This window comes from Castanea sativa, chromosome 3 (assembly GCF_040712315.1).
Source record: "Castanea sativa cultivar Marrone di Chiusa Pesio chromosome 3, ASM4071231v1".
NCBI lineage: Eukaryota > Viridiplantae > Streptophyta > Magnoliopsida > Fagales > Fagaceae > Castanea > Castanea sativa.
In genome coordinates, this window is record NC_134015.1 from 9,799,703 (window position 1) to 9,871,791 (window position 72,089).

General features: G+C 33.1%; 5 protein-coding genes and 1 pseudogene across 17 annotated transcripts in view; 3 read left to right on the top strand and 3 right to left on the bottom strand.

Annotated features, from left to right (window-relative positions):
- Positions 1 to 1,480, bottom strand: part of LOC142627766 (uncharacterized) — an 8,732-nt gene extending 7,252 nt beyond the window's left edge. The window contains exons 1-3 of the mRNA XM_075801642.1: positions 836 to 1,480; positions 348 to 416; positions 1 to 116 (exon numbers count right to left, since the gene is read on the bottom strand). The exon at positions 1 to 116 is cut by the window's left edge and continues 205 nt beyond it. Coding sequence (XP_075657757.1) covers positions 1 to 116; positions 348 to 416; positions 836 to 1,363 — 713 coding nt within the window. The 5' untranslated portion in view covers positions 1,364 to 1,480. The remainder of the gene's footprint in view (positions 117 to 347; positions 417 to 835) is intronic.
- Positions 1,481 to 8,573: 7,093 nt separating this feature from the next.
- Positions 8,574 to 9,782, top strand: LOC142628471 (zinc finger BED domain-containing protein RICESLEEPER 1-like). The gene has a single exon (XM_075802564.1). It carries the CDS (start codon positions 8,574 to 8,576, stop codon positions 9,780 to 9,782), a length of 1,209 nt encoding a protein of 402 aa, XP_075658679.1.
- A 2,413-nt stretch (positions 9,783 to 12,195) lies between these two features.
- On the bottom strand, positions 12,196 to 15,363 carry LOC142629672 (putative GPI-anchored protein At5g19250). Of its 2 annotated transcripts, none has more exons than XM_075803701.1 (2): positions 15,223 to 15,363; positions 12,196 to 12,911 (listed from the first exon to the last, which is right to left on the bottom strand). In XM_075803701.1, exons 1-2 carry the CDS (start codon positions 15,302 to 15,304, stop codon positions 12,415 to 12,417), a joined length of 579 nt encoding a protein of 192 aa, XP_075659816.1. In that variant the 5' UTR covers positions 15,305 to 15,363; the 3' UTR covers positions 12,196 to 12,414. The 2 variants fall into 2 exon arrangements, with proteins under 2 accessions (XP_075659816.1, XP_075659814.1); XM_075803699.1 differs by having other exon boundaries at positions 15,208 to 15,363.
- An 8,970-nt stretch (positions 15,364 to 24,333) lies between these two features.
- Positions 24,334 to 27,960, bottom strand: LOC142629951 (putative GPI-anchored protein At5g19250). The gene is made up of 2 exons (XM_075804010.1): positions 27,831 to 27,960; positions 24,334 to 25,095 (listed from the first exon to the last, which is right to left on the bottom strand). Exons 1-2 carry the CDS (start codon positions 27,910 to 27,912, stop codon positions 24,593 to 24,595), a joined length of 585 nt encoding a protein of 194 aa, XP_075660125.1. The 5' UTR covers positions 27,913 to 27,960; the 3' UTR covers positions 24,334 to 24,592.
- Positions 27,961 to 30,319: 2,359 nt separating this feature from the next.
- Positions 30,320 to 55,144, top strand: LOC142627768 (mannosylglycoprotein endo-beta-mannosidase-like). 12 transcript variants are annotated; one of them, XM_075801650.1, is made up of 13 exons: positions 35,506 to 35,658; positions 38,142 to 38,384; positions 38,829 to 38,905; positions 39,024 to 39,220; positions 39,353 to 39,540; positions 39,972 to 44,934; positions 45,968 to 46,038; positions 46,143 to 46,219; positions 51,364 to 51,401; positions 51,816 to 51,895; positions 52,306 to 52,387; positions 54,170 to 54,270; positions 54,353 to 55,144. In XM_075801650.1, exons 6-8 carry the CDS (start codon positions 44,014 to 44,016, stop codon positions 46,159 to 46,161), a joined length of 1,011 nt encoding a protein of 336 aa, XP_075657765.1. In that variant the 5' UTR covers positions 35,506 to 35,658; positions 38,142 to 38,384; positions 38,829 to 38,905; positions 39,024 to 39,220; positions 39,353 to 39,540; positions 39,972 to 44,013; the 3' UTR covers positions 46,162 to 46,219; positions 51,364 to 51,401; positions 51,816 to 51,895; positions 52,306 to 52,387; positions 54,170 to 54,270; positions 54,353 to 55,144. The 12 variants fall into 12 exon arrangements, with proteins under 12 accessions (XP_075657770.1, XP_075657765.1, XP_075657768.1 ...); XM_075801653.1 differs by having other exon boundaries at positions 54,671 to 55,144; XM_075801655.1 differs by lacking the exons at positions 39,972 to 44,934; positions 51,364 to 51,401; positions 51,816 to 51,895; ... (1 more) ...; positions 54,170 to 54,270; positions 54,353 to 55,144 and adding exons at positions 30,320 to 30,436; positions 31,461 to 31,685; positions 31,840 to 31,898; positions 32,907 to 32,955; positions 33,271 to 33,501 and having other exon boundaries at positions 35,455 to 35,658; positions 46,143 to 46,168.
- A 6,410-nt stretch (positions 55,145 to 61,554) lies between these two features.
- The window catches only part of LOC142628472 (mannosylglycoprotein endo-beta-mannosidase-like), an 11,015-nt pseudogene continuing 480 nt past the window's right edge, over positions 61,555 to 72,089 (top strand).

Consider the following 72,089-nt stretch of genomic DNA (forward strand, 5'->3'; position numbering starts at 1 on the left):
CTTCTGTGGGAAAACCCATTTGATGCAGTAAAGAAATCACTAGGACCATGCACACCATTGCCAAACTCAAATATATGTTGGGCTCCCTCAGTGTTTTCCCGCCCTTTCGCATCAACCTTTATACAAGAAAATATAAGTTTTATATATATATATAGACCAATCAAAATCGACATTCAAGCGCATATGCATCTATATTAACAGCATGATCAACTACACATATAACATCATATTTCAAGTTCACTTCCAATTTAAAGATAGCTAATTGCTTCTAAATTCCAAAGGGTAATTCAATTGTGTGACACAAACGAATTCAACAAACAAATACACAAAAATTAAACAATACCCGCCTGGATTTCTTCGTCTCTCCGCACTGTTGCTTCCGTTTTCAATCCTGGTGATTCAAAGACTCCTTCTTCCTGATATAAAATCAAAAATCAAAACCATAAGCTTTCCTAATACTCCTTTTAATTCTTGCCACTTGCCAGTAATATCTATCTATCAACTCAGGAATTGTGAACCCTTTGGGAGCTAAGAAAACTAAAAGCTCTACTCAATTGTACAACAACAACAAAACCTTAGTTCCAAAACTATGGGATCAGCTATGGATCTCAATAGACATGTATTCTTTTCCATCATTCTATCCTGTCAAAAATCAATCTCTACTCAATTGTTTCCCATCAAAATTAAAAACCAAAACCATAGAGTGCCAAATTTTAATTACAAAATCTTATTTGTATTGGTCATTTCTTTTTATTATTATAATTTTCTCTCAGCAACCAAAAAATTTTTTTTAACAAAAATTAACTTTTTTGCCGGGGACCAAAAAAGTGTATACCTTTAACTTAGAATCCCCATTTCCGATCCCAGATTCCAATTCTGCAGCTTTGAATTCCCACCCATCATCGTCATCATCATCATCATCAACATCAATAAAACCATTATTACCATTCGAATCCGACCCATTAACATTCAAAGCCGACCCATTAGAATTCACAGCCGACCCATTTCGGGTCTCGGTTTCCCGATCCCGATTATACAAACCGGAAATCAAATCATGAACTTCCAAATCCGGCTTCTTCTTCTTCTCCAGAGAAAAAACGGTAGCACCGTCACCAACTCTAGACTCGTCCACACCAGATCCCTCCTCCTCCTCCTCCTCCTCTTCCCCAAATATCGACAACGGTATTGCCCCACGCGGCTTGACCCACCCAGAATTATCCGACCCGACCCGGTTGTTGGAACCGCCGAACGAATCGGAAATTCGACCGTTGATTTGGGTTGGTGTGGGATGATGATTGGTGGGAAAGGAAACGAAGTGGAAATCACCGAAGCTCTCGTCTTCGCCCACGTCGTCCTCCGCCATGGAATATTGAAAACTTAGCCGAGAAGAAGAGAAAGAGAACAGAGGAGAGGAGAGGAGAGGAGAGGACTCCTCTGAATCTGAATAAAACTCTCTCTTTGTTTTGTTTTCCTGTGTGTTTTGGTAATGGAGGGTTTTGGCTTGGCACGAAACGAAACGGTGCGCACGTGGGTGGGTTAATAATAAATTTCGAATATGGTGCAATTTGACGTGGAATAAACTCCATCCAACACAGCTATACTACTACATCTACAAGTCTACATGCAATTACGGGTTTTTTATTTATTTATTTTAAAATTTTACTAAAAATGATAGGAACTTCATTTTTCACATGGATATATAACAAGATAACCTTTATTATATGAAAAAAAAAATCTAGAACTATAAATTATTATACAATTTTTTTTGTCACAACTGTGATGTGGTATATGTGTGAGTGACGAAGAAAAAATTTGTGAATCTATGTGTAGATGATAGATAACTACTTACAATCTGCCATGTTAAAATTGTGCAAAAAAAATTGTGGAATAGTTTATAATCCTAAAACTACTGTCTTGTTATATATTAATCACAACCAAATAAACAACATTAAACAATGGTGAAAATTTTTGTGTCACTAAAATTTTATTATTATTATTTTTGTTTAAAATACAATTTTGTTCCTAATTTAAGTTTAGGAAGACATACACTTTATGACTCGTTGAAGATATCAAGTTGTATTAGTGTTGGACTGTTGATCACATGTAAAAGTGAGACTAAACTAACCACAAAATTATTCCCATAATAATTTTTTTTTAAACTAACCAAAAATTTCCACCTTAATATATGTCATTAAATAAGCTTATTATTTTCCATTATTAATGCTACCGCCATAAACTATTTTACAATATTTTTACAAAATATTAATATGACAAATTTTTTATTGATTTTCATCTATACCTGTAAGTGCACAATTGCACCTGGACCCAAGAATAGTTATGGGCTCAGACCCAATGAGCCTTAAACAATAAGAATTTGTAGAGTGTGGGCTTGAAACCCAGGTTAGAAGTGTATGAGGATGAAATGACAAACTAAAGATTCCAAGTACTTAGAGACAAAAAGGAGTAATGTAAATGTATCTCCGGACGTAAGCGAAAGTGTTCTTATATTATATCTCTCTCTTTTTCCTTCTTCTTTTAGGTTACAAAAAGTTCCGTCCTATTTCTCGTTCCCTCCTCCTTAAATACTCCTCTTTTTAATACTTTATCCACGTGTTGCCCCCCAATTCCTCCCTTAGCCTAGATATTTCTTTTCTTAGTGCCTTTGAACGGTAACTAGAAGTTTCCCTTCCACCTGTTTAAGTGTCACTTCCTCATTAATGCGGCCAGGGTGGTAGGTGCGTCTTTAATGTGGAGGTAGCAGCCTTTACCTTTAATATTCTTCCAACATCGGCGCTTCTAGGACATTCAAGGGTTCTCTCCCTTTAACCGTTGGTCTTGACCGTATCATTCCCTAATCTTTACCATGAAGTCTCAGGTTCTTTGATGTCAGTCCGAGGGGAAAACCATCCTCGGCTGGATCCTAGGATCCTCGGCGTATAGGCCGACCCATAGCACCAACAATCTCTAACCCCAGGGTCAGGTCGGCCTTCTTTAACAAGGCCCAAAAGGCCCACATTCCCACCAGGATCCTTTTGCCCCACACAATACCCATCATTAATATTACTTTTTTCATTTATCAATAATTACTCATCACATCAGCAGTTTATAAAAAATTTTGTAAAAAAGTTAAAAGTTTATATCTCTACCATGATTCTATTTTTCATCCTAAAATATGGTGTCAGTTGGATTTTTGTTTCCCAAAATTAAAGTCATTTCCCTCACTAAAAAAAAAGAAGTCATAATGTGGTCCATAAAATATCTTTGAAATGTCAATCCCATTCTTTTTATAAGATCCGTTACATCATTCTCTATCTTATAAATTGCATGCAAGAACGTGAAGAACTTTAATTTAAATTTTTTTAAAAAAAGATGAAACATAAATTTGTTAAATCAAAAATATAAATTCACATTTTAAATTTTTTTAGTTACCAATTTTTTTTTTCAAATCAAATATCTAGTGAAAATTGACTTTCATTTTAAATTATGTAATACTTTTTACTTTTTTTATTTTTGTTAAATAAGAATTGCATTTTACAAGAAAAGAAACAAACCAAAGAAGTTTGTAGAAAATGTGTACGAATAACGTGGACACAATTTTCTTTTGTCCATTCTACATGTAGAGAACATATTACAATGTGTGCTTATGTGAATGGATTTGTATGATAGTGAGTTATTGTTTTTTATTTTTTTTTATAGAGATAGTGAGTTATAGTTAATAGATGTTATATTAATGATATAAATAAGAGATATCGGTAAGAAGTGTGTAGAAAATGTGTACAAATAACACCATTCTATTATATTTTTAATAGGTAGAAAGAAGTTTTTTTTTTAGAAGAATATATATTTTTAATAGGTAGAAAGTGAGGGACATAAGAAGTGGAGTTTAAATTACAAACATGGGGCACCAAAAATAATGTTTAAAAAAAAATTAATAGTTGGAGGACGGGGGATTTGAAATCTAAATGTTTTAGTTGAAAATACTTAAATGTGCTAGTTGAGTTACAAGGCCCTTGACACAAAATTAAAGATGCTATTATTTTTTAGACTCTTCGATAATCACAGTATCACTTGGATTTGTTATTGATAATTATGACATACCAAAACAATTGTCATCACAGGGAAGTTCTTACAACATGTAGATTGTTGGCATGCTGCAGTTGTTGCTTGAATTTTTCCCCCATCATTTTCTTGGGCTGAGAATCAATTCAGAACTTTTCAAGTCACGAGCAACTTTGTAGCAATCGAATAATTCAATGTGAATTTCAATTTTCATGGGAACCAATTGTCTTTTTCAAAGTGTCAAGATTATACACATTTGACAAGGCAAATACAGAAGATATATGCTCAAAACTTTATTTCATTTTTAAATGCATTTTTTTTTTTTCCTTGACTCCTTAATACTTCAAAATTCTATCTTTATAATTTATCCATCCAAACTTCATGGAAAGATGTTTAAATAGTTCCACTTTTTGACTTGGTAAACACGGAACAAAAGAGGTAGAGAAAACCAAATAAGAAAAGAATCTGTTTACAATATTTGACACAACATTTATGGTTTACTATCAACAAATTTATGTTGGTGTCTTGGTGATGTACAAAGTGAAATTGAATCTTTCTAACCAGGTTCCTTTATTCTTATCAAATTATTATAAATTTTAATTAGTCAAAAAGGTTCAGGAATTGTGGCCCAGCTAAAGAAAGGTCTAATTACTAAATTATGATAGCCGCACCGACAGGTTCAGCTAGCTACTATGCCTCCTTTTTTCTTTTCCTTTTTCTTTGGGGTGTAGAAGTATATTAATTTAGTCAATTTTGTTTATTACTTTGAAATATTGGAGAGTATGTGAAGCTTTTTTTTTTGTAAACACACCAACTAGGGGTATGCAAAAAACCGTAGAACCGAAACAACCGATTGAAACCGACTGAACCGAGACAATTTTCGGTTCGGTTCGGTTCGGTTTCGGTGTCGGTTTTGTATTATAAAAAACCGAAATATTCGGTTCGGTTTTCGGTGTCAATTTTTTGTACACTGAAACGACCGAACCGAACCGAAACATTATTATATATTATTATATTAAATATATAATATAATATATATTTAAATAAGTGGCAAAGTTTGGCCCAATTTTTTTCACTGTGGCCCTTGAGTCTGGACTGATCCGGCCCTTTTTTTTTTTTTGTTGTTGTTGTTTGTTTGACTTTGAAAGTTGAAACACCCCTACGGCCCTACAGATAAGTGATCCGGCCTAATGGGAATTGGCCCATAATTAAAATGAAATTTATTAAATTAATTATCGATTATTACCTAGAATTAAACTAAATAAACATTTAAGATTCTAATTAAACTAAAACTAATTACCTATATAATGTAAAGATGGAAACCCTACATACCCCACAGCCCACATTTTCACCAAACAGTCAACACTTTCCACTCTCTCGGTCTCTCCTCTTCAGACTTAGCCGCCGCTCTGCCTCTCCAATCTCCATCTCCATCGCTTGCTTCTCTTCACACTTTCCGGTCTCCACTCTCTCTCACACACACACTGACTAACACTCACTCATGCACCGACGGAGTGACTGACCGAACTGAGCGATCCAGCCATGACTCGGCCATGACTCAGTCTCTCACTCTCATCTAGTCGTCTCGATCCAGCCATGACTCAGTCTCTCACTCTCGTCTCGATCCAGCCATGACTCGGCCATGACTCAGTCTCTCACTCTCGTCTCGATCCAGCCGTGACTCGGCCATGACTCAGTCTCTCACTCTCGATCCAGCCATGACTCTCGCTCTCGATCCAGCCAAGACTTGACTCGACTCGGGTTGACTCGCAGCGATGTTCACGTACCAGTTCCACCGCTCCTTGCTTAAACGCCGTCGTTCCCATTAGACGGCCTCCATCAGCCTTCAAAACAGACGGCCTCCATTCAGCCTCCATCAGTCCATCTCACGGTGAGGGTTCTCCATATTTGCCTATTTGGTTAGATTTAATGGATCTAACAGATTCTAACTTCAGTCACTTGTGTTTTGCTTTGGAAAAAAATAAAGGACTATTTGGTGTCCAAAAATTGGTTTTTTATTTTGGTTAGATTTAATGGATCTAACAGATTCTAACTTCAGTAACTTGTGTTTTGCTTTGGAAAAAAATAAAGGACTATTTGGTGTCCAAAAATTGGTTTTTTATTTTTATTTTTATCAAAGTGTTCTAAAATTGGTTGTCATCAAAAACCGGTTGTTGTAATATTTTTATAAAAAAATTTATTTAATTATTTAAAATTAATTATTTTAATTTAATTAAAATAATTTATTTAAAATTAAAATTATTTATTTAAAATTAAAATTATTTATTTAAAATTAAAATTATTTATTTTAATTATTTAAAATTATTTATTTAAAAATTATTCTAGAAAAATGAAACCGCATATTGCATGTGATTATTTTATTTGACAAACTAAACATGCATGTCAACTAACAAAATTATATGGTAAGATTATGTGATAATTTATGAAAAACATGAATGATAATAATTATTAATGCAAACAGAATATAATTTCAAAATTGCAAATGGTAAAATCTATAATAATTATTTAAAAGTATTTTCTCGATGCATTTTTTTTAAATTTTTTTAGATTTTACAATCTCTAAAAGCATTTTTTAGAAAATATTTGTGTACTTATGAGTATAGATTATAAACATGTATACAACGGTCCAGGGCAAACTTCAACATGTAAGCTTATATACGAAACCCCTCGAACTACCTTTTTCTTTGTTTCCATTTTTTTTCTGCGGTGGGTATACGAAGCTTCCTAGTGTAAATTGTTAAATGCATTGATTAATATGTGTATATAAATTCTTGGGTCTAAATTTTGGATGCCCAGACATAAAGTTACTGTCTTTTCTTTTTTATTTTGTTTAATTTTGCTTTGCTTTATTGTTTTTTTCTTGATCATCCAAGCCTTGTTTAGAATTTTACTCTATGATTTTGCTGAAATAAATTTCAACTATGTTGAATTATATGGTACGCTAGTGATTCCAATGGTAAGAGAGTAGATTTCGATGCCCTTGAGCCCTTTTTTCATTAGAGCAGTAAAGAGAATATTTTTCTACACAAATAGTAATCCAAAGGCTAATATACAAGACTAAGCCTTGAATGAGTAGTTGTAGAAGTGTGTTAGTGAACAAAGTCATAATCCTCCTTATTGTCGTGGATAGTGGGTTGTTAAGTGTGATGCATATGCTATGGTTTTATTTACAATAAACAACGTATTAACATGTTGTTGTTATAGACAGTTGAAAGAATATATGTTATTTGTTAATGTGTGCATGAAGTGCATTGGTAAAGACTATATTTTTAATTACAATCAATCAACTTTTTTATTTGGTCACATAACATTTAGTTAAAGAAATATAAGTTTTTTAGTTTTTGTAACTTTTTTTATGGAAAAAAAAAGTAACAATTGAAGAAGATCATTTTTTTTTAAAGTTTTTTTGTTGAATTATTTAGAATTTTACTCTATGATTATTAGTTTCTTGCTGTTTTTCTAGTGTTGAATCAGTGTGCATTCCTTAGTTAGCAATGTGTTTGAGTTGGGATCAAGTTAAGTTGACTTGTTGATGCAAAAAGGTAGTTTGATGAAGTGTTTGAAAATAGGAATGATACTATTTGATACTTGTTGCTGTATACTAGATTCCTTTTCCTTCTTTTCTTTTTTTTTTTTTTGGTTGCTGACTTTTATTGTGTTATTGTTTTATTGTTATTGGGGTTTAATTTTTATTTTTTATTTTTTAGTTGTGATAGTTGCTGAATGAGTGTGTTTTATTTTTTATTGTAGATGAATGAGACAACGGAAATCCCCGGAGGGTCAAGACCTTGAAGCGGGTCGAGGCACAAACCAATGTGCATAAAGACAATGGCAAACCCCCACTCCCACCAAATGCATGTAATGCTTGGTAAAAAAAGATATTTTGTTTGGGGTCATTTTCCTGTTATTGAAGGGGGATAAACCTAGGGGCGGCTTGTAACTGCGTAGACAACCTATGCTTGTGACACTAAGCAAAATGGCACTACAACCATGAGAACTCACATACAATCACTATGTTTGAAATATCCTTATAGGGAAGAAAAAAAAACCAATCAACCCTAGCATTCAAACCTAAAGAAGAAGGAGAAAGTAGTGGTAAACTAGTGCCATGGGTGTTTAATTTTGAGGAATGTAAGATAGCATTGGCGAGAGATGATTATTCTAGATAATTTGTCTTTTAGGTTTGTAGAGGGCTATGGTTTTAAGAGGTTTATGTCTAAAACCCAACCTAGGTTCAATCCAATCCCTAGCCGCACAACAATTGCCAAAACTTGCTTTAAGGTTTTTTTAGATGAGAAAAAAAAGTTGAAAGAAGTCCTAAAAGAGTAGCGGGTACGCGCTTACCACGAATACATGGACATCCGTTCAAAATTTGAACTATTTGTGTCTCAATTGCCCATTTTATAGATAGTGATTGGAAAATACACAAGAGAATTCTTAGTTTTTGTTTAGTGGAAAATCACAAGGGTGAAACACTTGGGAAGGCAGTTGACATGTGTTTACTTGATTGGGGGATAGACAAGATTTTAACTATTACAGTTGATAATGCTGCTTCTAATAGTGGGCTGATTTCTTTTATTCAAAAAAAGACTAAGCATAGGAAGGCAACAATTTTAGGGCATAAATACTTGCATGTGAGGTGTAGTGCTCATATCTTGAACTTAATTGTTCGTGTAGGGTTAGTTGAAATGGATGAGACAATAGTGAAGGTGAGAAAATCTGTGCGATATGTGAGATCGTCTCCACAAAGACAAAACACATTTAAGTTATGTGCGGAGAAGGAGAAAGTTGAGTTTAAAGGTCAGTTATGTTTAGATGTGCTCACTAGGTGGAACTACACCTATATTATGTTGGAGAAGGCTGAGAAGTATCAAAAAGCTTTTGAGAGATTGGAGGAAGAAGATCCAAATTATCTTATGACAATTAGAGAGGAGGAAAAGGAAGATGGAAGTGATATAGATGAGTTTGCTTGGGGAATGGGTGATGTGGATTGGGAAAAGATTAGGATCTTTTCTAAATTTCTTAAAATTTTTTATGATGCAACCTTGCGGTTTTCGTGTGCTAATTATGTCACTAGTAATTCTTTCTTTTTGGAGCTCATGTCAATTCATGACACAATTGATTTGGAGTATGAAAAAGATAGTTATTTGTTGAAAAAAATGGCTGGTTACATGAAGACCAAATTTGAAAAGTATTGGGGGAACTTTGATAATATGAATCACTTGTTGTATGTAGGGCTAGTTCTTGATCCTCGATACAAGATGAGATATCTTGAGTACTGTTTTGGTACTTTGTATGAGAGCCAAAAGGTTGTTGATATGGCAAAAAGAATAAAGGCTGTTTTGATGGATTTATATAATGCTTATGCTCAAAATCAAGTTGGGAGTAGTAGTGCAAGTGTTGTTGCACAAGGCCAAGGCCAAAAACCAAGTGGATCAATGGAGGGAGATGATTCTAGTGTGGTTGATGCGAAGGCAATGAGGATGATGGGATTTAAGGAGCACTTGAAGGGTATTGATTCTTCAAATATCAAATCAGAGGTTGATAAATACTTGTTAGAGAGTTGTGAAGATGTCTTTGATGATAATTTTGATATTTTGGCTTGGTGGAAGGTTAATTCTCCACGATACCGTGTCCTTTCAAGAGTTGCACAACATGTTCTTGCAATTTCGGTATCCACTGTGGCCTCGAGATCTCTTTAGTACGGCGGTCGTGTCCTTGATCCCTTCCGGAGTTCATTGTCTCCACTTATGGTGGAAGCCCTCATTTGTGGTCAAAATTGGCTCCGTCCTTCATCGGCTCCAATCTGCCTTCGTGCTGCCATGGATGATGTTGAGGAGTTTGAAAAGCTTGATGGAGGTATGACTATTATTTGTTATATTAAAAAATTTTTATTTTTATTTCTTTATTTATTAAAAAAAATTCTGCATGTCTGTTATTATTAAAAAAAACTGCATGTCTTGGATTCTTGGCAAATATATTGTTTTATTGTATAAGTGACATTTTTTTCATTTTTTGTTTGTAGAACTTGTGAATGATGCTGCTACATCGGAACTAGGCATGTCCACACCAACACCTATTGACATTGATGGTTGAAAATTGCTTTTTGTTCTTTGGAAGGGTGGTATAATGGTATATGATATTCACATTTTTTGCTATTAGGCACTAGTAGATAGTGGCCTACGTATAGATATATAGGTATGAGCTTTTATTTTGTGCTTTGACAGTGCCTTATACATAGAAAATATAGATATTAGTCAATAGGCAATGACATATGGCCAATTTATATTGAATCTTTGGCCAAATATTAAATATGAATAGTATATGTTGACATTGACATTGACATATGGCCAATTTATTTTGAGTCTTTGGCTATAATGTTATTATGTAAGTATTGACACATGGACTAGTTAGTTTATTTTGTAAGTATTGAAATCAACACCAGTAATTTTGGTGTTATGTAAGTATTTTGGTGTTATTTTGTTATAATGTTATTATGTAAGTATTGAAATCTGCACTAGTTATTTTATTGTGACTTGTACAGTTTCTTTTTTAATCTTGTTTGTATTACAGGTTGTGATTTATGAATCTGCTATATGTGTTTGTATTTTTGGATTTATGAATCTGTGACAGGTTGAGGTGATTTTTTTGTTTTTTGATGAATCTGTGTAAAATACAAAGCAAGTTGAGGTTGAGGTTGTGATTTTTTTTTGTTTTTTGATGAATCTGTGTAAAATACAAAGCAGGTTCAGGTTGAGCTTGTGATTTTTTTTGTTTTTTGATGAATCTGTGTAAAATACAAAGCAGGTTCAGGTTGAGATTGTGATTTTTTTTTGTTTTTTGATGAATCTGTGTAAAGTATAAAACAGGATCAGGTTGTGATTTTTTTGTTTTTTGATGAATGTGTGTAAAATACAAAGCAGCAGGTTGTAAAAAGGCCCAAAAATGGCCAAAATAGGAAAGGCCCAAATCTCGGCTGAAAGTGCCAAAACAAAAAACTTAAAAATTCCTACAGATGGCCATGGGCCAAAATAGACAAGGCCCGAGTTTGGGCCACAATTGGTTCCTAAAATAAGCCCAAAACATGTTTCTAAAATAGGCTTAATTAGAGCATAAAAGGGCCAAACTGATTTTTTTAAGAAGCCCAAATAGAATTAAAAAAAAAAAAACCGAGAGGCCCAAACTCTAGCCCCAGGCCCAAAACCGAGCACTCACCGAAAAACCGACCGAAATCGAAATGAACCGAAACCGACGGTGTTTCAGCTATTTCAGTCGGTTTCAGTTGACAATATTGAAAACCGAAAATATCGGTTTCGGTTGGTCAGTTTAAAAAAAACCGACCGAAACCGAACCGAAACACCCCTAACACCAACTAGAAACAGTTGTAAACACACACATACAACAAAATACTTTCTTGCACCATCTATGCAAATAAATGAACATTGACGTTGACTACCTCATGTAGAAATGTTTGAGAGAAAGATCAAATATGTTAAAATTGGTATTTGGATTGAGTGAGAGGGAGAATAGAGAGCAAAAGTAGACTTAATATGTTTTAATATGATGATTTACGTCCTTAACGAAAAAGTTATTGATGATTATATCCTTAATATTATATATCCTGTGTGTTACGTTGCAATAACACATCGAAGAATATTTATAATGGGTTAAATTATTTTTTCCAAAAAAAAAAAGAAGGTTAAATTATTTACCAACCATAGACTAACTTTTTTCTTTTTTTGAGAATCAACGAAAGACTAATTTAAGTTACAATAGTCGCACTCCAAGTAGGATTAGATAATATTAATTTGGACTAGAGTTATAAATCAAATTTCCACACATGCCTGTGCACACCCACACTCTTAATGAATGGTGAAAAAAATTCAATGAACTAAAAAAAATCGTGTGTGCACACCCACAACCAGAGATTTATTTTATTTTTCTGTTTGCAAAATATTTTTTAAAAGTAATTTCTGCTGCATCAATTCTCCATTTAAACCTTGGAAAGCATGAACTAGAAAAGATGCTTTAAATCAATTGAAGATACTAATGAATAAACAAGGTCATGTTTCTGGGCCTTTACCCCTTAATTATTACTTCATTACTAAAGCATAGTAATGGAACTCCATGTTTTATTCATGTACTGCACAAGTTTGTTATGCGGTTCTTACATATTCAGCAAGAATGAACTGGTCATAAGAAATAAGCTCAATTACAATCATAATATGTTACAAAAAGAGAAACAATCCCTGGCAAGTTCACAACTTTACACAACAAACACACAAGAAGAAGGTAAATCTGTATATAAATAACAAGCACCTGGAGCATTTCAGCTCACCAAAACAACAAGAGCAATCCAAGGAACAAAGCCAACGTATAGTTACCCATACTGATATTTGCGATCAAAGAAGCTGCACCAGAAAAGCTTCCGGTTGATGTGTTAGTGCTCAAAATAACCACCATCCAAATATCCTCAGAGCCAATCCCAACCCCAGTGTAGTTTGAATCCTTAAGATATTTTGCATATCGAGATTTTGTATAATTAGAAAACACCAGAAATGGGTCTAATCTAGGCACACAAACAGGCAATATGACCCCATCGACTGTGTTGTTGTCATTTATGTCACAATCATCCAAGAACTTGTCAAATTTGGGGACTTTAGGCTTGGTGCCTGGAGTAGAGCTGAAGTGAAAGGCGTTTTTACAAGTTTCGTTCTGTAACTGGTCTGCAATTTTATTAGCTAGGCAAGCTGCATTGCTGTTCTCAGTGAAGTTTTGGATATGTAGTGACATCCTGTAACCATTAAGGTCTTCCAAGAGATAGCTTTCAGCTGTAGATGTAAAAATTGCACAGCATTAATAAATTCAAAGATTAAGTAAGTAATGCACCACAGTTAGCCTATTTAGCAGTAATCTTCTCTATTTCTACATCTAGCTACCAATGTCAATTCATTCTCATTCTCATTCTCAAAAAAAGCTACCAATTTCAATTTAATAATTTCATATTTTGATGGAATTTTGATCTTAAAAGGATAGTTAAGTAAAGCTACAGGGGGTGGACAAAGTGAGAGAAGCAAAGATTATTTCGCTATGTTTTCTTGAAAGTACCAAATACTTTTGAAAAGCCTGTTACTCATCAAGATTCAAGATATAAAATGGTCTAAGTGCTCAGTTCTTCTAATGCAAGCTACCCTATTCTACAGAAAAATATTTTATGCACTGTACCAATAACTTCATCACTTTAAAAAAGGTTGCTGCCTGATGGTTTTGGATTTTGTTTGATTAATTTCACAAAAAATTAGTTTAGCAACTCAATGAAATTCTTTAAGAATCCGATATTATCCTTGATACTCAGGGACCATTGATTGGATTTGAGCACATGCATGTTCCAAAATTTAGTCCTACTATACTGAAACTGAAAATGAAATTGAATTTCATGTTTCAAGTTGAGGAACTAACTTGCCTAAAAACACAGTAATTAAGACCAAACAACAGTAACTACAACACATACCAGTAATAATATGTTTATTTATTTTACAACTCAAGTCTCTCCCTCTCAAATTTCAATTAAATAATGTTTTCTTGTGTTTACTACCTACCTAGGTGTAAAAAAATTTGACTTTTGGTACCTTTGATGTTGTAGATTTTTTAGTTTTTTGAGTGCTAAAATAACATTTTAGTTATTTTAGCACATTTAATACGAATGTTCTTAGTCCTTTAAATAGAAAATGTTATCTTTCGAATTGAAAGTCCCTACATGTTCTATATTCATATTCACAACATTTTTTTAGGGCAGAACAAACTAATCTTGACATGGTATTTGAAACTCAAAGTAATAGATTCTGCATTTTAAAACTAAAATAGCAAAATCTTTAGGTCACTTGAAAGTAATGGAGGCTATATTTTAAATTCATAATAATAATAACCACTATGCATGTCTTATTTTCTTGCTCCACCAATATTTTTCTCTTTTATCTCTTAACTATTTCACAATTTCACACTTTAGAATTTTGCTATAAACCCAAATTATTTTAAAAATTAGTAGAATGAAGAAGCATCGAATTCTACAAATATTTCTTAAAACAATCACGAGATTCACGACAATGAAGCACACATACACCTTTTCATGTACATCGTCAACCATAGCATGTAAATTAAATGAAAAATGAAAAATTCATATATATATATATATATATATAGATTATGAACAATAATTTTATTATTATATAATTGTCTATTTATGTATTTATTTATTAGTAACGACTATAATTATAGATTTTTTTTTTTTTTTGCTTCAAATCATGTCTTTTAATCTTTCCCCAAAGCAAAATCCTAGTTGGGTTTTAAGCTATGTTATATCATTTAATATTATTTATTAAACACAAATTTTAACAAATCTACAATTTGATTAAATTTTCTCCTTATACTTTACATGCTTAAGAAATTTTAAGACGATCTGAGATCAATATCCATGTTATTGATTAAATGTTTAATTTACAAGTTTTTGTATTTAAAATTATACATAAAAGATGAGTTTTTAAATTGAATAGTAGATAGCATATAATTGGTATGAAAGTTGGTATGCATGTTAAGAATATAATAAACATGTTATCCTATAGTAGGATATTTGAAATATTAATCCAATAAAAAAAATTAGGTGATCTTTTAAAAAAAAAAAAAATTATTAGGTGGTGTAATATAGTTTAAAGTTATACCAAGGGTAACTTTATGCAATTTTACATCACTTAATATTATTTAATTGGATGTGAGTTTTGGCAAATACACTGTTAAATTATATTATTTTTGTATATTCTTCATACTTGCAAAATTTCAAGATGATCAAAAATCAATAACCATGTCATCAATTAATTGTTTAAATTCAAGTTTTTGTAGTTTAAAATAATGCATAAATAATGAGTTTATTATTGGTATGATAATTGTCACGAATGTTAAGAACATATAAAACATGTAATTCAATAGTGAGATTTTCATAATATAAATTTAATAACAAGTTATTGAGTAATGTAAGTGTAACATTACTTATTGAGTGTAACATTGGTGTAAGTGTTATTGAGATTATATATATATATATATAGAGAGAGAGAGAGAGAGAGAGAGATAGAGTACCAGCAGAAGTAGTACCAGCAGAAGTACTCTTTGCGTTTCCTTGCACAACATGAAGAGCAAGCAAAACAAGGGAGAGGCTAAGTTTAAAGATGGCCATGGTTTCAGACTTGTCACAGAGAGCTGTGCCTTGTAACGAGCAGTATATAAAAATACTATCAGAACACATTCAGAGGATAGAAAAGACAAGAGCTTGTAACTTTTCTTAGCTATAATTATCCTTAGAATCTCTGATTTTCTTTAAGTTGCCGTGCATGTCAAGGTGCTCTAGGTGCCATCTCTTTTTCTTGTACCATTCAGTCGGCTTGATGCATTTAGGTCTAAAGCAAAAACTAAATTGAGACCTATTAATATAATATATATATATATATATATATATTTAAATATGATTTTTTTAATATTACTTAAATAATATTCTTTTTTACTTAAACTCTATTCTCTTGTTTCTTTTTAGATGCAAAAATTATGAATTAAAATTTTGCATTCTTGTTCTACTAGCATTTATTTTTTAATTGGTAATGTAATATGACTAACCCACTTATTTCAAAAAAAAAAAAAAAAAAAAAAAACCTACCATCTAAAGCGATAAAACCGACTTTAATATATTTACAATGTTCTTCTTTTGTCTCTATAGACTACATTTTTTCCTTTGTTGACTTGTCGTACCCAAATTTTCTTTAATAAAATAAAATTTATATATTTCACTTTAACCCAAAAAAAAAAGAGGCAAAATGACTTTTTTGAGAAGAGAATAAAGCAATAACTTAACACGAGGGATAAAACAAAGTGACTAAAAATACAATTCTGAAATTTTTTAAAGCCAAACCTAAAGGCAATGGTTCGAATGGAGAAGAGCCTGAGTCCCGCAGCTACAAACATAGCGTAGAAAAATCACAATTTTATACTTGAGTGACAAAATTTAGAGCAGATCCTACAAGGCCATATAGAATTTTTTTTTTTTTTTTTTGAGAAAGTTTATAAATGCAAAAAAATTTTGACAAAACTTTTTACACTTGTTAATGTGACAGATTGATAGTAATAAGTAAAGAATTGATTTAGTAGTGGACCTAAATGAGAACTAGTAAAAATTTGTCAATTTAACTGTTTATAAAAATGTTATGAAATTTTTGTGTATGTAGCTTTTTTTTAGAAGTGTTACATTGACAACATTTTCACAACAAATTTTAGGTGTTAAGTTGTCTGACTATAATTTGAAGAGAGGTGCTACGTCCACAACATTTTTACAACATTTTTACAACAAATCATAGGTGGTTAGTTGTTATTGGTTCAAATTTGAACTTAACACTAAGATTACTTTTTTGCCCCAACAATAACAACTAGTAACATCCTGCCACTTAGGATTTGTTGTAAAAATATTGTAAAAATGTTGTGGACATATCATTTCTCTAATTTGAATCCTCAACTGAAATTAATTTTTTGCCTACCAATAATAACTAATAATAACCTGCCATTTAAGATTTGTTATGAAAATATTGTAGATATACCATTTAACAACCTGCCTATATTTTTTTTTTGGTAAACTGCATATATAGTTCCTATCTTTTATACCATATTTTAATTTAGTCCTTAACCTTTCAATTGTGTCAATTTAGTCCTTAACTTTTTAGTATTGTGTCAATTTAGTATTTGTCATTATCTCTTAGATGAAAATTGCTACATGACATACAGTTAAAATAAAAAAATAATTTATTGCCGCATTGATTGCCACTAAGACTAACATGTCAGCATAATCTAAAATTTTAAAAAAAGAACAATGAGTAATTTTTGGGATCAAAATCCCTAACTCACAAATGAAATTTGTTAGACACATTTGGGATTGAAATCCCTAGTCCCACTAGGAGCATGAAGAGGTAGGTAGCCTCACACTAACAGTGACCCACTTAGTCTACAGCGGTCAAGTGGCGAATTTAGCATCGACAACGAGAAGATTGAGAGGTGGAGATCGATGAGTTTTGAGATTTTGTAAGATCTCAGATGGTGGGTTTAGACTTCTTCTACAGCGAGTGAAGCTTGTCAATAGTTTAAGTCTTAACAGGAGGTGCATTGTCATTGACTCATCGTTCCAAACTTGAAATATTTTATTTGCTCAAAAAAAAAAAAAAACTTGAAATATTTATGTTATTCTCTTCAATATATTTAACTGAATATCTTGACAAAAGAATAACATAAATATTGTGGGATTGACTCAGGGGTTGGTAGCGTGAATCAAACTTATCCGCTAGAAGTGTTAAGTTAGTTTCAGTATTTATATTTTTTTCAATTTGATTTCTCTCAGGTCTTTCGCTTAGGATTGTAGTGGGCAACTAATTAAGTCTTTGTTGTATCTTTCAGACGTTGTGGAGTCCTTTTGATTTTTATTTAGAAATTAGAAAAAGTTTTGGTTGTCAAAAATGGTGAACCTCTATTGTGGTTAGGGTCAAAGAAACAAAAAGGCCAAAAAAAAAACATAAGTCAGAAAGAGAGGTCTCACCAAAGATTGTGAGCTTGAAACGAAAATGGAGAAAGAAAAGAAAAATGCTACTAGTATATGAAACAGAAATATAAATAGATCTGGTGACCATCAACGAGTAGTGGCTTGAGTCTTTATAGAGAGAGAGAGAGAGAGAGAGAGAGAGAGATCTCCAAATTTTCAATATAATATTTAATGAAGCCCACGTGGTAGGTTACGTGGCAAGCAACAATATTTTAATAAGATCATTAGCCACATCATATTTTCTCATTCTCCACTTAACGGCAAAGACATTTTTAACACAATATCAAAAAGTTAGGGACTAAATTAATACATTCGAAAGGTTGAGGACTAAATTGACAAACAACATAAAGGTTAAAGACCAAATATGTAGTTTACTTTTTTTTTTTTTATTGTCATTCATAAATAGTAGGTTGCTTTACTTACTTAATTTTCTTATAAATGTTACAAATGCAACAAATTTTTGGCATTTTTGCTTGAATTAACAATATTTATTACTAATGGGTTTGATTCATGTTACATCTAATGCTACTTTGATAAAGGTACATGATCTCTACCTTTTATAAATCACTATTAAGTGAAATTTACAATTTCATTAAACATCTGTTATAAATTAATCGCATGCAAAATTTCACAACAATTGGATGCCATATACCATTTAAGTCTATAAGCTTATTTGTTTAGTATATTTAGAAATACAAATACACAAAAAAAAAAAGAAAAAGAACATTAACCTTGTCATTAATTATTGAGTTTTCATTAATGGCTAATGACATTGATATTTGAAAAGCATGATAAACTAATATTTGGTAAGCATAAGGGGAGATGAGACCACACTAATCCCCAACACCATTTCAAATTTCAGTTGTTATGTCCGCACCTAATTTATTCCCATTCTCAACCTCTCTCCTTCACACTTTCTTTCTCAGAATGTTTGATCCTTACTTTTGCACACCAAATTGACTAGCACTTGAGATTGGAGACGTTGTAGCACTAAAGAAGGTGAGGAATTCGTTGAGTTCTAGTGCCATATCAAACATACACAGATCTATAAATGTTATTATTATTATTATGTCTATGCACTAGTTTTAATTTAGGATATATAACTACCAGTCTAATTCTAAAAATTCATTTTCTAAACAAACTATATATATATATATAATCTAAAAAAGATTGTAAGCATATAAAAGGTATTAGAATTTATTAATGAAGTTTAAAAATATCATGATTTACCATTCTTTAGTAGGAAACAAGGTGAACAATGTTGTAACTGGATTAGGTACATTGGAATATAGTATTAAAAATATATTTTATCAACAAAAAAAAAGTTTTAAGAATCAAGAAAGTACTATATTCTATCAAAATTTGTTTCTCCCACCCACAAAAAAAAAAAAAAAAAAATCCAATTTTATGATTCCTGAATTTTTATAAAAGTTATATCTAAAAATTACTATTGTATAGTAATTTTGCATACCTGCCAAACGTCCTACATATTTTAGACGGAAACTCCAGTGATTTAAATTGAGTTTTCTGTGTGTGGGAGCAAAATTTTTTAATGGAACATAGTACTTTCTTGATTCTTATAATTTTTTATATGATCATAAGTGCCTTACGTACCCATTTGTTTCTCTTTTTCGTTTCTTTTGTTTTTGAGAATTTTTTTTGGTCACAATGACATAGTCATAAGTTGAAACCAAAAAACAAAAGAACGTGTGTTTATCCTTAAAAAGTAACACCTTCTAGTCCTATATAGAGTAGAAGTTATATAGATGAACTCTCCCAAGTGAACTTAACTTTAAAAGGAATGAAGACATTGTCTAACTTAGAAGCTTTCCTAGGGGTATTCTAAAGCCAAAACTGAATTTTTGTTCTTGTAAGTATTAAAAGCTGTTTTTGCAAGATTATTCTTACGCATGTATGTGATTTGTAATGTAAATGTCAAATGCAATATATTTTGGGCCTAATAATTAGTTGGTGGTTTTCACTTAAATTAATACATTTTTGTTAGATTTATTGCCAAATGAATTGGGTTTAAGTTAAATTTAGTGAAAGTTATAAAAAAGTTACATCACTCTATTAACTTTTATTAAATTTCAATTTTGTTGAAACCATTGTTTGATTAAATATCTTCAGTAGGTTTATCATGCATACAAAACTTCACAACAATTATTGTCATTAAAGGTCTGTTTGGAATCTACTTATTTGACTAAAACTGAAATTTTTTTGCTGAAAGTACTGTAGATAAAGGTAAAAGTTAGCTGAAATAGTATAGTGAAACCCATGAATAGTACCAAAAAGTGCAGTGAGACTCATGAATAGTAGCAAAAATAAGCTGAATAGTAAAATAAGCTGAATAGTAAAATAAGTTGATAAAATTAATCTGCCAAACGGACACTAAATCTCTATGAGTTTATTTTTCATTATATTTTAAAATTAAAAAAATACTATAATTTAAGTTCTTCATAGATAAGTGAATTTGTAGTATTCAAATTCCAAATCACCTTGATATTTGTAATATCCAAATATTACATTATGGGAAAAAACTAACAAGTAGTATAATTTTGTAAAAGTTAACGTAAATGTAACTTGAATGCAATTCCTATCAAATATTTGTCTTGCCTTATATTAAAAAGTTGTAAGGATATATCATTGCTTGGGACATGAGGAAGACATTGGAAAGAACTTGGAATTACTTGACTCTTGAGAAAGCATCTGAATTGTAAGGTTTAGCTTTTTTGTTGCTCCACTTGTATGTTTTGAATGTTGTTGACCATGATACTTATACTCGGTGGCAGTTTAATGTATTTAGGAGCCTAAAGAGAGTACTAAATTGAGACATTATATATATATATATATATATATATATATATATATATATATATATATATTTAAATATGATTTAAAAAAAATTAATATTAATTTTTACTTAAACTCTATTCTCTTGTTTTTTTAGATGAAAAAATTACTAATTAAAATTATATATTTTTATTATACTAGCATTTATTTTTTAATAGGTAATATAATAAAAAATCTTTTGGGGTGGGTGACTTGGCCCCCTTGTTCCTAAGATAGGTCCGTCCCAGTAGACATGGCTTATTTGCTTATCAATTCACTACTAACAATTCTCAAAATTGATCCTTTAAATTATTCCCTAAAGTACACTTTTGACATTTTAAGTTTAAAGTTATTTCATTTTCCACCTTATAGTTTATTTTGGCTCAAACAAGTTTTTTTTTTTTTTTTTTGCTGTAACATAATTTGTGGTACCCATAATAGCTTAAAGCTGCATCTAAGTAGCTTTTACAATAAAAACACTTGTCACATGTTACAAAAGGCTGTAGGTGTAAGATTTTATTTTTTGAAAAATATTACTCTCTCCGTCCCACTTTGTTTGTCCTATTTAAAAAGTCAAACTTTTTAAGGAAACATCATTTATTGTCTTGTCTGCCTTATAAAAATGTATAAGTTTACAAAACTACCCTTAAATAAATTTATCAGCTTTAAAAAAAAAAAAAATTTCTTAGTGAGGCAACTCAAAAGGTGTCCCAATTAGATTGATTTAAAAAAAATATTAGTTAGGTTTCTTTTCAAATAGTTTTGAAAATAAAGTAGGGTATAATAGGAACATTAGTAAACTAATAACTTTTATTTTTAGAAACATGACAATATTTTGGGACATCTCAAAATGGAATAGAAGACAAACAAAGTGGGATGGAGGGAGTAATTGTTTCACATTCACTCACATTCATTATTTCCCACACATATCCAAATTGATATGAAAATATCCATATTTTAATACATAAAAGAGGATGTGTGAGAATCAAAACCCTTCAAGTTTCGTTACTTTGTAACCAAAATAACTTTCAAGTTATCAAAATTAAAAAAACTTTCAAGTTATCAAAATTAAAAAAACTTTCAAGTTTTAATGGTGAAATGAAAACCTTAATAGCTTCATCATTTGCTTTAATAAATATCTATAGTAACCAGAATTTTCTATTTGTCACCTAAAAAGAATTTAGGATGAACACCCCCCCCCCCCCCCCCCCCGGCGGCGGGGATTCTTCCTGAAATGTCCCATGGGTGGGTATTATAGCATCTATGTTTCTTTCTTAAATGCTTTGCCTAATATAGGGGAAAAAGAGAGAGTAGCCTGTCCTGTTATAGAAAAACAGCCTTGACACCAAAAAAAGAAAAAAAAAAGGAAAAACTTTACAATTCACGCCACTTAACAATTACCATAGTAATATTAACTTCTCTTTTTTAAGTTTTTATATTGTCCAAGTTGTCAATTTGGTGTTGATGTGTGAGTGTATTCCCTTATCTCATCCCCTTCCCCTATATATATATGTGTGTGTGTGTGTGTGTTTCTCAAAAAAAAAAAAAGTTGTCAATTTGATAATTACCATACATTGCACTTTAGTGCTTAACTCCAAAAAATATATATTTATATTCACAACCATTTGAGTTATTCTACAACTCAAGTCAACCAATACTACACGTCTTTCACAACTATCCTATGTGGAAGACTATGACTTATTGTCTGTCACTTTCACATACCTGTATACAATTTTACAGGTTATTGCTATACTCTTACATATTTAGATTGATTTATTTAGATTAATATTTTACTTTGATTGTTAGTGACTATGCAACAGTTTCAAAATATGAAGAAAAAAGAAAAGAAAAAGTCAAAGGCTATTCAGTAAATTAAACCTAGTATGAAAAATAAATTATAGTTTACATCTACATTTATATTAAATTTTGTATGACAATTACAATTGTTTACAGCTTTTTATTCATTTGGATATTGATATCGATTAATTTTTTTAAGGTTATTTTTGCTTAATATTTTCTTTAAATATTGTCCCTCCTAAACTAAAATTCTAGCTCTGCCTTTGGAGTGAAGAATTTAGCTTCAACTAATCTATGTGTGAGAAAATATCATATATGCCTCTGAACAGGACCATGATTTACAGTTCAATAAATTTAAAGCCATAATGAATATGATGAATAGGGAGAACTTTATATATGTTACTAATTTAAAGGAAGAGTACTGGGGGTGTTGGATTTTCAAAAATAAAGCGTGAATCTAAAAAAGAATGCTTAAAATCAATTGAATATACTAAATAAACATGGTCTTATTTCAGGGCCTTTTACCATTCTAATTAATGATTATTACTCCATTACTATCTAACAAAGCATAGTTATGGAACTCCATATCTTATCATGTACCGCACAAGTTTGTTATGTAGATCTTACATATTCAACAAGAATGAACTTGCCATAAGAAATATACGCAATTGCAATCATGATATGCTACAACAAGAAAAACAATCTCGTCTAAGTTAACAACTTTACACAATAAACACACAAAGAGTAGGTAAATCTGTATATAAACAAACAATAATATGTTTTAGCATAACGATCTACATCCATAATGAAAAAGTTATTGATGGTTGTATATTTTATATCATATCTTGTGTGTTACGTTACAATAATTCAATGGAGAGTATTTATAGTGGACTAAATTCTTTACTGACCATAGACTCCTCTTTCTTTTCTTTTTTAAAATTTTTTTTTTTTTAATTTTGAGAATTAACTATATACTAACCTAACGTTACAACAGTTGCTCTAGTGGTATTAGATACTATTAATTTTCAAATTTCAAGGATAAAGAAAGTAAAACGAAGGAAAAATATGATCCACACAACAATCAAACCTCACAAAACTCCATCAACACAACCCACAAAACCGACCAATTTCATGGTAATGGAAATTCACCCTACACAGTTGCATGGCCAAGTTGGGACAAGTCCCGATGACTCATGATTAAACCATGACAATGCACCACTTGCACATCGTATTTTGTTGTTTCACTACTCAAACATACATAGACCAAAACTGTGTCGCCACCATATCCTCCACCCCAATTGGTATCAACTCTAAGGCATGAATTGCTATTTTTAGTGTTAGAGAGAAAAAAAAAAAGGAAAAAAAGGAAAAGGAAAAAAATTGAGTTATTTTACTAAAAAATAAAAAGTGATGAGAATTAAACACACTTTAGAAAGATGTAGTTTCAAATAAAAAATTTATGTCGTTTTGAGCTTATTTGACATTGATTTAACGTCTAAACGGAATCAAACTTGGGGGATTAAAATAAAAAATTTAACACTTAAGGGACCGAAAAAAAAAATCTCAAACTTTAAAGGGCCAAAATGTAATTTAATCAAAGATAAAAGTGTAATGCCAGTTCTAGATGCAAGGAGCGCAACAATTATTTAAAATTCATTTGATTTTAGAAACCAATTGTATTTTAGCATTGATCCATCGGATTTTATCTTATTAGCTAATTAGTAATTTATTGAATTTTCTAGAGTCAATGCTATTTTAATTATTATTTAATAATTGAGCTTTGGTAAAAGTCAATTACGGTCAGAGTTCAGTCATAGTAGTCTATATAAGTGCACTATGTGCTTTAATGAGGACAAGTTTTTAATCCTTGCTTGGTGTTGATTCCTAGATATATTTTATTTTTCTGTTTGCAAAATTGAGTTTTTAAAAGCAATTTCCGCTGGAAAGCATGAACTAGAAAAGATGCTTTAAATCAATTGAAGAAACTAATGAATAAAAAGGTCATGTTTCTGGGCCTTCACCCCTTAATTATTACTCCATTACTAAAGCATAGTAATGGAACTCCATATTTTATTCATGTACTGCACAAGTTTATTATGCAGTTCTTACATATTCAGCAAGAATGAACTTGCCATAAGAAATATGCACAATTACAATCATAATATGTTACAAAAAGAGAAACAATCCCTGCCAAGTTCACAACTTTACCCAAAAAGCATGTAAAAAGAAAATAAATTTGTATAAATCACAGGCACCTGGAGCATTTCAGCTCACTGAAACAAGCAACAATCCAATGAACAAAGCCAACATGTAGTTACCCATACTGATATTTGCAATCAAAGAAGCAGCACCAGAAAAGTTTCCGGATGTTGTGTTAGTGCTCAAAACAACCACCATCCAATTATTCTCAGAGGCAATCCCAGCCCCGGTGTAGTTTGAATTATTCAAATATTTTGCATATTGAGATTTTGTATAATTAGAAAACACTACAATTGGGTCTAATCTAGGCACACAAACAGGCAAAATGATCCCACCAACTGCGTGTTTGTCTTTTATGTCACACTTATGCAGGAGCTTGTCAAAGTCAGTGACATTAGGCTTCGTGCCTGGAGTAGAGCTGTGGTTAAAGGCGTTTTCACAAGTTCCCTTCTTTTTTAACTGGCCTGCAATTTTATTAGCTAGGCAAGCTGCATTGCTGTTGTCAGTGAAGTTGTTGAGATGTAGTGACCTCCTGTAACCATTAAGGTCATCCCAGAGATATGTTTGAGCTGTAGATGTAAAAATTGCATTCGTTAGAACTAATAGGGTGAAGATTAAATAAGTAATGCACCAAAGTTAGCCTATTTAGCAGTGATCTTCTCTATGTTCTACAACTAGATACCAATATTAATTATTAATCTGATACTTTGATGGAATTCAATTGGTGAAGAAGTGGGAAGGCATCAGCCATACGAAATTAAAAAAGACAACAAATGCCATTTTGATAATTTTGATCTTAACAGGATAGTTAGGTAAAGCTATATGAAAAAAAAGAGAAGCAATCGTTGTGTTTTCCTGAAAGCACCAAATACTTTTGTAAAGCCTCAAATACTTTTGTAAAGCCTGTTACTCATCAAGATATAAAATGGTCTAATTAAGTGCTCAATTCTTCTTATGCAGGCTATCCTATTCTGCCGAAAAATTATTTTAAGCACTGTTTCAATAACTTTATCAAACTTTCATGACTTTTAAAAAAGGTTGCTGACTGATGGTTTTGGATTTTGTTTGATTAGTTTAACAAAGAATTAGTTTAGCAACTCAATGAATTTCTTTTTTAAGATCCAATATTATCCTTGATACTCAAGGACCATTGATTGGAATTGAGCACATGCATGTTTCAAATTGAATTTCATGCTTCAAGTTGAGGAATTGGCTTGCCTAAGAACACAAAGTAAAACTCACATTGATAATGATACCATTAAGACCAAACAACTGTAATTACCACACATACCATTAGTCTTAGCCCAAAAAAAAAAAAAAACACATAACCTAGTCTAGATTCACGGTAATCACTTGTAATCTTTTTTGCAATTTCATTTTATTTGAAATCATATTTTCTGCCACTTTTTAAAATAATATATCATATTTTACTACTTCTATTAACATTAATTTGTGATTTTTCCTCTACATTTTTTCATTCTCTTGACTCGAACACACGAAACCACAAGTATTTCTCACTTGTGTATTAATTGCTCCCCTCTACGTAAGATCAAACCATCTTAATATCTTATATGGCTTTTACTTATCTTTTCATCAGCAAGGACCACTCTCTATCTTTTTTATCAGTCTTCGCCATAGTTCTTCAAATTGAAAATTATACTCCTACTTTATAGGATACGTTGTAGTCCTCTAAATAGAAAATGTTATCTTTCAAATTGAAAGTCCCTACATGTACTATATCCCATATCACAACATTTTTTTCAAGGTAGAACAAACTGGTCTTGTCACTGTATTTGAAACTCAAAGTAATAGATTCAGTATTCTATATATATACTAATAGGTAAAACTGAGAGAAAATCTAATTAAATTTCAAATTGGAATTCAATTAGAGTATAATTTTGCGTCACGTGTCCCATCTAATATAAATTTTTGTGCTAAGTGAGCTAATTCAATGTAAAAATTAGATTTCAATTAGAGTTTAATTTTGCGACATGTGTCCCATTTAATTTAAGTTTTAAATTTTTTTTTATGCCAAATGAGTTAATTTAGTGTAAAAAAATGAGGAGTCCAATATAAGCAAACCATAAAAAATATAATTTTTGAATGATTTTATATTTATAAGCCCCCCCTTTTTTTTATAGAACTAAATACAATTCACGTTTATAAGTCATATATATATATATATATATATATATATATATATATATATATATATATATATATATATATATATGTCCCATCTAATCGAAATTTTTTAATTTTTATGCCAAATGAGTTAATTTAGTGTAGAAAACGAAGAATCCAATATAAATTAATCATAAAAAACATAATCATATATCTAAGACTATATATAAAATTAGAGGAATAGAGAGTTTGAATGGTTTTATATTTATGAGCCTTTTTTTTTTGTATAACTAAAAACAATTCAAATTTATAATTCATCTATATATATGTATGTATATATATATATATATATATATATATATATATATATATTAGTAGGTAAAATTTAGAGAAAATTCAATTAAATTCTACAATTGAAGTCCAATTTCCTAAATTATTTATTTTTATAAAGAGTTTTATTTCTTAATTTTGGGATCAAATATGGGATTATATCATAAATATCCATTCAAGTAAGTTATTGTGTACAAAAACCAAAAAGTCTAAAATTAATGAACATAAAAATATTTAAAAATTGATAATTTACATTTTTTACCTAATAACATTCTTACAAGACTTTTTAAAGAGTTAAAAAAAATGAAAATGACTATAAATAATATTTAAATTATATATGTAAGAATTATATTTTGCATATTAATGTGTATCTTTTAAGTATATTCATGCATATGCATAGGATTATAAGCTAATTTAAACTAAAAAACAAAATATTTAGGGCACTTGAAAGTAACTGAGACTATGAATAATAGTAATAATAATTAACCACTATGTATGTCATATATTCTTGACCCACCAACATTTTCCCTTCAATCTCCTAATTCTTTTATAATTTTAAACTTTAGGATTTTGCTATAAACCCATTTTAAAAAAAAAAATAGAAGAATAAAGAAAACAAGCATTGGATTCTACTAATATTACTTAAAACAAGATAGTGAAGCAATTATGCAACTTTTCATGCATATCTTCAACGACAGCTTAAGTAAATTAAACTATATATGAAAAATATACTATATATATATATATATTATATGTAAAATAGTATATTATTATACAATTTTTTTATTTATACATATATTTATTACTTAATATTTATTTATATATTAATAGAGAGAGAGAGAGAGAGTACCATCACAATCACTCATTGCGTTGCCTTGCAGTTGCACAACATGAAGAACAAGCAAAACAAGGCTAAGTTTAAGGATGGCCATGGTTTCAGACTTGAGAGCTGTGCCTTGTGATGAGCAGTATATAAAAAATAAAAATACTATAATAAGAACACATTAATAGACAAAGAATACAAGAACTTGTAACTTTTCTTAGCTATAGTTGTCCTTAGAATCTCTGCTTTTTTGTCAGTTTGCCGTGCATGTCAAGGTGCTCTAGGTTCCCTCTCTTTTTCTTGTACCAGTAACAAGCGAAGTTGGATTCTCTTACGGCGATAGTTTAAAAGATATTTTTGGTAATGCATTGCGCTTACAGTATATCATTGCAAAGAGAGACATTTTAACGCGAAAATTCTTGCTTTGAAAGTATTAATAGTTGCCGTTACAATTACCTTGCCTTTTCAAAATTTTTGCTCTTAAACTTTAATATCTCTGGCAAATTAGTCCTTCGATTTGTTGTTGTCTATAAAATTGCTGATAAAGTTTCGAATTTTAGTGACAAAAAAGTCAAGAGTCTTACAGATTAATTAGTTGACATTTTTTAGTGTTTTTAAGACATTCAAGATTTAAATATTCGTTTCCCGTTGTAATTATTAAATTAAAGAAAACACTATAATGAGATGAAAACTAGACTTTCAGATGAAAATGACAATTCAGCCAAACGTAAAGGACGTACTTTATATTTTAGCTGAAAAAAAAATGATTGGCATGAATTATATAAAAAAATGTTGATAAATAGAAACATATGTGTGCTCATTCTTAATATCATCTTCTTAATATATATATATATTAAAGGAAGCACACGTATGCATGTCAATGAATATGAAATGATCTTAAAATAGAAAGAAAGGAATAACTTTAATCGAAGATCCTTTGGCTGTTATTTCTTGATTTGTCTTTAATTTCCTAATTATTAGTAATTTCCTAATTATTAGTAAAAGATTCCTGCTTTACTAAATGATGAAAGAGACGTGAAAGTGAAACTCAAAAAAGCAGTTTTAAAAAAGAGAAATCATATTAAAGAGGCCTCCATGTAGCCATCCCTTATCAATTCACTACCAGCAATTTTCAAAATTGATCATTTAAATAATTCACTAAAGTATGCTTTTGTACCCTTTAAATTTGGGATTATTTCATTTTGAACTTTTACCTATTAATTAATTAATTAAGTAATTATTTTATTTTGGCTCAAACAGTCGTTGCCTTGTTTGTAACATAATATGTGGTCTCCATTATAACTTGGAGCCGTGTCCAAGTAGCTTTTAAAAGACACTTGCCACACGTTACAAAAAGCTACAACTTAAGGTTTTAAGTTTTATTACTTATACACTAGTTGCTAATCCGTGCGGTGTACAGAAAAATTCAAAAAAAATGTTCAAGAAATTCATTTTTTGTTTTAATTCATCGTCCTCTAGATTGATGAAAGCTATAAGATTAACTCATAAACTACCTTTAGTCCTTCACTGAAAATCCCCAAATTTCACCTGGAAACAAAACCCTAACATTCCCAAATCAACTCGTGTTCGTCCTTGTGTTCTTCCCCAACATCCAACTTGAAAACCGTAACATTCCCCTGGGAAAACCATTTCCCTGAAACTTGAAAACTGATAATTTGAGAAATCATAGTGAGTTAGAACGATAATGACTTTTATCGTAGCTGATAATCTGAGAAGTGCATATCTATTTCTCTCTATGTGTGTATCTTTGTATTTGGCAGTGACACATGAGGGTCATGTGAGGGCTAAATGGGCGGGAAAATGAGATGGCAGGGTCATGTGGGTGTAAGTGGGACACGCTGGATTTTTAATTATTATTATTATTAATTTTTTTGTTTTGGTAAACTGGATACTCAATTAAACTTAGGAAACATAGAGATTTTAATTATTATTTTAATAAAGGGGTTTGACACGCTGGACCTCCGTTTGCCACCTCCGCTTTTTTTGTTACTGGATTGACGGCAGAGACTATTTTAAAAACGATTTTTAAAAATCACGAACTGACTTAAAAGCGAAATCAATTTATGGACCAAAATCGAGAATAAGCTAAAAATGTAAGGACCAAAAATACATTTTCGCATTTTTTAATTAAAATTATGACGTGTCATCTTTTAAGAGTCAAATAAAAAAATTTATTATTGTTTTATTAGCCACGTCAGTATTTAGTATGCTAACAGTGAACTCCGTTTGTTACGTAGAACTTTTCTATTAATGAGTTGACGCTAGAGACCAAAATGAAAATGATTTTATATTTTTAGGAACTTACGTAAGTGCAAAATCAATTTAGAAACCAAAATGAGATTAGACCCAAAATGTAGGAATCGAAAATATATTATTATTTATTTTTTACCCAATCACAAGTTATTATAAAAAAAAAACTCATTCCACGTGGCTTTTCCGGCCCCACCTCCTGTTTTTCATATTACCAAAAATACCCTTACTTTCCCATCTCTCTCACACCCACCCTCAAACACCGACACACAAAAAGAATCACACACAGTCACTCTCTCTCTCTCAAATCAACGTAAGCCTTGTCTGCTTGTTCGATTGAGGTCTCAAATTTGCGTATTTGAGTAAGTGTTGTTATTGCCTGTAGTTCATTTTTTTTTTTTAACAATATTTGGCATTAATTTTACAAGGGTTGGAATCTAGTGATGCTTGTAAATTGCAAAAGTTCGGTCTTGATATTTCATTGAAATTCATTAAATTTGTAAATCCTGCCAATTTGAACAAAAAAAAAAAAAGAGTAAATGGTTAAACTTATAAAATAAAAAAAAATTAATGGGTTGAATTGGTTAAACTTAATTTAGTAAATGGTTATGTTATAGCTGCTAAGGGAATTTTGGGGCAGAAAAAGAAAAATGGAAGTTGTATTTTTTCAATCAGTGAGGGCTAGTGGTGATTTGATTGACAGTGTTTTGGCAACCTTGGTAGAGACACAAAGTTGTTCCTGATCCTTCTTTCTATGGGCTGCAAAATGAGAGACAATTGTAGATATTGCTGATTCTGGTTTTTACAACTTTTTAGAGTAAGCTGGTATGCAATTCATGACATAAGACATAAAATATGATCTTGAGATTTTATACTTCTTGAAATGATTTTCATGCTAATTTTTAAGAAATTGTAAGATTGGTTTTTCTTTGGTTGCATTCCCTATAGATTTCACTTGACACTTTTTTTCCTGTCAACCTTGTGTGAACTATTTTCTTGTAATTTTTCAGTACTTGGGTTGTTGGTCACTGTTATTGGGTCAGATTTCAACCAAAACATGGTCTGAAAATTTTTATTTTTCTGGAAATTGCCAATGTTCTTTGGGCTAAATGGCACCTCCAAAACCCATATAAGTATGGGTGGTGAGTGCGGTTGGGGGTCCAAATCCCTTTGGGTGTATGAGTAACTTACCAAGAAAAACAAATAGTAATAGAAAATCAAAAAAAAAAAAAATTCTGGAAATTTTTATATGGTCTTCACATTTCAAATTGAATTGGAATTTATTAAACTTGACTTGAAGCTGGAAGTTCCTGAGCCTTTCCACTTCTCAGTATCAAATCAAAAAGGGAAAAAGAGAAAAGGGTCTAATTGCTTGTCCTTCTGCAGTTAGGAAAGCAGCACCTGGATCTGAATTTTTGTGGAATCAGTTATTCTGTAGAAGTTTTAAATGGGCACAAAAAGCTCATGCCAAAGGGGATGTTTCAGAGGCATTCTCTCAATGTCACTGATATTCTGCATCCTGATGGTCAAAACTTGCTTGCCTTTCCTGTTCCTCTACCAGATCATCCTGGGAGAATTCCCCATAAGGGGGAGCATGGTGGTGATCATGAGGTTTATAGCTAAATCCAAAACCTATTTAGTTTATATATTATTTTATTTTAGAATTACATTTATGATTTTGGATCCCATGCGAGTGGAGTTATGGAGTAAAAATCTAAATTTTGATATGCTTGGAATACATATAATTTAACTTTAATTTGTGTAGATTGGAAAAGATGTTGCCACACAATACGTTCTGGGTTGGGATTGGATGGCTCCTAAAAGGTGACTATGTTTTTTTTACCTTTGATCGTGGTTTATTTTTTTCAATAATGATATTGTTATCTCTAGTTTCTTGTTGGAAAATGAGAGACAGTAGATGCGTATTGATAAGAAATTATTTGAACTTTCCTGTCAGAACCAAAACAAGACAGGTTTCTACAGATATTTGAAACATATTTTTAGTGAATAGTGTCAGTGTGATACATCATTGAGAGATCGGTTATACAGTGGAGAATTATTTGGTTGAAAATGGGTTACAGCTATAAGAATAATTCTTATCTAGTTTTTTTTTTTTGATAAATAATGCAATTCTTATTGATATAAAAAATAGGGTTGCCCAAGTATACATGGAATATACAATAGGGGACTGTACAATCAATTATACAAAGTACATGAGTCTATCAAATCAATAACAAAACATAAAGATAGACTAGGCAAAACTGACATCCAATCCAACAAAGTTCTAAAGATAATGAATTTTAAGGGACACAAAATCCTGTTAACTGAGTTTGACCTAGAAGAACAAAATATAGGCATACAATATACAGTGGATTCATCAAATACAGATAATGTTTTATCCTTCAAAATTCCAAGCTTTTGTTCATTTCATCGATCCTTATATGAGTGGATATCAGCTTCAGGACAGTTTTCCATTTCTAATTAGATGCTTGATCTTTGTAATTTTCATTAATATTGTTGTTGTATGTCTTGCATACTTCCCTTGTAAATGGGTTGCACCTCTGCTATTTAATATGTTATTTACTGAAAAAAAGGGTTTTGAAAGGGAAAGTCATGTGATGCCGAAACTTCTATATGCATTCTCCCATGATAAAGAAGGGAAATTCCACGGACATTCACTTCTGATTGTGTCTTTTGCATTTAAGAATGTGCTTTTTTCTTATTGTAACCTATCCATTTGTTCTATTGACAGTTGAATGAACCATATATTCATAGAATATATCAAAGAAAAATAATTCTGTTTCTAAGTACTTGACATTTGTATGATTACAGGGATAGGAACACTTGCATATGGGATGAGGTGTCTGTATCAACAACTGGGGTGAGCTGTATTGCATAACTTCCTTCCATAACAATAGATATGTGATAAACCATCATGTTAATGATATTTGGAACTTTTAAATGAATGCACTAGTGTAAGATTAATGGTACCCTCATAAGCTGTTGATATGCATGGTTATGAAACATGTAGTATAGATCTCTTCTGTAGTTCCTTATAAACTTTTATTCATAGTCATGCCATTCTTTTTGAATTAGAATTTCAATATTTAACGGCGCTATTGTTTCGTTGGGAGAATTGTTCTATTTATTTTGTAATCATATAATTTTGATACTGATGCTTTATTATTTGATGCAGCGAGTGAAAATAATTGATCCCCACTTGGTTTCATTGTTTTTTGACGATTACAAGAGGGTGTATTTGCATTCTACAACAGAGTTAGAAAATAGAAGTGCCTGGGTTGCTGAGTGTTCTTTGAATATCCAAGTAACAATGGGAGTTGAGGGAAACATTTGTTTAGTACAGCATCTTCAGACTCAAAACTTGTCATTCCCTGCTGGATCACATATGCAATATACATTTCCTGAGGTCAGTGATAGCATTCATTCTTATGAGAATTTTGAGAAGAATAGTCTTCTTTCAGCTTGCCTCTTTCTTAAGCAATTCAAAATTTAAGATACTCTTCTTTTGCTAAGAAGTTACTAACCATTAAGAGCAAACTTCATAGTATCTCTAGGACAATATTAAGTCTTTGCCCCCATTGGATTGCCCCCACATGGAAAATCTAAAAACAAGATTAGACTGGCTTGGAAATAAAGTTTAGGAACTAGGCTATGTGAGCTATCTACGTCCTTCTTCCCAATTGAGGTGAAGAAGACTTGTCGACTTATTCTAGCATCTTATGAGACCTCTAATATTTATCATAAAGTCTGATTATTAATAACCCTGTCTCTTTTGGTGTTAATACATTCCTCCTAATGCTTCTGACACTTGGTATACCCTCTCTTTTTTACTCAAGTACTTTTTCTTCTTTTTTCAGCTAAAGGATTGCTTATGTTTCTACTCATTAAATATGCTCTTAAGTCTTATCTATTTGATGTATAGAATTTACTGTGGTGATGGTGGTTCACCTTGTTTTATATATATATATATATATATATATATATATAGAGAGAGAGAGAGAGAGAGAGAGAGAGAGAGAGAGAGGTGTTCAAGTTACACTTGGTGTAATTTCACAAGAGTTACACCTTTTTATAGTAATTCATATTCATAAGATCTAAGTGTGAAAAAGACACCACTTAACATGTCATTAATATAGAGTTATTAATTGCCACATTAGCTAACTTTCCTAAAAAGACCCACCCACATTCAATGTACCTATCACTTGATCTTTTTCCATTTAAAAAAAAAATTAATGAAGGAAAATGATATTTTCATAATATTGTTCATACTTCCTTAACTATCTCTCACATATTGAATTTCTCGTAGATTTTTCGATTGAGGGAGGTTATTACACAAATAATAAAAAGAAATTAGAAAATTAGTAATTATTTAGTAATCCATTAATGATGATCCCTCCCCCCACTGTCTCTGATCATAACAGTACCAGTTAGTCAATCTCATTCTATGGAATTGTAACATGGGATCCTTACTAAGGCAGAGCACTTTTGCACATTTAATATTGTATGTCCATGTAGTAAATCGTGTAAAGAAATAAAGGCAATGAGAAAGAAATTTACCAAAATTAAACACAGAATCACATCATCAACAAAGTCTTGACCAACTAACAATAATTAGCTACAGTTTTCAGTATCCAAAGAGGATGAAACACAACAAAATTAAATAGGGACACAAGTTCAACTCAGGTTGAATTAAGGATTTATTTTATTTTATTTGTGTAATAACCTTCCTCAATAGCAAAATCTACCAGAAATTCAATATGTGAGAGATAGTTATTGATATTGTACATTACCATTAAAGAAAGGTGGAACCATAAAAGAGCCCCTCCTCCCCCAAGTTAAAAAATTGCATACTGCGCCCAAGGAATATAGCCTTAATTACTTATTCGTGCCTTGAATTATCCAAAATGATATCTAGAGATGTGTAATTTCTGATTACTGAGCATTTGGAGCATCCAATTATTATGGATTCAAATATCCTCAATTCTCATTAGGAGGTCGAACGAAGGACCTATGGAAGTTGGGGTAGCCCAATCCCCATAGGCGTTTTTATCTAGTTTTAGGCTCTCAATACTTCCGTTGTAGGTTATAATGGAACGAATTTGCAGCTTTTCTTCTACAATTCTGACTTATGGTGGCCAAATGGTTTGGGAAAACACTCCTTGTAAAATGTTCATATTACTGTTGATGTAAAGGGATATGGAGAATCTGATGCTTGGAGCCATCTATTTGGCTTCCAAAAAATTGAGTCATATTGTTAGTGCCACGGGTGGGAGGTATTGCTTTGTATGCCTTCTAGAACATTTACATAGGTTTTTATTTTGATATTATGATATGTAGTCTATAAATTTTTGATTTACAGGTTGTTCAAGGTCAACAGACAGCCTATCTTTATCCATGGTGGTAATTGGATATTGTCAGATGGGTTACTATGTCTTTCAAGGGAACATTATGAAACAGACATCAAGTTTCATGCTGACATGAATTTTAATATGATCTGCTGTTGGGGTGGTGGATTGGCTGAGAGGCCAGAATGTTATCATTATTGTGATATGTATGGACTTCGGTGATCTCCCTCTCTCTCTCTCTCTCTCTCTCTCTCCTATGTGTGTGTGATCAATTATAGAGGGTGTATGGAAAATAGAAATAGAAATTTAGAACAAACAACCACACAGGGAACATAGAGATAGAGACTTACATGGTTCAGCTTTGGACATATGTCCAAAGGTGGGCATTGAGGAGAAAAATTGACTAACAAAGGTGACTACAATAGTTGCACAAAACTAAACTCCAAATACACCCAACGAGCTCTTTCTTAATAATAACAAATATTATGGCTACAAAGTCGGTTTGGTGACTTTTTGTGGAGACTACCCAACCAAATAGGACTGGCAATACTATTTGCTTTCTCGTATTGAACAAGAAGATGAAAAACAAACCATACCAAAGTCAGCAACTGTTCTTAGCGCACATGTAAGGGTTAGTTCCACAGCTAGAGAAAAAGTAAGGAAAGTGAGAAGTTGATGGACATAGTTGGGTCTAAACCATTTGGCTTAAGCTTTTGGGTTTGAGTGGTTCCCCAATATATAACAACAGGTACCTCAATGTATTTCTATAGGCTCTAGGTGGACCTCAAGGACACTTCTCAACCTAAAAAATTGGTATTAGAGTTATGGTTCAACTTTTGGTTCGAAATTTTGGACAAGTGTTATTTATAAAAAAAAAAAAAAATGAATAAGTGTCTTGGTTTTGATGTGGTTGGTGTGAATTTGGTTATTGCTATATTTAATGCAACTCTTGTATGCACACTCTGGATTTGCTAAAGACTCACATGCAATGGGAAGCTAAGTTGATGTGGTAGAGGCTCACATGGGAGGGGGAGGTCTATTGTGAGTGAGGGTCGAGTCCCATATTAAAAAAGTAAAGAAAGTGAAGAGTGGATATATATAGTTGGGTGCAAAACCTATTGGATGAAGCTTTTGAGATAGAATGATGTCCCTATATGTATATCAATGGGAGGTTGGTGGGTTAGTAAAATTGGGACAAATCTTGGAACATCAAAGTTTATAGATTCACCAAAATTTGTATGCTTTATACTGAGGGTATTGTCACAGGATGCTTGCAGCGTAAGATGCTGGGAATGCCAAGAAAGTGTTGTAGAGAGTTTTATAACTGATAAAAGCTTTTTAAATTACAGATTCTCTTAAAAGCTTAAGCTATTGGGAATAGTAAATTTAAACATTTAACCACATACTTCTAGTACTGTTACATATGGGCTCTAACTCCCGTTTATAAGGGGAGGCCCAACACATGAGATTTTAATTGGGAGGTTGAGTGGAGGAGTAGGGATCAAACTCAAAACCTCCCACTTAGATACCATGTTAAATTGCCGATTATCCTAAAATTTCAAGCGATTGGGATATGGTAAATTTAATCATTTAACCACATACTTCCAACAAAACTAACAACTATAATATGCAATTCTTTCCTAATAATGATGGTGTTCTTGTAACCATATAAATTGATGATATGTTAATCACTGAAATCAGTCCAATTATGAAAGTTACTATAAATTGTGGCATTGTTGATTTTTATAATGCTTTTAAAAATTATTCGGGTATTTATTTTCTTTGACTTAAATTGTCCACCGAGCTTTTGCCTTCAACTGTAGAGTACTAACATAATGGCAATAGTGTGTCACAAGCAAAATTTATTTCCTTTCCTCTAAGTGTCAAAAGTTGATTTTAAAACAAGCATTACTGATGTTATAAGAACAAGTTAAGACATGAGCAAGCCTATGCTTGTGAGAAAATTCTTTATTTTCTTTGGTACAACTCAACACTTCTTGATTTCTAATTTCCAGGTCAGCTACATGGATTATTACTACCATCATTATCATTTGACCTTGACCTCTATTTCAGGCTATACACTTTGTTAAACAATTGTCTATTTTATCTTTTCTGATTGCCTCTGCCTTAGACCTAATATATTTCTAGTCTCCTCTTGTTCTCGAATGATTTGAAATTTAAATAAAGGACTCCTTACAAGTCAGCTCAGAGGTTTTTGTTTACAAAAATTGTCTTAATCAAATTTTCTATATCTTCTCCTCAAAGCTACGTCTAGATTTTAGTGAATACATTCATTCTGTAGACTATCTTTAATTGCCATTATCAATGATTTAACTAAATTACTTAGGATAATGGCTTTGTTGAGCTCAGTTGTATTTTTTAATTGCCATTTACAGCATTGTTTTTTTCAAAAAAGTTATTTGACATTGTCTGCTGTTTGATATATTGCAGTAGGAGCCTTTGGTACTTTTAATTTTGGCACACTTGGTTATTTAGTAACTGAAGCTATAAAATGTTCCTATTGGAACGAATTCTGCATTGCATTATTTTGAACGATTTATTCTCCTGAGACCCAAGCCTGTCTACAGGGTTAAATATGGCTGAAGTATAACCAAACCTAAGGATTCCAATATTCTAAGTTATTTCAGTATTAAATTACTCTAGTATAACTTGGTCCATTGGGCTGATTTGATTTTTGTAGGTGTGGTAAGAGTTTTGGAGTATTGAAGACATTGAAATGGTGACCCGGTATCAAATCCAAATGGTCCCCTGGATCACAATCTTCTCTTACTATGTGCAAGAGGCACTGTCAAGTTTCTAAGGAACCATCCAAGTCTTGCTCTTTGGGTAGGTGAAAATGAGCAAGTTCCACCAGATGACATCAACAGAGCTTTCAAAAATGACTTGAGACTCCATCCTTATTTCGAAAATTCCAATGAAATCAGTAACTGGTTTTTTCCCCTTATTTTTTGTTTCCAAAAACAATTTTCTATTTTTGAGACTAAAAAACTTGTTTGGCAACCCAAAATGAATAGAAAACAAAAACTGTTCTCAAAACTCAATTTTTGAAAGAAACTGAAAACATGTAAAAGGTTGTTTTCAGTTTCTAATTTTCAAAAGTCAATGAAAACACATATTTAATTTAATGAATCTGTCTCATTTAATGAGTTAGCATTAGAGTTCAAATCCTAGTAACAACATATTTTAGTATTTTCTATTTTTTTATTCAGAAAACTATCTTTTTAATTTCAATTAACCAAACATGTTTTTTATTTAAAAAATACAAGAAAATTGTTTTTTATTTATATTCCCAAAAAAAGTTTTTTGAAAATAGAAAATAAAAACTGTTATCAAACATAACCTTAATCTTTTGAAGCTTTATCTGCAGTGTCAAAAGATCCTAGCCAATATTTTGATGGTACACGTGTTTACATCCAAGGATCCTTGTGGGATGGATTTGCAAATGTAAGGGGGCTTCACTGATGGCCTTATGAAATCCAAAATCTTGAAGCATTATTTAAGAATGATTTTTACAGCCATGGATTCAATGCTGAGGTTGGTTTTGTCGGGATGGCTGTTGCAGATACTATCAGAGCAACAATGTCTCAAGAAGACTGGCAGATTCCATTGTTTAAGCAACTTCCTAGTGGGTACATGGAAGAAGTTCCAAACCCCGTATGGGAATAACATAAATACATTCCCTATTCAAAGCCAAAAAAATGTGTTGATCAGATTGAACTTTATGGAACCCCAAAGGATCTTGATGATTTTTGTTTAGAGGTAAATCAAAATTTTCTCTAGCTATTCTAGATGCCTATTGCTTTTCTCTTTTTTTGTTTTTTTGCTTTTTTTTTGTGGTGACCTAACTTGAAATGATCATCAAGCTTAACTGGCTAACTACATTCAATTTAGAGCTCTGCTGGAGGGTTGGACTTCCCGTAAATACACTAGTCCTGATTTGGAAGGCACAGAACCCTTGGACTGGTCTTGGTGATCAGTTAAATAATCATCTCCTACACCAATCGGCAGGTTTCTATGGCTGTCACTGTGCTGGAAAACCAATCCATGTCCTGCTGAATCTGGCTACATATTTTATAGAGGTAATTTCTACACTAGTAAGAGTTATAATTTATGAGTTTGGATTGGATTTTGAAATTCAATGAATATTTAATATCTGATGAAATGTTTTCATAGGACACATATTGAGCCTGAATAATCTTTTGAATTCATTCAATAAATTTGATATATTTGTTTTGACAGAACAAAATAAAACGTTAGTAAAAAAAAAATCTAGCAAAAATGCTCATAGCTGATTTTCTTTTTGTTTTTGTATGTGTGGGTTGACAAGACCAGGGGTGGCTGAAATGCTTAAATTTGTGTTTCTTAAACCAAATAATATTTCAAAAGGGAGCACATATGAAACTAATGCATTTTACTCAAAGACGTTCTTCGTACTAATGCTATTTAGAATGATACCATGCATCCAGAGATGGTATGTAACTTTGCAATTGTTTTCTGATCCTGCCATCAGCAAGTTGGCAATACTACGTCTGAGGAACTGTCTAACATAGCTATTGAAGTCTCAGTCTGGGATCTAGAAGGTACATTTCCGTACTACAAAGTTTTTGAAAATCTCTCTGCTCCGGCCAAATAACAGTACCCATAGTTGAGATGAAGTATATAAAGTCTAAAAACCCAAAGCTGGTCTACTTCCTTCTCCTCAAACTCTACCACACATCAGACTATGGTATTTTATCTTGGAACTTTTACTGGTTGCATCTATTTGGTGGAGATTACAAGCTGCTGGAGCCATACGGAATGAAAAAAATAACCCTCAAGATTACATCCAAGGTTTTTATCAAAGGGTTCACTTATAAAATTGAAATGCATGTTGAAAATGCGGCCAAGAAAGCTGACTCTAACGGATTAACCTATATGAACAAATAACGTAAGAACGTTATTCCCATTAAGATCACTTTTAAGGTAAGACTAAGCTCCATTCAAGGAGAGTATGAAAGAAAAAAGGACTTTATATCAACGATCGACTGTTAGAATTCTTCCTGTTCATTACTCAGACAACTATTTCTCGCTGGTGTCCAGCAAGGTTATTCCCATTAAGATCACTTTTAAGGTCCCTCCAGGTGTCATGCTTTGAGTTTCACTTCATGGCTGGAATGACCATGACTGTCCATTGAGCTGGGTAAAGAATACTCTTTTAATGTTTGTTTGCAACCTTGTGGAAGTATAAAATCTATTGAGGTCAAGTTTTACAGAGGAAATCATTATCACAAGTTCCTGGAATGCTGGAAATTAATTTCCAACTCTTACATACTTAATTGTCCTTTTTTGCACCGAGAAACATTTTTTACTTAAAGTTTCACTAGTAATACTAGGAATGAAGCAGCTAAATAAATTGAGATAACCTTCTGTATTTCTGCCAATGTTATTTAGTTATTCTTAAGTGAAATACCTTTAATATATGGTGTTGACTCCGTGTGTAAATAATTTGCAGATGTGGACCTTTTTATCACTTGCTTTTTGTGCGTGTTTTCTCAATACTTTATGTCTTGTTTAAGGGAGTGATGGAATGAAAGAAAGATACAGAGAGGAAGGGTGTTTATTCAATTAAAAAAAAGGGTAAGGGATGAGTGAAAGAAATGCATATGAATTTAGTTTGTTTAGCAAACTGGGAATTGGAATTTGAATTTGGATGCTTTGAAATCTAAAGTATAAAATTCTATATAATTTTTCAATTGTCCTTTTTTGTTGACAAAAACAATAGAAATCAATATTAGAAATTTCAAAAGTAAAATTTTGAGTAAATTCCAACTCAAAATTCATCATCTAAATGTAACACAAGAGATAAATTGTGCAAGGAAATGTTACTATGAAGATTTAACTCCAAGTTGGTAAGGAAGCATAAATGCCTTGCTTGCTTCTTTTGTTCCTTTTTTTTCTTTTGTGTTGGAGAAAGTATTTCAAAAGTAAGATTTTGAATAAATTCCAACTCAAAATTCATCATTTAAATGTAACATGAGATAAAATTTCATTTGGGTATAACCTAGATAGCATAAAGAAATCTCATAAATGAATGAGAAAATTTAATGTTAGCATGGACATGTTTGGAAACACAAAAGAAAGAGGAAAAGAAGAAGAAGAAAAAGGAAGTAAGAAATGTTACTATGAAGATTTAAGTCTAAGTTGGCAAGGAAGCATAAATGTCTTGCTTGCTTGCTTCTTTTGTTCCTTCTTTCTTTTGTTTTCTTTTATGTTGGAGAAAGTATTTCTTCTTTGACACAATGATATGATAATCTATTGAGTTGGACAAGGTATATCTTCTTTGGCACAATAGCATGATAATCCTATAAATATAGTAGAAGTTGTAAAGGGTTTTCATATGAACTTAGCCTTAAGAAAATTGATACATAAACTAATTTGGAAGCTTCCCAAGGTGTGTTTTGAAGCCAAAATTGGATTCTTCTTGTTGTAAGTTTTAATAGTTGCTTTTGTAAATTTGTTCATGTGTATGTGTGTTTTTGTAGTGGTATTCATAACTAGTAGGTTACTTTGCTTATTTAAAATTTGTCATATAAATGTTAAACGTAGGGATTATATTGCACTTGTTGCTATATTTTTATGAGATATATTACTTTAAATGGTTTGGTTTACGTTACATTTGATGCAATTTTGATAAATAGTATATCACTCAACTTTTTTTTTACATAAATCATTATTTTCTTCAATCATGTTTTTATTTAATATCTATTACAAGTTAATCACACGCAAAATTTCAAAATAATTAGTTGCTATTTATTGTTAAATTTATAATGGAGCCATTTACTATATTTAAGAATGTAAAAAACTATAATCGCTCTTCATAGATTAATGAGCTTTTCATGTCTAATCACCTTGATATTCAAATAGAATAATAGATCATCCTAATACTTGGTAAGCATGATAGTTGGAGAAAGAAATCTAGTCTAATAGTGGGATTAACAAACTATTATTATGGAAAAAAAGTATTGAGGAATATAACTTCAGTAAAAGTTACCAAGAAGTCTAACTCAAACCAATTTCTATCAAATATTTGTTTTGTCCTTTATTAGTACTAAAATAGTTTACATTTGTTCTCAAACAGTACCAAACATTTTTCCACCATTTTTATCACGTGGGGAAGTGAGGAGTTGAAAATAAATTCTTTTCATGAAGAACATCTGCCAGTGCCACCAAGCTAAATAACTTTTGGCAAAATATTAATATACATAAATGTTAAGGGAGTGATAGACTCAGCATTAAAAAAAATATAAATATTTGTTAAATGAAAAAAAAAAAAAAAAATCCATCATGTTGCAGAACCGAGCTCACATGAGGTTTACGTAAAGCTCTAAAAGGCTTTACTCTTTCATTTTTTTATCCCCATACCACCTTTATGATGTTCAATTTTTCAATAAAAGTATTATTAATTAAAAAAAAAAAAAATTTCTCCCGGAGATTTTGTTGGATTAGCTTTGTTGTTATGAGTTGTAATGGGTAATCTAGGTTAAGTAAAATCTTGTATAAAGAAATAACAATATATAAATATGAAGGCAAACTTAGTTGCACTACTTACTTATATATTGAATAAAGGCAAACATAGATATGTGTTAGATGATTTTAAATAAATGATAACGATTGATATTAACAAGAGAAAAAAAAAAGTAAAAAACAAATTATATTTTTCTAATAACAAGAATGGAGGATCAATTAAAAAAATAGTTTGAATTTTTGTTGTGAAAGCATTCTTACTATTTTATTTCAAACTTTTAGATGCATTCCTTTTATTTTTTTTAAAAATCACATCTATTTTTAATGAAATCAAGTAAACTTTTAGATGCATTCTGTTTACTTTTTTAAAAATCATGTTTATATTTAATGAAATCAAGTAAAGTAATTCCTATTTACACAATACTTTTATGCTTTCCCAGGAAAAAAAAAACTTTTATTTTGAATGAAAATCAATAAAAAGATTTTCAATCAATACAGTTGTTTTTAGGCCTTTCACTGTTTCACATTAAAAAATAAAAAATTCCCAGTACCCAACAAAAGTAAATAGCCATGGGCCACACCCAACTGACCCAAGCCCAAGGCCTTTAAAGAACATTCACGATCAAACTCCAACCTGCTGTGCTGAGTCACGCCCGAATCCGTCTTTTTAATTTTAATTTTTTTATAAAACTTTTTACATTCAATTCTAATTCATTGAGAGCCATAAAAAGTAAAAACAAAATTGCTGCTATATAATATATATTCAACTCAAAGAAAAAAGCAGCAATTCTCATCTCATTACGCAGTCTCTCTCTCTCTTTCTTTTTTTGTTATCTAATTGATTTTTTATTTTTATTTATTTATTTATTATTATTTGGATTCGCCCAGGCTCCCCAGCCCTTTCTTTCTATTCTACGTATTATTATTTATGCCCTTTTTTCTTTTTATTTTTATAAACAATAAAGAAATTTGATGATGATGATGATATGTGTGTGATTGTTTGCATGTGGTCATACAATTAAATAAATAAAGAAGATAGATTAGATTAGATGGAGCAGCAGCAGCACCAACTTCAACATTTTATCCATCCCTACCATCACCATCCCTTGCTCTTCAATCCTGACGACAGAAGCGGACGTTATTGTCGGGGGTGCGACGAACCAGTTTATGGTCCAAGCTACAGTTGTAAAGAATCAGGATGCTATCACTACAGTCATCATAAATCATGCGCTGAACTACCCCTTGGGTTGCACCATCCCTTGCACCCAATCCATCCTCTTATTCTCTTTCCTCCATGGAGATATTCAGCCGATGAGAAACAATTTTACAAATGCGAACTCTGCAAAGAATATAAAGGTATATACACTTATCGGTGTTCCCGCTGCGACTTCAACCTTCGCATCACATGTGCTTCTTTAGCAGCGCCCACCACCATTGAACCTGAATTCCACCACCACCCATTGACCCCCTTTTGGAAGTGGATCACCTTCACTTGCGACCTTTGCGGCAAAAAAGACGAAGGTACGCCCTATCTGTGTCATCTATGCGATTTCTTGATTCATGGAAAATGTTCTATTTTCCCTTGCAAAGTCAAAGTTGTGCGTCACAAGCACCTCCTCCACCTCACCCCTTCTTCTCTTGAATTCCATCCATCCGACTCTCGATTTTGTCAAATCTGTGTTGAAAAGGTGGATACACACTATGGGCTTTACTATTGCTCCAGATGTGATTTTGCTGCCCACCTTCATTGTGCTATGGGAAACAAGGAGAACATAAATTTGCAAGAATTTAAAGATGAGGATGAAGTTTCAGAGCACGATGAATTGGTTGACTCAACAACTTACGAAGTCAAAAAATTCAATGTGGGGAAGGACGGAATTCAAATAGCTGCAGAATTAAAACACTTCAGTCATGAGCATGACTTAAAGCTTACTGATGAGGCTATGAGTAACCAGAAATGCAATGGCTGTGTAAGAGACATTTTCCCCCCGTTTTATAGTTGTGTAAAGTGTAGCTTTTTTCTTCATGAATCTTGTGCTAATTTACCAAAAAAAAAGCGACACCCACTTCATCAACACCCACTAACCCTCTTCCCAAAGACACCTTATAGGAAAAAGGATTTTTGGTGTCGTGCATGTAAACGTAATGGCAATGGCTTCAACTATAGTTGTGTGCCATGCAGATTTAGTCTTGATATTCCATGTAGTTTGATCTCAGACATTCTTACCCACCCTGGTCATGAGCATCGACTTATTCTCTCTAGTATTGAATCTAAACAAAATTGCAGTTGTTGTGATTCAAATATTTACCCAATATTTCGTTGCACCACCTGTGCATTTGCCTTGGACTTCAAATGTGCTACACTACCGCATACCACAAGATATGGGCAACATGAACATGCCTTTACTCTCTGTTACACTGCTGAAGATGACTCTGGTGAATATTACTGTGATATTTGTGAAGAAGAACGAGTCCCAAAGCATTGGTTTTACTATTGTGTAGATTGTAGTTATCCTGCACATCCCAAATGTATTCTTGGAAAATACCCAAATTACTAGTTTGGAGGTGCTTACACATTTGACTATCACCCACACCCCCTTACTTTCATTGAAGAAACTAAAGACCACCCTCAATGTAACAAATGTAATGATTCTTGTGAAGAGTTGATCTATCAATGTGCTCAATGTAATTTCTACATTCATATGAATTGTTTATAAAAAGGACAAATGTGATATAAATTTTTCATTTTATACCAGACTTAGCCCACAGAAATTCTGGTGCATGGAATTCATCAAATAACAATGCAATAATTATTTTTAATGCTCTTTATTGGCATCATAGTTCAAATACGATATAAATACATTGTACCAACTTACAAATTGTTTGCGTGTGGTTGTATCTTGCCTTGTCCGCTTCTGCCAGAAACAAAATGCTTGTAGATGATAGGAATTTTTAGTTTTCTGTATGGTAGTACATTGTTTAGCAATGGAAGTTGAATTTCAGTGTGGAGCATACAGTTCAGGGGTGATGAACACACTGGAACTAAAAGGCATACTACTGGTATCTCTTATCAGGTGTGTATGACTACTTTTCCCTCTATTTTCTATATCTATGCAATTCCGATTGCATTCATTTTTCTTGAGCTCCTATTAATTGTCTATGTTTTCTTCTTCATTAGGGGGTGCCCATTATTTTGAAGAGGGAAATGAGCAATTTGACTCATTACACGAATGCAAAGATTCAACAACATTTCAAGTTAGTATAGATTTGCATGTTTGTCAACATTTTTTATATCATTAGTTTTAGTCATTGATATTATTACTATTATTGTTATTTCTAAGAAAGCTCAATTATGCATGATTTAATTATCATTGATGGTGAGGTTCTTTTCTTTTGTGTTTTCTCAACTTAAACTTTATACGTCGTCCTAGTAAGAATATTGGCCTAGTATTTTAATATAAAGGCACGACATGTACTTTGTAAATGTTGATGTTAAGAACATGGTGATTTGGGGAGCAGAAATTGTTAATAACATGGCTGATTGAGTTATATAGTCTAATTGAACATACAAGATATTCTTTAAAATCTTTTTGGGCAAAGAAACTAAAAATCTTGTGATTCTTGTCTGATAAGTTCAGGGCTCAGTTTAGAAAATGTTAGTCAGACCTTTCCTGGTTTGAAGGATGTCATTGTTACATAATAATAATACTTCTAAAATTTTGAGGGAAAAATAATTTTCTGCGACTTACCTGTGTACTTGTGTTCAAAAAGTCATGCTTTTGGTTTTTTTCCCCTACTTAATTTTTAAGCATTCTGGTACTGTCCCATTGTGTTATTATTATTAATATTTTAATAATGTTATGTGATGTGCCTGTTCTGATCTAATAACTCAGTCCTCTTTTTCATTGCCAAATTCTTATGTTATTTGGTTTTAGTCTCCTAATGACTAGCTGGTGAGGTGCTTTTCTTATCTTCTCTCAACATAAATTTTATACGTCATCTCAGTAAGAATTTTGGTCTATTATCTTAACTGAAGGTACACCAATTACTTTGTAAATGTTGATGTTAAGAACATGGTGATTTGGGAGAAGTAATTGTTAATAACTTGGCTGGTTGAGTTATCTAATATAATTGAATGTACTCTTAGCTAATCTTTTAAAACCTTGTTGGGCATAGAGACTACTTCAAATCCTGTTTGATATGTTCAAGGCTTAGTTTACAGAATGTTAGTCGGACCTTTCTTGCTTTGAAGAATGTCAATTACATAGGACTTATGAAATTTAGGGCCTCTAATTATTATGCTTCTGAAGTTTTTGTTCTATAACATCCATTGTTTATGCCCTTGTTGATAATACTTGTAGAAATTTTTGTTCAATTATAGAGGTTGGCAAGTGTCATGTCTATAGTATGCATTCATGCTTAAGTTATACTTGTTGGAGTACTTTAATTTGGGGCAGAAAAAGAAAATGGAGGCTGTATTTTTCAATCAGCCAGGGCTAACGGTGATTTCATTGACGGTGTTTTGGCCACCTAGGTGGGGGAACAAAGTTGTTCTTGATCCTTTTTTTAGGCTGCAAAACTAGGCAATAATAGATATTTCTGATTCTAGGCCATAGGTACACATTCTTGTTTTCTTACAACTTTTAAGAGTTAGCTGGAATGCAATTCATTGACACGAAATAGGATTATTAAGATTTTATGCTAGTTGAAATAATTTTCATGCCAAATTTTTAAGAAATTGTTAGATCTTCCTTTTGTTGCATTCCTTATAAATTTAACTTGACTATGCCTTTGCCTTTTCCTACCAACCTTGTGTGTAAGTATGGGTAGTGGGTGAGGTTGAGGGTCTGAATCCCCTTGGTGTGCAAGTAACTTACCAAGAAAAAAAAAATGATAGTAATAGATAATAAAATAAAATAAAAGATGGAAATTGTTATCTGATTTTGACATTTCAAATTGAGTTGGAATTTATCAAACTTGTCTTGAAGCTGGCAGTTCCTAAGCCTTTCTACTTTTCAATCTCAAATTTGATCCTCCCTCACCTGCCCCCACCCTCCCGCCCCACAAAAAAAATAAAATAAAAGAAAAGAAAAGAGAAGAGAAAAGGATGCTAGATGCATATTGATATGAACATTATCAGAAATATTCTGTCACAACCTAGCAGAGAACCAAAATGAGATAGGTAACTGCTTATGGGTGTTTGAAAAAACAGATTTCTGTGTAAACTGTGTCAGTGTGATAATTCATTGAGTAATCAGTTATACAGTGGAGAATGTTTTGGTTGAAAATGGGTAACACTTTTAAGAATAATGCTTATGTAGTTTATGTTGCTTATTCATGGCGACCTTTGCGGCATAGAAGACAAAGTAATGCCCTATTTGTGTAATCCATGCGGTTTCTAGATTCATAGAAGATATACTCTTTTCCCATGCAAAGTCAAAGTTGTGTGTCACAAGCACCTCCTCCACCTCACCCATTCTTCTCTTGAATTCCATCAATCCGACTCTCAAATTTGTGTTCAAAAGGTGGATAAATGCTACCGGCTTTATTATTGCCTCAGATGTGATTTTACTGCCCGCCTTAATTTTGCCATGAGAAACAGGGAGGACATAAATTTGCAGGAATTTAAAGATGAGGATGAACTTTGAGAGCTCGATGAATCGGTTGACTTGGCAACTTACAAAGTCAAAAAATTCAATGTGGGGGAGGATGGAACTCAGATAGCTGCAGAAATAATTGATCACTTAAGTCATGAGCATGACTTAAAAGCTTACCAAAATTCTTCTAAATAACCAAAAATGCAATGGGTGCATAGGAGCCATCCTCCCTCCGTTTTATAGTTGCGTAAAGTGCAGCTTCTTTCTTCATGAATCTTGTGCTAATTTACCAAAAAAAAAGCAACAACACCTCATCAATACCCACTAACCCTGCTCCCAATGAAACCAAGTAAGGATTTTATGTGTTATGCTTGTGATCGTAATTGCAATGGCTTCACCTATTGGTGTGAGACATGCTATTTTACACTTGGTGTTCAATGTAGTATGATCTCAGAAATCCTTACCCACCCTGGTCATGATCACAAACTTATTCTCTCTAGTGTTAAATCTTCTCAAAATTGCAGTTGTTGTGATTCTAGAACTTACTCAATGTTCCGTTGTACCACTTGTGCATTCACTTTGGACTTCAAATGTGCTAAACTACCACATTCTACAAAATACAAAAAACATCAGCATCCCTTCACTCTTAGTTATAGAGCTGAAGATAACTTTGGTGAATATTATTGTGATATCTGTGAAGAAGAATGTGACTCAAAGTATTGGTTTTACTTGTGAGGATTGCAATTATTCTGCTCATCCAAATTGTATTATTGGAAATACCCAAATTACAAGTTTGGAGGTGCTTACACATTCTGTCACTCACACCCTCTTACTTTTGTTGAGGAAACTAAAGACCGCCCTCGATGTAACAAATGTAATGGTTCTTGTAAAGAGTTGATCTATCAATGCGCTTGGTGCAATTTCTACATCCACAAGGGTTGTTTATAAAAAGAACAAATGTGATGTTAATTTTTATTTTATGCTAGATGTAGTCCACGTAAGATTTGGTGTGTGGAATTCATCAAATGACAATGCAGTAATTCTTTTCAATGCTCTTTCTTGGCATCATGGTTCAAATACAATGTAAATGCACTGTACCAACTCATGCTTGTTTGTGAGTGGTTGTACCCTGCCTTGTCCACTACTGATAGAAACAATAAGCTTGTTGATAATAAGAATTTTCAGTTTTCTATGTTTTATGGTAGTACATTGTTTAGCAATGGAAGTTGGATTTCAGTGTAGGACATAAAGTTCAAGGTTGATGAACAAATACGGGAACTAAAAGGCAAAATTCTGGTATCTCTTATTAGCTGTGTATGACTACTTTTCCCTCTATTTTCTATTTTTATGCAATTCCAATTGCATTTATTTTTCTTGAGCTCACATTGATTGTCTATGTCTTCTTCTTCTGCATTAGGTGAGCATCCGTTATTTTGAAGAGGGAAATGAGCAATTAGAGTCAAAACATGAATGCAAAGATTCAATAGCATTTTCAGTTATTATAGATTTACATGTTTATCAGCATCTTTTATGTCATTAGTTTTAGTCACTGATATTATTACTATTGCTGTTATTTCTATGAAAGCTCAATTATGCATGATTTAATTATCATTGATGGTGAGGTTCTTTTCTTTTGTGTTTTCTCAACATAAATTTTATACATTGTCTTAGTAAGAATATTGGCCTGGTATTTAATATGAAGGCTCAACATGTACTTTGTAAATGTTGATGTTAAGAACATGGTGATTTGGGAGCAACAATTGTTAATAACCTGGCTGGTTGAGTTATATAGTTTAATTGAATGTACTCCAAGTCCAATGTAATCTTTAAAACCTTTTTGGGAAAAGAGACTACAAATCTTGTGTAATAAGTTCAGGGCTTAGTTTAGAAAATATTGGTCAGGCCTTTCCTGGTTTGCAGGATCTCATTGTTACATAATACTTCTAGAATTTCAAGGAAAAATCATTTTCTGTGACTTACCTGTGTACTTGTGTTCAAAAAGTCATGCTTTTGGTTCTTTTCCTTAATTTTTAAGCATTCTAGTACTGTCTCATTGTTTTATAATTATTATAATTTTAGTAATGTTGTGATATGCTTGTTCTGATCATCTGTGTTAGTCCTCTTTTTCATTGCCTAATTATTACGTTATTTGGTTTTAGTCTCCTGATTACTGTGCAATTAACATAACCATTATTTGCCACCATGAGACTGAATACTTGGCATCTCTTGAGCTTCTTTGTATCCCTTTTTTTTTTTTTTGTTAAATGATTTAAGGTACTATTTTCTCCCCTCAAATTTAAAGTTCGGTTAGGTTCTTGTGCTTCTGCTTTCCACACAAATGAGTTTCAAGCCTCTTCAAAGTTTATAGATTTTGTTATTGGTTTTGGAATCCCACATAGTTTAGAAAATTAACAAGGAGATGCAATAATTCCTATCAAGATTGTTAGTCCCACATTGGTAAGAAAAGAAACAGGGAGATGATATAGTCCCTATACATTGAGTGGTGGTGTAGTTTTTGTTTTGTGCTTGTCGGAGTTTGACATCAAAGATTTGTCTTGTCTTTATTGTGAGAGATTTGTGAGAGGTTTGGTTCTCATCCTGTTTTAAGTTATTTTGCATTAGCAATTGCTATATTTTATGGATAAAATTTAGATACAATACCTTAGGTGCATTACATTAGGTTCTCTATATGTTATTTGTAGTATCCTTTTTAATTTTAATTTTTAATTACTTCTACAATAGTTGTCCCTACCGATTAGTGATTATACCTACTGATTGTTTTGGGGCTAAAAATATGTGCAGATATTATCGAACTACAGCCGATCAGAGATTATTGAGAGGTAAAGCTGTTGCTATGTTTCTTGAATTTTAACAGTGATGTGCTAAGCTGTGCTTATTTTTTTCATTTTAATTTATTTTTCCTTTGCCTAAGCTATATCCATTCAGTTGTTGTTTAGGAATGATTAATTTTTGTTTGGTACAAGTACTCAAGCATTCTAACAAAACTGCCAACTTTTGATAATGTCTCTGGGTATATACTGTATCCAGTATTAACTGATGTGTGCTATTTTACTAGCCCAGCTTGCTTGCAAATACATATTTCGTAATAATTGAGTAAAATGACTTTCTGTGAATCATAATTATTTCACTTGGGAACTTAATGATGTAATCTATATGTACTTCATTATTTATCTGTAGTTTCTTTCATTGTACAATTTTTCTTTTATTCTTATTATTGAGGTTCTATTTTGTAGGGAATGTTTAGATCCATTTGAAAAACTAGAATGTGAAGCATTTGATATCTTTGTTAACGAGGTTCTCTGTGTTGGCAAAGGTACTGCTGCATTAATTTTATTCTAGAATACACTTGATGGATCCATTCTTACCATATTTCTTGCACACACGTACCCCCAAAAGACACCCTCGGTAATTATCATGTGCACAAAGTACACTTTTGCTATTCTACCTATTTCTGAAGATCATAAGCTACTCCCTCTGTTGATTATTCATATTTGGTAAACTTAGAAATGCTTGTTCAATCATATGACCATACTCTAAATATTATTATAATTAAAAAATTACTACAACCTTTTGGGATGAGTGTACAACCATATTTGTGAAAATTACTTTATAAAAATAATTTTCCATTTGATGGTTATCATTTAAATTATTTTTCCAATCAAAATGTGAAATCTTTTGTTTTTCCTCTCTCGCTCATCTATGCAATTTTCGAATCGTCTGTAGGGTGTCCATATTCATGTGTAAAAAGGGCCCCTCATGCCTTCTCATTCGCTTCTATTGGAAGTGCTAAGGGTTTCTTCACAAGGTTGGTTAGTTATCTTATTTTTCCATTCATAGTGAGCTTGTTTGTTGTTAGAGTATTCGTTCTAGGCCCACTTCCCCAATACCTTATGCTATATGTACTCAATTGTACTATTATACTACCAGCTGTACTATACTTATGAACCTCTATACTATCCTAATAAGGTTGAGAGCTTATATAAAGGTTGCTCTTGGCAGCTCATGGTGAACTATATCGTCTCAAACAAGAGCCAGGGCAATCTATTGATGATTTTTTTTTTTTTCCACACATGCAATATCTGTGGGATCAAATTTCACTATATGAACCAACATTGATTATGCATGTAATGCCCTGAATTTCGTGAATATTGGGATCAACTGAAAAAGTTTCATCCTTTGCCTTCAATTGAAAAAGTTTTCAAGGAGCTTGTACAAGAGGTAACGTTTTCAAGTCTTACTATCTTGGCCTTGTAACACAATCTTGGCCACATCTCTGCAATTTGTCAGAATGAGCACTATGATCTCTTTCGCTCTTGATGATTTAACTCTAAATATGATCATTCTCACTTCTGCACCGTCTGTAGGATTTGAGGCCATTTTATTGAATACTGTCGAAAGCATGCCCATGTATCTCAATCCTCAGCTTCCATGGCTAACATCAACAGCATACCGTTGCATCCTCCAACCCCATCACCCAAGGCCAGTAGTTTTGACAAGTCTTCCAACTCATGTTTACATTAACAGCAGTTGACCTAAAGACTCTTATCAATAACATTTTGTCCCGTAAGGTGCATCCTCTTCTATTCTTTTTGTTGCACTAGGTAAACGCTCATTTTTGATATCTTGACCTTGCTTGCTACAATCATATTACACCTGATTCTACCTCTTGTACCATACAAACCCATACTTTTCATATGCCTATCAATCACATTGAGTTGATTGAGCCGTAATTGTCTTTGTTACATACTCTCTGACTCACGTAGCATCACCTCTTTGGAGTTGTGGTATTCACGGCTAGGTCATGCTTCTCTATCTTGTGTCCAAACTTTAGTGTCTGAGGTATTTTAGATTAGGTCTCTTTTTGATCCTTTGATTATAGCTCATCCTATCTTGGAAAACAATAGGCTTTTCCTTGTAATAAAAGTGAGTCTTTGATGTTTGCGCCATTCAAGCTCATTCACTCTAATGCATGCAGAGAATCGCCTATTCCTACTATAGGGGGACTTTGTCAATTTTCTTGGTGACTTTTCATATTGCACATGGATATTTTTTTATTAAATTTTTCTGAGATACTTAATACTTATCATGAGTTTAATAAAATGATTGAAGGTTCTCAAAATCCATCAAAATCTACTAATTTGAAAATTTCCTATAGGACAAACATCATGACTTCCTTAGTATTTCCAAATTATATAGAATTATTTCTTATACATCTTATTGAAGAACTTCACAGCAAAATGGTCGAGTAAAATGTAAACTTCAATGTATTTTGTTGTTTAGACTCATTCTTTTTGCATCTATTATTGCATCTTTCTCAGGCAAAACTGCACTCGCAGTTATCCATAGAGGGTAATAAATTTTTTTCTTGAATAATATAGCCACTTTACAGGATGGTGTTAAGGATATTTTAGAAAAACAAAATACAAGAATTTGAAAAAAGGCACAAGTTGCAAGTTTGGCTTTTTATTGATTAAAAAAAAGGTTTCCACTTTGGTAGTTGCAACAGTATTATAACAACTATTAACATGAATTTGATCCAATGATATTAATTGAATTTCAGTTTTAAAACATCTGTGCATATGATTAGGTCATGGTGAAGACTACCAAGTTAGTAGGTCATTGCCCAAAAAGTTGTATCCATTGCATTACACCTTCACAAAGAATTATCATAGAGGAGCTGCTAGACAGGTAGATAGTCATATCTCTTACCTTCCTGGAAATCATTGTTGACTGTTGTAGTTCCCAAAAATGATACAAATGAATTGTATAGAATCACTTCACTGTAGCCACACTTGTGAAAGAAATGGAGGGAGCATGTATTCTTGACTTCGATTGATTAGTGTATAACCTGCACTCTCATGCTCCATATCTTTTACTGCCAAAAGACCAGGATAAACATGCACTGGTTTGTGCTATGAATAACCATGATGTAATCACATTTCACTGACACTTATACTATCTTACAATTTTAGGACATATCTTATAGCTTCTAACTATAATTTCTATTTCTGGTTTATTTGATATCTTAGTATCTTGAGCACGCCTTATAATTCATTAGCCGAGTCAGAAATGCTTTATTCTCTTGTAGTTAAAGCCAAGTTTGAGAACAATCAGTACCTAAAGCCGAAGAAGCAACCCAAAACTTCAACCCAACATGTTGGCTGGTTTTAACATTTGGATGGTGATGTTTGTATGCTGCTTCAAACTCATGTGGCCAATCGCACCCAGATTATTGGAGAAAATGGAAGCTAATACTGCTAATAGATGCCTCCAATCATCTATGTGAATACTGAATGTTGGTGATGTCAATTTAACTCATCATCTATCTGACTCGTTGCTTGGAGGTGCCTTCTTGTAAAGTGCATGTTCATTGAAAAACAATCTTGGGAAATAATTATTCTGCTAAGGAGGGGGTTGGGGGTTGATTGGATTTATGTCAATGGCATGTGTATGTAGTTAGAAGTTTACATTTCATTTTTGTAATTGTTACAGAATCTATCATATTTTACTAAAGGAAGTTCAGTAAGTAAAAATTTGATGTGATCAATTGATTATGCTCTTATGCTCCACGAAATAGTTCTTTGCTTGCTAAACCTACCTTTTCATAGCGGCAGTTGTCCTTCGAATCTCTTTTCTTGTTGTAAGTTGCCGTGCATGTCAAGGTGCTATAGGTGCCATCTCTGTAGTGAAGTGTGGCTTTTACGGTGGCATTTTGACTTAGGAACCTTAAATGTAGTGTTTACTAATAGTTTTGGTAATGCTTACAGTAAATGGTTACTAAGATAGCCATCTAAACGCAAAAATTTAGTTGCTGTTACAGTTTTTTTGTCTAAAGTTTCACACAAATTGATCATTCCATCTATTGCCATCTATCGTATGCTCAATAATGTTATCATTATGACCAACTTTACGAAAATGTTAAAGTTAAAGAACTAAAATAACAAAAACAATTTTCTTAAAAGAAAAAAAAAACTTTAGGAATGAAAATATAATTTCATGTACACTTAAAGGGTGTAAATTGTGTTTTTAACAAAAAAAGAATGATGATAAAACATGCGTTGTTAAGAGTTAATATCATCTCCTTCAAAATTTTGAAGAAAAAAACTAATATGAATATATTGATTAAAAATGAAGAAAGCACACATATGCATATAAAATTTCAGGAAACTACCTCAAAATATAAATAAATACAAAAAAAAAAAAAACCTTTAACCTCTAGTTTTCTCAGTTTGCTTTCGTTTTCCTAATGATTGGGGAAATATTTTTTGTTTACTAGATGATTTTAGGTGATGAAATTTAAAAAGCGTAAGAATTAAAATAAAATAAAAATTTTATATTAAAAAGTCTCTTTTTCCCCTTTAGAATGACCATATGTCATGGGCCAACCATCTTATCTTTTTTTTTTTTCTTTTTTTTCTTTTTTTTGACCTCTTTGGACAATTTAAGTTCTTGGGGAGAAGTAGTAAGTTGCGATTTTTGTAACCAACAAGATTTTTTATTTTATTTTATTTATTTTTTGGGGTGTAGTTAACCTCTTTCTCTTGTAGCTTAACCAGTCGGTATTTCTTGATGTTTCTAATAGATCTTTATAGGGTTCAAAGCCTCCAACTCAAACTATCAAATTATTCCAAAGAAAAAAAAAAGTTCAAAATGGAGGAGGGAGTTAATTTGTTAAAGCCAGGGCATTACAAAATATTTTGGGGGTGATAGTGGTGGTAGTTAGGGGCTTAGGGGCGGGGCCAAGGCCCTATTGGTCTAGTCATCCCTTAGCATCATCACAACAAAGCAATTCTTTAAAATGGCCACTCACATAATTCAGTGAATCACTATGTAATACTATACTAGTTCTTGATATATGAAATACGAATAATTTTATATAATTTTTTAGAAGTAAATTATAATTTTACTATAATTTTGTTGGATTTTTTTTTTGAGAAACAGATTTTATTTTATACTTATTAATTAATTAAATAAAATATTTTATTTTACTTTTTAGAGTAAGAATTCAATAATTAGGCTGCGGCCCAAGTCAATTAGGATTAGAGTTTATTCATAATAGTCCATATATAAATACATTAGAGCATCCACATCAGTGGATGTAAAAGTTTCTAAAATAAACATAACTACCAATTTTACACATTTTGAGCAAAAAAATACCCACATCAGTGGGTTTAAAAATGTCTAAAATTTTGTAAATTCATCCCGAGCTACAGTAAACCGTGTATATTAACACGGTTACTGTAGCTCGTTTATACCATTATTTTATCATTTATGTTCGCTCCTTTTTTTCTCTCTCCTTTCCGTGCTCAACCAACCTAGCTAAAACTCAATTCCTCATCCTCTTCTTTTTCCTCAGATGCACACAAACACATCCACATAGAAAATCAACACAGACACACTTGCTCAAAAAAAAAAAAAAACATAGATACACAAACACAGATCGACGCTTGATCGGTGCTTGACTGGAACGGTGCTCGGAGCTCGTGGATCGGAGCGGATCGGAGCTAGGGAGAGTAGATCGGAGGATGGATCGAAGCGGTTGGAGCTTGGATCGGAGCTAGGGAGAGTAGATCGGAGCTCGGATCGAAGCTAGGGAGAGTAGATCGGAGCATATCGGAGTGGATCAGATCTCGGATCGGAGCTTGGAGCGAGTGGATCGGAGCGTATCGGAGTGGATCAGAGAGTTGATTGAGGGAGAGTTGATTTGGGTAGAGAGAGAGAGAGAGAGAGAGAGAGCGAGAGAGAAATGAAGAGAAGGAGAGAGAGAGAGAGGAATGAATCAGAAATGAAGAGATGAACAGAGGCGCGCGTATATGTGTGTGGTAGTTGAGAGAAATAATAAAAAAGTGATGAAATTGATTATTTAATTAATAGAAGTGGTAGGATAGATGAACTGATGTGGGTGTTTTGTAAAAATGAATGTGTAAAATTTTAAAAGTAGGTTTTTTGTGTAAAATATATGGAATCTTTTAAACGAGTTGATGTGGTTGCTCTTATTGTAGTCCAATGAGGACAGGTTTATAGTTGATTATTTCATGCAATCTTAGATACTCATTCTTAGGTTTTTATTTTTATTATTATTTTATCTTTCACTTGGTGTTAATTCCAAAGAGATCTAAGTGCTGATTCCAAGATGTATTTTATTTTTCCCTTTGCAAAATCCTTTTGAAAATAATATGTGGTGCATCATTTCTTCATTTGAATCTGGAAAGCACAAGCTAAAAAGATGCTTAACATCATTTGAATGTACTAATAAACAAGGTCATGTTTCAGTGCCTTTAGTTTCTTAAATAAACAAGGACATGCTAAAAGTATGCTTAGAATGTGTTTGGATCTATGTTTTACTACTGCGTTTTAAGTCTGCTACGTTTTCAGTTTTTATTTATTTATTTCCTCTAGCGCGTGAATAGTAACTGATACTGTTCATGCACGTGGAGTTACTGTTCGGGAGACAAGAGGTACTATTCATGCACTATTCACGCACTGTTTATAGGACCCACAAGCACTTTTAGAAAAAAAAAATTAAAAATAGATCTCACAATACTATTCACACATTTAAAAATTATTTTGTTACAATTTTTTCAATTTTTAATTTTCAATAATAAATATTATCCAAAACAGACTCATAGAATCTCTTTATGTTATGCAAATTTGAAAATAGTTGCTTTTTAACACAAAGACAAGTTTTTTTTTTTAACTGTTATAAACAAACATTCATTCCATATGGCTAGCCTGGCCCTACCTCCTTTTTTAAATATTACCAAAAATACCCTTACTCCCTTTCCCTTCTCTCTCACACCTACCCTCATACACCGACACACAGTCACTCTCTCTCTCTCTCGCTCTCTTAAATCAACGTAAGCCTTATCTACTTTGTAAGATTGAGGTCTCAAATTTGCGTATTTGAGTAAGTGTTTTTATTGCCTGGAGTTCATTTTTTTACCATATTTCGCATTAATTTTACAGTGTTTGGATTCTAGTGATGCTTGTAATTTGCAAAAGTTTGGTCTTGATATTTCATTGAAATTCATTAAATTTTGTAAATCCAGCCAATAGAAACAAAAAATGTAAATGGTTAAACTTAAAAAAAAAATTAATGGGTTGAATTGGTTAAACTCAATTTAGTTTTGTAACTAGTGTTCAGTCACCTGCAATGCGAAATGACTGTTGGTAATTTTTGAAATATGAAGCCTCGCATATCGTTGTGTGATTAAAAAATTAGATGATATTTATGGCTCTGTTGATCATACTTGTAATTTGTGTTCAATAACATCCACTATCATTTATAGAAACAAAGGTTTGGCAAGTGTTGTAGTTGCATTTGTTTATACTCATGCTTATGTTATAGCTGTTTAGGGGATTTTGGTGCAGAAAAAGAAAAATGAAAGTTGTATTTTTTTTTTTCAATTAGTTAGGGCTAATGGTGATTTGATTGATAGTGTTTTGGAAATCTTGGCAGAGAACAAAGTTGTTCCTAAAACAACATGTAGAACAAGCAAAAAGAGGAAGAGATGAAGTTTAAAGTTAAAGGAGGCCATGTTTCAAACTTTTGAGTGTCACATAGGTGCTTTTCCACTCCGTCGAGTTCAAGCAAAACGATAAGGGTGAAGACTTCCTAATCAAAAGGCAGCAATTGGTGGTGACAACGCACCTTTCCTTACTAGAATCGTTGAGAGCGGTGAGTCAGATCTAAAAGGATCAACCGGGAGGAAAGTCAGGCAAATCTGGCTTCTTTGATGAAGAGTGGGGGAAAGCCCGATCCATCAGAGTTGCTGTTCGATCGGGAGGGAAGGGCTTGAAACGAAAAAGCCGGGAAAACACACTAAAAATCCTTAGGAGCGACCGGATTGGTTGAAGGTTATGTTCCGCACCAGTAATCTTAATGGCATTGACATGTGCTTCCTTATTCTAATCGGCTAGCGGGCACATAAACTATTAATCCCTTCCTTTCGCGTAGTTTGACTAGCACAGGGAATGCCTCTGTCATCCTCATTGAGTGAAGTTCCGTTGAGAGCCTTCGTTCCGTTCCCACACTGAGAGTCAAGGACTTCGGGTGAGGTTCCCTTGCTTGAGGATTCTTCCTAGGGTTCGGTCTCATTCATCTTAATGGCATTTCCGTGGACTGAATGTTCAAAGCAGAATACGAAGAAAAGCGAACAGAGCAACCGAGGAGGAGAGATCACCGATGGAAGGAAGTAGAGAACCATGAAACATCGCACTGAGAGAGGGGCAGAGGCACAGATGAATGACCAAGCGTGGAACTAGTCCTAGCTTTGAGCTTGACTCCTAGGTTTGACCTGGGACATGGGACAAAGCTATGCGTTCACAGGGGATGGATGTGGCCATTTACTATTAAGATATAGTGTATGCAAGCAAGACGTGACTTCCCACTGATGATGTTTAGTCATAAGCCCTCTCTCTATCTATGAAAATAGTCGTATGTCTCACTTCCCGAAGAGAGGGAAACCACTCCTTCTTCGTCCGCTCAAACGTACCTTTGCTCTAGTGGAATTCATATCCATACCGGGCTTTCTCTCTTCCCCCTCTCGGGGTTATGGTCCGTGCGTGCAGCCGTATACGAAAGCTTCCTAAGCCTTTTCTTTCTTCCTGAGACCGTGCTTCGATGCGCTTGCTCTAGGTTCGCTCGTGCTTCTTTCGAATGACATCGCTTGTACAAGTCAAGCTTTGCACCCCGATCGCCTTCCTTTTTTAATGTTTGGTTTTTCCCTACTTCAAGAGTAACAGAGGCTCGTTTAATGAGCTGGAGCCAGTTGTTTTACTACAATTATTCCATCAAGGATGGTGGGGTTCGGCTTTCGCCTCTGGGAAACCTTCAATGCTTGGCATACGTTTATAGATGCAAACACCACCGGTTGTTTAGGCGGTATGGACATCTCTGTAGCAATTCACACATTGATCTATCTGGTTCGGGTGAGCCCTTTGACATTTTAACAATTCCTAATTTTGTAAGGTTGCTTCTTCACCTATTTGACTCTCCCTATATAAACGGTCGAGGACTACTGCTATGCACTCAACCAGTTTCCGCTGGCCGAATCCTATTATTTCATTCGATCCACGGAGTTCTTCCATTTCATGGGCTAGTTAGTTTAGTTGACTAGGTCTGGGTAGGAAAACCTTTCATATTCGAATGCAACCCTAATAAAAAGTAGGCATTGGATCTGCTTCACCGATAACTGGAAAAAAGAAGTGGTGTTTGAACTTTCTTTCATATACATGTGTGATAAATCCACCAGGATACAAAGCCAAATAGTGCCGACAACAAAAGACCTTGTCGTGTGCCGATCGAACTAATCTACTAATAGTGGTTGACCATATGCTCGCTACCTTTTCCTTTTCTAGTGAGGGTAACCGGCTATGCCTTGACTACCGATGCATCCGGCTCTCGATCTAGAGCTATTGGTTCAACAACTGTATTGGCGGTTGTAATGGTGCTTCAATAACATCGTCAATAGCATTGCCAATATCAAAAGCGACATCGACTTCGGTGTGGGTTTACCGGTCTTGGTTATGCCCCGCGCCCTTGGCTTGGCTTCTATAGGATCTTTGATATGCTACCTGTTGGTACTCGTATTGTCACCCTCGTATCGACTCGGATATGGATAAAAATCGTGGTCTCCATCGGTTATGCTTAAGGAACCGTAACTTAGTCAACTCGGTTCTTCGTTCTTCAATTGGATAAAGGACTTGCTCTGGTTATGCTAATGGTACTAATGGATCTACTACTCGGTTTTTTGATCGGATCAACGTATGGATATGCTTCTTGCTCGCTCCAACAACCCTAGCTTATGGTTCGTGTCCTACAAGTGGGTATGTGATTGGTGCGTGCTTTTTACGTATTAGCTACTTATGCTCCTATTGGTGTTGATACTATAGGTATGGATCAACCGTGTGGTATTGATCTAACACCGGATTTGCTACTAGGTCTCATCGCTTGCTTTGCTTATGGCGTATATGGATCACGAAGGTCCGGGTCACACTCACGAACGTCGAATCGTCTCTCGATCACTACTCTCAAAATCTGGATCTCGACCGAAGCAACCGCCCGTTCCAGCAGAGCAGCGGATGGTTGCGCCGGTTCGGCTACTTCATTGCTTGAGTGAGGAGCGGAAATCACCGTTTACCGGGAAGAGAAAGAAGAAAAAGCAAAATTTTCGTAAAGGAAGTAAGCGGCAGCTCTCGCATCGGCTTCGAAGCGGCTATAAGAGCGGTATAGACTAGTTGTATGTACCACGCTTAGCCGTCACGACGAAGAGAGTAGTAGTAAGAAAATCCTCGTAGACGCAGAAGTTGCTAAGAGAGCTAGCAGACAATAAGCAAAGCAAAGAAAGAGCGGTGTCGGGTTTCTCGCATGAAAGCATAGGGGAAGGAAAGCGGTTAGAAAAGAAGCAGTAAGCAGCTGTTAGAACCGGTTAGCGGTAGTAGATCAAAATGATTCGTTAAGTTGTGTGAAGGACAATTGCATTGCCTTGAAATATTACTTTATGAACAGGGATGCTGCACACACAGCTTAGGCTTTGGACTGTAGATCGTTCTGTCTCATATGGTCTTTCTTCCCTTGGCTATTACCAATCACTGGGCCTATTGCAAAGGCCTTGGTTTGCGTAATCAAAGCTCGCTTCGCCTTATGAAAGGGTTTCATGCCCCGCCCGGCTACTATACTGATAGTTGGTTCGGGTTGTGCCTATGCCACTCCCTTTTGGACCCTTGCCTTCTTATCTGGTGTGAGGCAAGGAATGGAAACCCGTATTGTAATAGTACGCACAAGGAACTATCTTTTAGGAAGAGTAAGCACCCAGATATGGGACGGAACCTGGCGTCTTTTTCCAAGCTGCCTACGTACCTTTTGTTAAGGGATCAAGTCGCGCGTCGTTCTCTATCATTTCATCGATTAGCCTGTGTTACGCGTCCCAGGTACAATTTGCCCTATCTTTCTCTTTTGATTTAAGCAATTTTACCCTCGTTTTTACCTCCTATCCTGCCACTTATGACATTACTAGCGCAAGGGCTTTCAGAAATAATGCACTACCCGGAAAGCAAAGAGCTTGTAGCTTTTCTTAGCATTAGTTTGTCCTTCGATTCTTTGTTTGTTGAAAGTTGCCGTGCATGTCAAGGTGCTGTAGGTGCCAAGATCTGTTTCTTGTACTAAAGTGAAGTGTAACTTTTACAACAACAGTTTGACTCAGGAAGTTTAAAGGTTGTGTTTACTGATAGTTTTTGGTGGCGCTTTCAGTATATATGCATGTCCAAGAGTAGGAAACGACCTTAAAAAATAGAAATGATGGAATAATCTTAACTAGGCATCCTTTAGCTTTTATTTCTTGCTTTCTTTTTAATCTAATTATTAGTAAAAGATTCCTTGTTTGCTAAATGATTAAAGAGGCATAAAACACAAACAAAAAAGTAAAAAGAAAAAAAAAGTTATATGAGGCTTTTTTTTTCTTTTGTTGAGAAAGACCAAATGTCATGGCCAACCATTTATTCTCTCTTTTTATTTTTGTCCTCTCTGGATAATGATCCATTTTTGGGGGTAGGTATTATTTTGGAAGACCAAACTTTCTTGTGTGAGAGAGAGAGAGAGAGAGAGAGAGAGAGAGGGAGGAGGGTGTCAAGGCCATTATAAAAACTTCTGCACCGGGGGGTGTTGATCCTAAGATAAATTCGTCCTTGACAGCTATCCCTTATCGATTTACTACCGGACTGCCTTTTTATTTTTGACAATTGATCATTCAGATATACTACCAAAGGATACTTTAGACCCTTTAAGTTTAGCGGCTGAAACATATTGTTTTATTTGTAAGATAGTATGTGGTCACCATAATAACTTGAAGCCACCTATAAGTAGCTTTTAGTCTTTACAAAGAAACTTGCAACACGTTACAAAAGGTTGCAACGTAGGGTCTTAAGTTTGGAAAAATATTGTGTTACATTCATTTATGTTCACTATTTCACACACGTCCATAATTGATGTGAAAATTTCCATATTTTAACGCATACAAGTGGATATAAAAATTGAAAAAGATGTGAATTAATGGATGTGTGAGAATCAAAATCTTTCAAGTTTTATTACTTAACATTACCAAAATAACTTTCAAGTTTTAACAATAAAATGAAAACCTCAATAACTTCATAATTTGCTTTAATAAATATCTTTAGTAAACACAATTTGCTATTTGTCACCTTAAAAGAGGTTAGGATGAAAGGCCACAATGAATACGGAGAAAAAGGACCTTCCGTTTGTGCTACTAATTTAAAGGAAGACTAGGTATTGGACTTTCTAAAATAAAGCATGATTCACCCCCGCGCACCCTTGGTGTAGTGGTCACTGTACAAGTATAAATACTTGCAGGGAGTAGGAGGCAAGGACCGGGGTTTAAGTCTCCAGGAGGGAGCTTTACAGTTCACACACATATACAGTTATATTAGATTAGAGTAGAAATTCTATCTTGTATTAAAAATAAATAAATAAATAAAGCATGATCTAAAATGAATGCTTAAAATCAATTGAAAGTACTGTATAAACACGATCAAGTTTAATTCATGGTCTTTACCACTCTAATTATTACTCCATTACTAGCTAACAAAGCATAATTATGGAACTCCATATCTTATTCATGGGCCAAAATGGGCATTTGCCCTTTTCGCCAAAACTTTCCAGCAAAATATCCATGTTTTGAAACTATCTAGCAAAATGCTCCTGTTCTTATCTCCTTCAAAATTTTGAAGAAAAAAACTAATATGAAATATATTGATTAAAAAAGAGGGAAGCTCACATATGGATATCCAATAATAGGAAATTATGCATCTTTTTATTTTTTGACTGAACAAGAAATTACCTTAAAATAGAAATAAAAAAAAAAACCCTTAATCTCTTGTTTCTCAATTTGCTCTTGTTTTTCTAATGATTAGGAAAAATATTTTGTTTACTAAATGATTTTGGCTGATAAAATTCAAAAAGCATAAGAATTAAAAAAAATTATATTAAAATGTCTCTTTTTTCCCCTTAGAATGACCAATATGTCATGGGCTAACCATAAAATATTTTTGTTTTTTAATTTTTTTTGAACTCTTTGGATAAATTGAATTCTTGGGGACTAGTTGTTAATTGTTATTTTTGGAGACCAAAAAGATTTTTTTTTTTGGGAGTTCTTGGGGAGTAGTTGACCTCTCTGCCTTTTAGCCTAACTAGTTAGCATTTCTTGTGTTTCTGATAGAACCATTCAGGGTTCAAATTCTTCGAATCTAACTATTGAAGTATTAAAAAAATTTATAAGAAGAAAAGTAAAAAATGGAGGAGGGTGTTAATTTGTTAGGCATCCCTTAGCATCATCACAACAAAGCAATTCTTAAAAATAGCCACTCACATAATTATCTGAACCACCATCTAAATATAAAAATGTAATGCCATATTAGTTCTTAACGTATGAAATATGAATAATTTAATATAATTTTTTAGAAGTCAATTATATTTTTATTATTAGTTTATTGGAATTTTTTTTTTGAGGAAGGGATTTTATTTTAGACTTATTAATTAAATTATTAGTATTTAATTTAATTTAATTTTCTAGAGTAAAAATTCAATAATTAGGCTTCGGCCCAAGTCAATTAGGATTAGAATTTATCCATTATAGACTATATATAATAACAAATACATTATTTGCAGTCCAGTGGGGAAAAATTTAATACTTTGCAAGGAGTGGGGCAGGGATTAAACAATCTTGAAAAAATACAAAAGATCACATATCACTGTCTTGAAGTAACAAAAGACACATCGGTCTGAACCATCCCAACAGTGAAAGTGCAAATTGAGACTATCCACTGTAGCAAAATAATTTTAAAATGTGTGAATAGTACAGCGGGACCCATTTTTAATAAAAAAGTGGTTGAAAAGTCAAATTTGTGGATCCGTAAACAGTGCACGAGTGCACTGTTCACGAAAGACTTAGTCAACAACTGCGTCTGGCAAGAAAAAAAAAAAAAAAAAAAAAAACTGAAGGCTGGACGTAAACGTGGACGCTGGGTCCAAACACATTCATATACCGACACACAACGACAAGTTTTTTTTTTATTATAAAAAAGACACTCATTCCACGTGGCATGCTCGGCCCACCACTTTTTTTTATATTACCAAAAATACCCTTACTCCGTTTCCCTTCTCTCTCACACCCACCTCATACACCGACACACAAACAGGATCACACACAGTCACTCTCTCTGTCTGTCTCTCTCTCAAATCAACGTAAGCCTTGTCTGCTTTGTAAGATTGAGGTCTCAGACTTGCGTATTAATTTGAGTAAGTGTTTTTACTGCCTGGAGTTCATTTTCTTTTACCATATTTCGCATTAATTTTACAGTGTTTGGATTCTGCATCCTAATGGTCAAAACTTGTTTGCCTTTCTTGTTCATCCACCAGATCATCCTGGAAGAAGGGGCAAGGTGGTGACCATGAGGTTTATAGCTAAATCCAAAACCTATTTATTTTATATATTAATATTATTTTATTTTAGAATTACATTTATGATTTTGGATCCCATGTGAGTGGAGTGATGGAGTAAAAATCTTAATTTTGATATGCTTGGAATACATGCAATTTTACAATAATTTGTTTTCATGCTAGATTGGAAAAGATGTTGCAACACAATACGTTCTGGGTTGGGATTGGATGGCTCCTATAAGGTGACTATGTTTGTTACCTTTGATCGTGGTTAATTTTTTTCCATAATGATATTGTTATCTCTAGTTACTTGTTGGAAAATGAGAGACAGTAGATGTGTATTGATAAGAAATTATTTGAAATTTCCTGTCAGAACCAAAACGAGACAGGTTTCTACAGATATTTGAAACATATTTTTTAGTGAATAGTGTCAGTGTGATAAATCATTTAGAGATCAGTTATACAGTGGAGATAGTATACGAGACAGGTTTTTTATTTTTATTTGTGTAATAACCTCCCTCAATAGAAAAATCTACCAGAAATTCTATGTGTGAGAGATAGTATGGAAGTCTGAACAATATTATGATAATATCATTTTCCTTTATTATTAAAAAAAAAAAATAAGTATTAGGAACCGTGAATGGATTGGTTTTTTTAAGGAAAATTAGCTAATGTGGCAATTAATAACTCTATATTAATGATATGTTAAGTGGAGTTTTTTTCACCCTTAGATGTTATGAAAATCAGTGGTTATCTATGAAGCACGGTGCGTTTTGAGACTCGGTTGCGGGTGCGGGACTCGGCAATTAAAAAATTATTAAAAATATTTTTATTTATATTTTCTATATATTTTTATTATTAAAATATTCTTAAAAAACATATTACTATGCCTTGAATCACAAAACAAAGAAAGAAAAAAGCAAGAAACACAAAACAAAACACAAAACCAAAAAGAAAACACAAAAGAAGCAATAAATATTCAAAATAAAATTGAGGAATGACAGATTTAGGGTGTTTGGGTCTCATTTCAGAGCCGATTTCGGCTGTTCCGGCAAGATTCAAGGCCGATTTCGGCATGTTTCGGCCGTTTCGGTATGTTTCGGCCGTTTCGGTGGCCGGCCGATACGACCCGATTCGGCCCGAATCGGCGCGAATCGAAGCCGAGTCGGCGTGATTCAAGCCGCGTCGGTGCGAGTCGGCTGAAAAAAAAAAAAAAACACGTGGCAGACGCGGCCCGATGCGGCACCTACGTGCGAGTAGCGGTGTCCCTCACGCGTCGGACGCGGGTGCGGCACCTCTGGCGCCGCGTCTGTGCATCCTAGGTGGTTATAAGAAAGTGTATGTATGTATGTATCTATATACATACATACATACATATTTGTCAACCACCAGATTTTTGCTAGAGCACGTCATAAAGCTGAACTTTTTTTTTTTGGGTAAAAAGCTGAACTATTTCTGGCCTTTGCAGTTTTCCTTGTTAGTCTGTGTGTAGACTAGACTGTCTATGACACTTATATCTTCCTCTTATGATTCAGTAAAGTAAAATTAGATTTTTTTTTTCCTTCTCAATATCTTACAAAATCATACAATGATATTGTACATATAGGTAATGAACTTCCTTCTTGATTCATTTCATTGATATTGTACATTACCATTAAAGAAATGTGAAAGCATAAAAGACCCCCTCCTCCCCCAAGTTAATAAATTGCATACTGCGCCCAAGGAATATAGCCTTCATTACTTATTTGTGCCTTGAATTATCCAAAATGGTATCTAGAGATGTGAAATTTCTGATTACTGAGCATTTGGAGCATCCGATTATTATAAATTCAAATATCCTCAATTCTCATTAGGAGGTCAAACCAAGGACCTATGGAAGTCAGGGTAGCCCCGTCCCCATCGGCATTTTTATCTAGTTTTAGGCTCTCAATACTTCTGTTATAGGTTATAATGAAATGAATTTGCAGCTTTTCTTCTACAATCCTGACTTATGGTGGCCGAACAGTATGGGAAAACAGTCCTTGTACAATGTCCATATTACTGTTGATGTAAAGGGATATGGAGAATCTGATGCTAGGAGCCATCTATTTGGCTTCCGAAAAATTAAGAGCCATATTGATAGTGCCACAGGTGGAAAGTATTGCTTCATATGCCTTCTAGAACATTTTACATAGGTTTTTATTATGATATATTTTTTTTTGATAAGTAGGTTTTTATTATGATATTATGATATATAGTCTATAAAATTTGATTTACAGGTTGTTCAAGGTCAATGGACAGCCTATCATTATCCATGGTGGTAATTAGATATTGTCAGATGGGTTACTATGTTTTTCAGAGGAACGTTATGAAACCGACATCAAGTTTCATGCCGATATGCATTTTAATATGATTCGCTGTTGGGGTGGTGGATTGGCTGAGAGGACAGAATTTTATCATTATTGTGATATTTATGGACTTTTGGTGATCTCTCTCTCTCTCTCTCCCCTATTTGTGTGTGTGTTGTGAGTGTGATCAATTATAGAGGGTGTATGCAAAATAGAAATAGAAATATTGAACAAACAATCACACAGGGAACATAGAGATAGAGACTTACATGGTTCAGATTTAGACATATGTCCAAATGGCGGGCATTGAGAAGAAAAATTTACTAACAAGGGTGACTACAATAGTTGCACAAAACAAAACCCTATATACACCCAACGAGCTCTTTCTTACTAATAACCTATGAAGCACGGGTGCGGGTGCGGGTATGGGTGCGGGTGCGGGTGCGGGACTCGGCAATTTTTGAAAAAAGTGGGTGCGGGTGCGGCGGGACTCGGCAATTAAAAAATTATTAAAAATATTTTTATTTATATTTTCTATATGTTTTTACTATTAAAATATTCTTAAAAAACATATTACTAATTTACTATGCCTTGATTCACAAAACAAAGAAAGAAAAAAGCAAGAAACACAAAACACAACACAAAACCAGAAAGAAAACACAAAAGAAGCAACAAATATTCAAAATAAAATTAAGGAAGGATAGATTTAGGGTTTTTGGGTCTCATTTAGAGCCAATTTCGTCTGTTGCAGCCTGTTTCGAGGCCTGTTTCGGCCGTTTCGGTCACCGGCCGATACGGCCCGATACGGCCGAAACAGCCCGATTCTGGCCGAATCGGCCCGAATCTGCTCGAATCGGCGCCGCGTCGGCGGGAAAAATAAGATGCCGCGTGGCTGACGCGGCCGGACGCCGCACCGACGCGCGAGCAGCGGCGTCCCTCGCGCGTCGGCAAGTCCCGCCTCGTCGGACGCGGGTGCGGCACCTCCGGTGCCGCGTCCGTGCATCCCAGCTAATAACAAAGATTATGGCTACAAAGTTGGTTTGGTGACTTTTTGTGGAGACTACCTAACCAAATAGGACTAGGTAATACTATTTGCTTTCTCTTACACAATAAGAAGATGAAAAACAAACCATACCAAAGTCAGCAACTGTTTTTAGTGGACATGTAAGGGTTGAGTTCGACATCAAGAGAAAAAGTAAGGAAAGTTAGAAGTTGATGGACATAGTTGGGTCTAAACCATTTGGCTTAAGCTGTTTGAGTGGTACCCCAATATATATCAATAGGTACCTCAATATATATCTATTGGCTCTTGTTGGAACCCAGGGACACTTCTCATCCCAAAAAATTGGTATTAGAGTTATGGTTCAACTTTTGGTTCGAAATTTTAAATGTTTGTTGTCTATTAAATTTTTTTTTTGGGAATGAGTGTCTTGGTGTTGATGTGGTTGGTGTGAATTTGGTTATTGCTGCATTTGATGCAACTCTTGTATGCACTCTTTGGATTTGCTAATGAGTCACACGCAGTGGGAAGCTAGGATGATGTGGTAGAGGCTCACATGGGAGGGGGAGGTCTATTGTGAGTGCATGTGTGAGGGTTGAGTCCCATTTAGAGAAAAAGTAAAGAAAATGAAGAGTTGATATATATACTTGGGTGCAAACCTATTGGATGAAGCTTTTGAGATAGAATGATGTCCCTATATATATATATATATATCAATGGGAGGTTGGTGGGTTGGTAAATTGGGACAAATCTTGGAACATCAAAATTTTCAGATTCACCAAAATTTGTATGCTTTATACTGAGGGTATTGTCACAGGATGCTTGCAGCGTAAGATGCTGGGAATGCCAAGAAAGTGTTCTAGAGTAAGCTTTATAATTGAAAAAAGCTTGTTAAATTACAAATTCTCCCAAAAACTTAAGCTATTGAGATATGGTAAAAATTTAATAATTTAACCACATATTTCTAACACTCTCATGTGTGGGCTCAAACTCCCTTTTATAAGGTGTGGCCCAACCCATGAGATTTTAAATGGAAGATTGAGTGGATGAGCATGGATCAAATTCAAAACCTCCTGCTCTGATACTATCTTAAATAACTGATTCTTCTAAAAGTTTAAGCTACTGGAATATGGTAAATTTAATTATTTAACCGCATACTTCTAACAAAGCTAACAACTATAATCTGCAGTACTTTCCCAAGAATGATGGTGTTCTTGTAACCATATAAATTGATGATATGTTAATCATTGAAATCAGTTCCATTATGAAAGTTACCATAAATTGTGGCATTGTTGATTTTATAATGCTTTTGAAAATTATTAGGGTATTTATTTTCTTTGACCTAAATTGTCCATAGAGCTTTTACCCTCGACTGTAGAGTACTAACATAGTGGCAATAGCGTGTCACAAGCAAAATTTATTTCCTTTCTTCTAAGTGTCAAAATTTGATTTTAAAACAGGCATAACTGATGTTATAAGAACAAGTTAAGACATGAGCAAACCTATGCTTGCGAGACAATTCTTTATTTTCTTTGGTACAAGTTAACACTTCTTGATTTCTAATTTCTCAGGTCAGCTACATGGATTATTACTACCATCATTATCATTTGACCTTGATCTCTATTTCAGGCTATATGCCCTGTTAGAAAATTGTTTATTTTATCTTTTCTTACTGCCTCTGCCTTAGACCTCATATATTTCTAGCCCCTTCTTGTTCTCGAAAGCTTTGAAATATAAATAAAGAACTCTTTACTAGTCAGCTCAGTGTTTTTTGTCTACATAATTAAAAATTGTCTTAATCAAATTGTCTATATCTTCTCCTCAAAGCTACGTCTAGATTTTAGTGAATACATTTATTCTGTATTCTATCTGTTATTGCCATTATCAATGATTTAACTAAATTATTTAGGATAATGGCTTTGTTGAGTTCAGTTGTATTTCTTACTTGCCATTAACATATTTCAGTATCGTTTTTCTCAAAAAATTTATTTGACATTGTCTGCTGTTTTGTATATTGCAGCTGGAGCCTTTGGTACTTTTAATTTTGGTACACTTGTTTATTTAGTAACTGAAGCTTTAAAATGTTCCTACCAGAGTGAACTTTGCATTGCATTATTTCGAAAGATTTATTCTTCTGAGACCCAGGCCTATCCACAGGGTTAAACATGGCTCAAGGCTAACCAAACCTAAGGATTCCAATATTCTAAGTTATTTCAGTATTAAATTACTCTAGTATAACTTGGTCCATATGGCTGATTTGATTTTTGTAGGTGTGGCAAGAGTTTTGGAGTACTGAAGACGTTGAAATGGTGACAAATGGTCCCCTGGATCATGATCTTCTGTTGCTATGTGCAAGAGACACTGTCAAGCTTCTGAGGAACCATCCGAGTCTTGCTCTTTGGGTAGGTGAAAATGAGCAAGTTTCACCAGATGACATCAACAAAGATTTGGAAAATGTCCTGAGACTAAATTCTTCTTTCAAAAACTCCAATGAAATCAGCAAATCTTCTGAAGATTTATCTGCAGTGTCAAAAGATCCTAGCCAATATTTTGATGGTACACATGTTTACATCCAAGGACCTTTGTGGGATGGATTAGCATATGTAAGGGGGGCTTCACTGATGGCCCTTATGAAATCCGAAATCCTGAAGCATTTTTTAAGAATGATTTTTACAGCCATGGATTCAATTCTGAGGTTGATTTTGTCAGGATGGCTGTTGCATATTGC

Bases quoted from the DNA above. Each gene is read 5' to 3' on its own strand.
- LOC142628471 (XM_075802564.1), top strand. From the start codon at position 8,574: ATGTGTTTACTTGATTGGGGGATAGACAAGATTTTAACTATTACAGTT.
- LOC142629672 (XM_075803699.1), bottom strand. From the start codon at position 15,304: ATGGCCATCTTTAAACTTAGCCTCTCCCTTGTTTTGCTTGCTCTTCAT. The intron at 12,912-15,207 runs GTACTCTATCTC...TTACATCTACAG, and splicing joins TGCTGGTACTACTTCTGCTG to CTGAAAGCTATCTCTTGGAA.
- LOC142629951 (XM_075804010.1), bottom strand. From the start codon at position 27,912: ATGGCCATCCTTAAACTTAGCCTTGTTTTGCTTGTTCTTCATGTTGTG. The intron at 25,096-27,830 runs GTACTCTCTCTC...TTACATCTACAG, and splicing joins CGCAATGAGTGATTGTGATG to CTCAAACATATCTCTGGGAT.
- LOC142627768 (XM_075801646.1), top strand. From the start codon at position 44,014: ATGGAGCAGCAGCAGCACCAACTTCAACATTTTATCCATCCCTACCAT.